General features: G+C 38.0%; 4 long non-coding RNA genes, 1 other non-coding gene and 1 pseudogene across 5 annotated transcripts; 2 read left to right on the top strand and 4 right to left on the bottom strand.

The window, feature by feature from the left end:
- Positions 1-32094: 32094 nt before the first annotated feature.
- On the top strand, positions 32095-32201 carry LOC122044634. Its single transcript, XR_006129665.1, has one exon. It is a non-coding gene; the product is annotated as a small nucleolar RNA R71 (small nucleolar RNA).
- Positions 32202-32617: 416 nt separating this feature from the next.
- On the bottom strand, positions 32618-37442 carry LOC122041037. The gene is made up of 2 exons (XR_006128785.1): positions 37385-37442; positions 32618-32680 (listed from the first exon to the last, which is right to left on the bottom strand). It is a non-coding gene; the product is annotated as an uncharacterized LOC122041037 (long non-coding RNA).
- A 980-nt stretch (positions 37443-38422) lies between these two features.
- Positions 38423-38929, bottom strand: LOC122041035. The gene is made up of 3 exons (XR_006128783.1): positions 38840-38929; positions 38679-38757; positions 38423-38493 (listed from the first exon to the last, which is right to left on the bottom strand). It is a non-coding gene; the product is annotated as an uncharacterized LOC122041035 (long non-coding RNA).
- A 5532-nt stretch (positions 38930-44461) lies between these two features.
- LOC122041034 lies at positions 44462-50341 on the bottom strand. Its single transcript, XR_006128782.1, has 3 exons — positions 49896-50341; positions 49389-49458; positions 44462-44667 (listed from the first exon to the last, which is right to left on the bottom strand). It is a non-coding gene; the product is annotated as an uncharacterized LOC122041034 (long non-coding RNA).
- LOC122041036 lies at positions 45641-46363 on the bottom strand. The gene is made up of 3 exons (XR_006128784.1): positions 46061-46363; positions 45900-45978; positions 45641-45714 (listed from the first exon to the last, which is right to left on the bottom strand). It is a non-coding gene; the product is annotated as an uncharacterized LOC122041036 (long non-coding RNA).
- Positions 50342-53990: 3649 nt separating the features above from the next.
- On the top strand, positions 53991-66863 carry LOC122043633 (annotated as a pseudogene).
- The last annotated feature ends 5226 nt before the right edge of the window (positions 66864-72089 follow it).

The following is a 72089-nucleotide window of genomic DNA, read 5'->3' as shown; positions in this document are numbered from 1 at the left end:
GGTTTAAAATCATTTCAAAATTGATTTGAAAAACCTTGATGAAGCTTTTCTAGTGATAGCATTCATCATTGAGCAAGTTAATACAAAGATGGATTAACCTTGAACTATTTCAAAGTCTTTCGAACTTTGTATCAAGATTTAAAAATGGAAGTTATTTTCATAGAAAACTATTTTTCCATGATAATATATGTTATAAGGAATGTATCCTAAAAATTTTACAATTTTTTGAATTTTCTGTGATTTTTTAGGGGTTTCTAAATTTCGGGAGAGAAATCAGAAATTCCTATCAGAGCTTTGTGGACCGATCAGAGGGGGTGCTGATCGGTCCAGGGAGGTCTGGATCGGTCACTGGACCGATCCAGGGAAGTGTGGATCGGTCTGGTGACCGATCCAGTAAAGGGCTGAGCGTGCCAAAATGTTGATTTTCGACTGATTGTCTGAAATTTCAGCTGGAAGTTGGTATTTTAGATTTCTAAAGGATTGAAACTCTCCAAGACATTGTTGGTACAATGGTCAAGGGGGAGTTGACCTTTAGGGGGAGTTTTACCTATTGGTCAAGTGGGAGTTGACTTTTAGGGGGAGTTTTTACTCGATTTCTGAGGATGAGTGATATAGGATTATCACTAAGTTGATTATTGTCTTTAGTATGAAGGGGGAAATTGAGGGTTTCAATGAAAGGTATGGGACTTTCATTAGGAAGAAACTCTTAACCTTGATTCACTCTTTTTGATGTGTGTCAAAAAGGGGAAGAAATGTCTAGAGAATGTTCAAGGAAGAACATTGGAGTTTGGGGAGAATGTTCAAGGAAGAACATTGATTGGAGAACTATTGGAAAACCTAAGTTAGGTTATCGGGTTAACATAACTTGATTATGATTTTTGTCAAACATCAAAAAGGGGGAGATTGTTGGTGCAACCTTAGGTCAAGGTTGACCTGGTTGACCCGACTCGAGTTGACCTGACTCGAGTTGTATTTTGATGTTTGACGAGAATAGAAAAGTTGTATCTTGATGTTTGACAAGAATACAAACTTGGGAGATTGTGGGAGCAACCTTCGGTCAAGGTTGACCTGGTTGACCCGACTTGAGTTGACTTGATTCGGTAAAGTCCAAGTATGGAGACTTGGCACGGGAAAAGTCCAAGTATGGAGACTTGGCACGAAAAAGTCCAAGCAAGGAGCTTGGCACGGGGAAAAGTCCAAGTATGGAGACTTGGCACGAGAAAAGTCCAAGTATGGAGACTTGGCACGGAAAAGTCCAAGCAAGGAGCTTGGCACGGGGAAGAATCCAAGTATGGAGACTTGGCACGGAAAAGTCCAAGCAGGGAGCTTGGCACGGGAAAAGTCCAAGTATGGAGACTTGGCACGGAAAAGTCCAAGCAGGGAGCTTGGCACGGGAGAAGTCCAAGTATGGAAGCTTGGCATGGGAAGTCGGAGAGGGCTCGGCAGCTCATTCTCCGGACTAGGTCAGAGAGGGCTCGGCAGCTCGTTCTCTGGACCAGACGAATGCAGAGAGGGCTCGGCAGCTCGTTCTCCGGACTAGGTCAGAGAGGGCTCGGGAGCTCGTTCTCTGGACCAGACAGAGTTGGAGAGGGCTCGGTAGCCGGTTCTCCGGACTAGGTCAGAGAGAGCTCGGTAGCTCGTTCTCTGGACCGGATGAAGTCGGAGAGGGCTCGGTAGCTCGTTCTCCGAACTAGGTCAGAGAGGGCTCGGTAGCTCGTTCTCTGGACCGGATGAAGTCGAAGAGGGCTCGGTAGCTCGTTCTCCGGACTAGGTCAGAGAGGGCTCGGTAGCTCGTTCTCTGGAGCAGATGAAGTCGGAGAGGGCTCGGTAGCTCGTTCTCCAGACTAGGTCAGAGAGGGCTCGGTAGCTCGTTCTCTGGACCGGACGTGGAAGTTGGAGAGGGCTCGGTAGCTCGTTCTCCAGACTAGGTCAGAGAGGGCTCGGTAGCTCGTTCTCTGGACCAGACATGGAAGTCGGAGAGGGCTCGCTAGCTCGTTTCTCCAGACTAGGTCAGAGAGGGCTCGGTAGCTCATTCTCTAGACCGGGAAGACGTTAGGGTCTAGGGCTGGGAAGCTCTAAAACTAACACAGAGACATTGGATCGGTCTGTTGACCGATCCAGTGATACTTTGGTTGACTGGATCGGTCGACAGACCGATCTAGTGATACTCGAGTAATCTGATCAGTCTCGTGACCGATCAGTAACCACACAGAAGCATTCTGTGGGTTATCTGATCGGTCTGGTGATCGATCAGGAAGAAGCGAGACAACAGGGGATCAATAGGGGGATCGGTCTGTGGACCGATCCACCTATGGCCTGATCGGTCCACAGACCAATCAGGGATCGGCAACCTCACTGTGAAGAGGTGGGATCGGTCTGGGGACCGATCAGACTAGGGCCTAATCGGTCCACAGACCGATCAAGGAAGTCCTGGACCGATCAAGCCATGGCCTGATCGGTCCAGGCCTAGCCGTTGAGCCACAACGGCTAGATTTCTGTTGTCTTCTTCGCAGGTTCATATAAATCTGTGGAGGGCCTCTACAGTAGATCTCTCTAAATCTTTTCTTCTTCTTCTTGCTCTTGCGATCTGAGCTTTGTTGAGCTCTCCACTGCTGAAGCTTCGTGTGAGCTTCCCTCGGCTGGACTCCAACTGATCAGTTGCTGCTGTTGTTGGCGTGAAGTTGCTACTTCATCAAAAGTCGACGAGAAGGCAAGCAAACTAGTGTTTTTACATTCATATTGTTCTTGACTTCCTGCTATATCTTTGTACTCCGATCTTGCTGTTGCAAGAGAGATCGTGGCGAGGTTTCTCCACCCAGAAGGAGTTTTTATTAGCCGGTTTTCCGGGGTCTCATCCACCGACGGATTGATAGGATTCGTCCACCTTACGGACACGCCAAGGAGTAGGAGTATCATCTCCGAACCTCGTTATATCATCGTGTTTGAGGTTTGATCTTCTCCACTTTCGTTTCTACATTGTATTTCCGCTGCGCTAACCTAAATTGTAGGAAGAAACGATAATTTGAGGTCGGCTATTCACACCCCCCCTCTCTAGCCGCATCCGAAGGTCCTAACAGGAATAATAGGCGTCGGGTCGACCTAGGGTTTTCGGTCGGAAATCCAAAGTCAGACCCGGACAGTCTGGAGACTGTCAAACTTTCATATTTATACTATTATTGTGTACTAACTTTGTGTTGTAGGTATTTTGGGACTAACATGTTTGCAGGTACCAAAAACACAAAGTACACCTCGGATGAACAGTGTCCGAGGTTCCTCCATGGAGCTTGGAGGCGCCTCGGGTGCAAGGATGATCTGGCTATGCACGGGAGCTGGAGGCGCCTCCATGGGTGTTAGAGGCGCCTTGGACAGCTGCTTGAAGGCGCCTTTGAGGGATCTGAAGGCGCCTTAAGCAGGATAAGTTGTGACCAGTTCTTCGCTCATCTACACGGCTGACTCGCTGAGTCTGAGGCGCCTCGGAGTGATTTCAAGGCGCCTCCAGCATGCTTTAAAAGCAGGTCTCGAGTAGCTTATTGAATCAACGAATTCCAAGCGATCCCTTTGCAACTAGCTGCTAACAAGACGACCCGGAAGTGCTGCGACTTGACACCGATAACCCGGAGCTCTGAAATCTTCAGATTACTATACTGTTGTCGGTATAACTGTCTTTTTTTAATTATACTTAATTGTAATAGTTGTACTCTATTCGAGTTTATAGTTGTTGCCCACGGAAAGCAATCAAGGATCGCGGGCCTTCGAGTAGGAGTCGTCACAGGCTCCGAACGAAGTAAATTACTTCGTGTCTGTGTGCTTGTTCTAATTTTCTGCTGCTTATTACTCTGTTAGTTTTTCGTACGATTTACGAATTTGAAAAGTGAAAGCCACGAGCGCTATTCACCCCCCCCCCCCTCTAGTGCTTCTCGATCCAATAATTGGTATCAGAGTCTGGATTGCCAGAAGGTTTAACCGCCGACTGTGCATAAGAGCTATGATCAGATTGAGCCATGTGGGTACAATATTGACCTCGAACAAAGAAAGGGGGCTCCTATGTTCGGATCAAGAGGACCAGACACCAGGCAGGAAGTCCTAGTTGCGGCTAGGCAAGGAAGTCCTAGTAGGTCAGGTGGACCGAGGGGCAGGAAGACCTGGTGGGTCGAGGATCGGACGTGGGAAGCCTATGGTCCTCTGTTTGAGGGGGGGATTGTTGGGGTTGCAAGGTTGCAAACATAGTCCATATTGAAAGTACATGGGAAAGATCATGGGTTTATAAGAGAAAATATATCTCCATTGGAATGAGGCCTTTTGGGGAGAGCCCAAGAGCAAAGCCATGAGGGTCTAGGCCCAAAGTGGACAATATCAAGCCATTGTGGAGATATCTAAACTCTTTTCGATCCTACAATTGGTATCAGAGCTCCTTTGCTGATGTGAACGGACCAACGTTATTGAGTTCCTCCTTGGTTAGTCCACACTGGAGGGTGCAGGTCGCTTTGGCATCAGCTTCCACCTTCTTGATTATGGTTGGTTCCCATTTTTCGCAGGGTGTCGGCTTGCCATCTTCGTCGGATGGGAGTTGTAGTCCTGTCTTCGCGATCATCCATGTCTCAAACTGGGTTTTGAGGAATGTTTCCATTCGTCCCTTCCAGTACCCGAAGTCTTCTCCGGTGAAGAGCGGGGGACGAACGATGCTATAACCCTCTTGATGGGCCATTTGAAATCCTGTACGGGAAAAAAAATGAAAATCTGTTCCAAGACTAAGTCTTGGATTAGTAGTGCGGGAATAATTTTAAAAAAAACGGACTCGAGTGGTGTTGCACCAACTTCGAGCAAAAATCGAATCGAGAAAAGAATTAGAATATAGCTACAAAGCTAAATTCTAATTGACTCACCCTAGAAATCATGCTCCCCTAGATTTAAGCCAGAGCATCTCACAAACACCTAGGTATACCTTGCTTGTGTTTGAAATACATAGAACAGCGTGAGATGCATAGGGTATAGCCTGGACTCCAGTATGCTTATATCTGTGCATCATTATGAGTCTGGGCGTTAAATACTTTATTAACAGTAATCAGTTTAATTCATCCAACCTTAGTCAAATCTAACTGGACCAAAAGACTTAACTTGACTAACCAAGTGAAAGTTGTTGCCCTCTAGGCAATCAGCAAGTAGCTAAAGGTTAGACAGTTGGTGAAGGAAATGGGGATTTTAAGATTGAGCATGCTTGTACTTTAGGGCTCTGATACCTAATCAAAACAATTTGGATAAAGTTAACAACTATTTAACTTAACTCATGCTTGGACTTAAGGACCAACTAATTTGATTAAATAACCTAAATTGAATATTTAGTTACTCCCTCTTCGTCCTAAAATTTAACAAGTTCTTACTCCTATTTTTCAAAATTAAGCTTTTAAGCTAAGTACCTTTTTAAACTAAAACTATATTTTCAAAATTCAATGTTTACAAAAGGCTTAGCTATGTGATTCATATAGCAACTTTCAAACTTTCTCAAACTTAGCCACCTTTATAAATTTTTGCTAAAATACTTTTCTAAGTTACCTATTAGATTCATTCTATACATAGCTAAAAGAGTAAAAAGCATATTTCTTTACTTGCAAAATTTATCTCATTGCTTTCAAAAGATTTGTGCTAAGTAAAAAGAGACTTCAAATTTTTTTTAAAAAAAATAATTTGGCTTCAAAAATTCTTTAAAATCTAGCTAAGTTTTTCAAAATTTTCTCTAAAACAACTAAATCTGTTTAAAACTTGCTTTCAACTATTTTTTTTTATAAATGGCAAAGGGGGAGAGTAGGGAAATTCAAAAGTAAAAGAAAGTCTACTTCAAAAAGCAAGCCCTGTATTAATGGGGAGCTTCACAAAGTTTAAGTGTTAGCTTAAGTTATGCTTTTATTTGAATTTATATACTTAAGCTTGCTCACTTAAAACCTTTTAAATATATTTATGCATTTGTTTTACTTAACTTTGAATTTGGGTTGCCATAATCAAAAAGGGGGAGATTGTTGGTGCGGGAAGCATCCGACAATCGAACCTAAGTTTTGATAATGGCAAAGGATTCAAAGTTAAGATGTGTGGTGATCTAATAGTCTAAATGAGATTGCAGGAAAGTCCTAAGTGTACTTTGGCAAAAGCCCTAACTGTGGTTAGGCAAGGTGAAAACCCTAGGGGGTGGTAACCCTAGGTCATAGGGGGTGGTAACCCTATGCAGAAAGTCTTGGTGGGTCGAGTGCTTCAGGCAAAAGTCTTGGGGAGGGGTAACCCTAGGTGGAAAGTCCTGGTGTTGCAAACCAGGTGAAAGACTGGACTAGCCGGGAAGCGGAAGTCCAGCAGAAAGTCCAGAAGCATCGAGCACCAAACAAAAGTCCAGTCTATCTGGAGGATCGCACTGGCAACAGGTAAATCTCCTGAGTGGAGTAGGTGAGGACGCGTTCCCCATAGAGGGAACAGTAGACGTCGGGTCGACCTAGGGTTTCCAGTCGGAAATCCGAAGTCAGACCCGGACAGTCCGGAGACTGTCAAACTTTCATATTCATACTATTATCATGTACTAACTTTGTGTTGTAGGTATTTTGGGACTAACATGTTTGCAGGTACCAAAAACACAAAGTACACCTCGGATGAACAGTGTCCGAGGTGCCTCCATGGAGTTTGGAGGCGCCTCGGGTGCAAGGATGAGCTGGCTGTGCACAGGAGCTGGAGGCGCCTCCATGGGTGTTAGAGGCGCCTTGGACAGCTGCTTGAAGGTGCCTTTGAGGGATCTGAAGGCGCCTTAAGCAAGATAAGTTGTGACTAGTTCTTCGCTCATCTACACGGCTGACTCGCTGAGTCTGAGGCGCCTCGGAATGATTTCAAGGTGCCTCCAGCATGCTTTAAAAGTAGGTCTCGAGTAGCTTATTGAATCAACGAATTCCAAGCGATCCCTTTGCAACTAGCTGCTAACAAGATGACCCGAAAGTGCTGCGACTTGACACCGACAACCCGGAGCTCCGAAATCTTCAGATTACTATACTGTTATCGGTATAACTATCTTTTTTTAATTGTACTTAATTGTAATATTTGTACTCTATTCGAGTTTATAGTTGTTGCCCACGGAAAGAGATCAAGGATCGCAGGCCTTCGAGTAGGAGTCGTCACAGCCTCCGAACGAAGTAAATTCCTTCGTGTCTGTGTTCTTGTTCTAATTTTCTGCTGCTTATTACTCTGTTAATTTTTCGTACTATTTACGAATTCGAAAAGTGAAAGCTACGAGCGTTATTCACCCCCCCCCCCTCTAGCGCTTCTCGATCCAACACCAACTACATAGATTGGAAAAGAAACCTGGACATTGTCCTTACTACTGAAAGTTATAAGTTTGTACTGACTGAGGCTTGCCCTGATTTACCTGACAGTGACTCTACCCCAGAGGAGATTGAGTATCATAAAAAATGGGTAAAAGCTGATGAGATGGCGCGGTGTTACATTTTGACATCAATGTCAAATGTATTGCAACATCAGCATCAAGATTTACCAACAGCTTATGATATAATGAATAATCTCAAAGAATTCTTTGGGCACCAGAGTTGGACCACTAGGCAAGAGGCAATGAGAAAGCTAATGATAGCCACCATGTCTGAGGGAACACCCGTAAGGGATCATATCCTCAAAATGATGGCTTATCTAAATGAAATACAAGTCCTTGGAGGAGAAATCGATGGGGAAACCCAGGTCGATATAATTCTCCAAACGGTGCCTAGAAGTTTTGAGCAGTTCCGCCTGAACTATAACATGAACAAAAGAGAGTATACATTGGCAGAACTTTTGACAGAACTACAGGCAGCAGAAGGAATATTTCGTCACAGTTCTCAGATTCACTATGCTAAAAATGGTTCTACTTCTAAGTCGAAAGGCAAGAAGAAGAAGAAGAAACAGGTATTTTCAGTGAAGAAGGTGAATAAACCTCAAGGTACAGGACAAAAAGCTGGAATGAAGAAGCCGAAGGGCAAGTGCTTCATCTACAAGCAATCTGGACATTGAAAAGAGGACTGTCCTCGTAGGAACTAGAACAATAAAGGTATATCTCATACTCTAGTAGTTGAAATATGTTTAACGGTGTTATCTACCAGCACCTGGTGTGTAGATACGGGAGCCACTGATCATGTCTGTAATTCTTTGCAGGGGTTCCAGGAAACCCAGCGACTATTTGATGGAGAGATAACTATCTACATGGGCAATACTACTAAGGTGGCGACTGTTGCAGTGGGAGACGTCTACTTATCATTTGATAGGAATAGGAAATTGGTTTTAAGAAATTGTCTTTATGTACCCAGTTTTAGAAAGAATTTAATTTCAGTTTCTAAATTGTATTTGGATGGATATTCAGTTTCCTTTAGTAATAATGTGGTTATAAAGAGAAATAAAGTGATTATCTGTTCTGGTGCATTGGATGGAAATTTATATACTTTAAATCTAATTTCTCCCACAAAGCAAAATATGGAAATTAATAACACATCTTCTAACTCTAATAAGAGAAATGAACCTTCAGAAATGAACCAAACGCATCTTTGGCATCTAAGGCTTGGTTATATTAACTTAAGTAGGATTCAAAGGCTTGTAGTCGATGGACTCTTAGGTCCATTAGAGTTGGAAAACTTCCCAACATATGAATCCTGCTTGGAAGGTAAAATGACCAAGAGACCTTTTAAGGCCAAGGGGTATAGAGCCAAAGAAGCATTAGAATTGGTTCATTCTGATTTGTGTGGTCCTATATCTATCCAGGCTAGAGGTGGTTTTGAATATTTTGTCTCTTTTATAAATAATTATTCAAGATATGGATACATTTACCTAATGCGCCACAAGTCTGAGTGCTTTGATATGTTCAAAGAGTACAAGGCTGATGTGGAGAAACGTTTAGGTAAAAGTATCAAGACACTACGGTCTGATCGTGGTGGCGAATACCTCTTAGGAGAGTTTAGGAATTACTTATCAGAGGTCGGGATTCAATCTCAATTGTCCACACCTGGTACACCCCAACAGAATGGTATGGCAGAACGAAGGAATAGGACTCTTATGGAGATGGTTAGATCGATGATAAGTTATTCAGAATTACCAAATTCGTTTTGGGGATACGCTTTAGAAACGGCAGCGCACATTCTGAACTTAGTACCTTCTAAATCAGTATCTTCTACTCCCACAGAATTGTAGAATGGGCGGAAGCCCAGTCTAAGACATATTCGGATTTGGGGTAGTCCAGTACATGTGATGAAACCAGATGCTGATAAGTTAGAATCTCGTACAGAAGTTCGTGTGTTTGTGGGTTATCCCAGAGGAACGAAAGGTGGTTTATTTTATAGTCCTAAAGACCAGAAGGTCATTGTTAGCACCAATGCCCAGTTTTTAGAAGAAGATTATATAATGGATCACAAGCCCAGTAGCAAAATTGTTCTAGAAGAACTTAGAGAGGACACGTCTACTTCAGTACCAACAGTACAAGATGAAGTACCACAAGAGACTGCAACACGTGTCACATATGATACACAACCACAGATGGTGCCTCGTCGTAGTGGGAGGGTTGTAAGGCAGCCTGAGAGATTCATGTTTTTGGGAGAGTCTTTGGACTTGATCCCGGGTAAACATGAACCTGATCCCCGGACATATGATGAAGCACTCCAAGATATAGATGTAGTATCTTGGCAAAAGGCAATGAATTCTGAAATAGAATCTATGTATTCTAATAAGGTCTGGGAGCTTGTAGAATCACCTGATGGTGTAAAAGACATTGGATGCAAGTGGATCTACAAAAGTAAAAGAGGGACAGATGGGAATGTAGAAACCTTCAAAGCAAGGCTTGTTGCAAAAGGGTACACTCAGAAAGAGGGAATCGATTATGAGGAGACATTTTCGCCTGTAGCTATGCTTAAGTCTATCCGGATACTCTTATCCATTGCCGCTCATATGGATTATGAGATTTGGCAAATGAATGTCAGGACAGCTTTCCTTAACGAAAGTCTTGAAGAAAACATCCATATGAAGCAACCAGAAGGGTTCATTAAAAAGGGCAAAGAGCATCTAGTGTGTAAACTCAATCGGTCTATTTATGAACTGAAGCAAGCTTCAAGATCTTGGAACATCCGGTTTAATGAAGTAATCCAGTCATATGAATTTATTCAGTGTCCAGATGAGTCTTGTGTATACAAGAAGTGTAACGGAAACGTGGTGGTATTTCTTGTACTATACGTAGATGATATTTTGTTAATTGGCAACAATGTCATGGTATTATCGGACGTAAGGGTATGGTTGTCCAAACAATTTGATATGAAGGACTTAGGAGAATGTGCACACATTCTTGGGATCAAAGTTATAAGGGATCGCAAGAAAAGAATGTTGTGTTTATCCCAAGCTTTATATATATATACAATCCGTGCTCGTTTTAGCATGCAAAACTCCAAGAAAGGTTTCTTACCTTTTAGGCATGGAGTAGCCTTATCTAAAGAGATGTCTCCGAAGGCATCAAAGGAAATTTAGGACATGAAGGCAGTTCCTTATGCTTCGGCTGTAGGAAGCCTTATGTATGCAATGCTGTGTATGAGACCTGATATCTGTTTTACCGTGGGCAAGGTTAGCAGATATCAAAGTAACCCTGGACAAGGACATTGGACTGTTGTGAAGCATATTTTAAAGTACTTGAGAAGGACTAGAGATTATATGCTAGACTACCAAGCAGACGATTTGCTCCCTGTAGGTTACACGGATTCGGACTTCCAATCAGATAGGGACAATAGTAAGTCTACATCAGGTTATGTGTTTACTCTAGGAGGTGGAGTCATTGCATGAAGGAGTGTTAAGTAGAAATGCGTCTCGGACTCAACCATGGAAGCTGAGTATGTGGCAGCCTCTGAGACAGCCAAAGAAGTTGTATGGCTCAGGAACTTTCTAATGGACTTAGATGTGATTCCTGGTTTGCCCAAGATCATCATAATTTATTGTGATAATAGCGGTGCAGTTGCAAACTCGAAGGAACCACGAGCCCATAAAGCAAGTAAACATATAGAGTGCAAGTACCACCTGATACGAGACATCGTCAAGCGAGGAAAAGTTATCGTCTCCAAGATTGCATCAGCAGATAACCTGGCAGATCCTTTCACAAAGGCCCTTCCGGTGAAAGATTTTGATCGGCATGTGGAGGGGATGGGAATCAGATGTATGGCAACAGATATGGCAGCTTAGTCTTTTAGTATAAGTGGGGGATTGTTGAAGTGTATACTAAAAGCCTAGCTTTTGTAAACATTTATTTTTGAAGTAAAAGAATCACATTGGTCAATATCTGCATTTATTTGTTAAATTTAATTGTTCAATTAATTTATATAGTAGATAACATGGAGTGTGGTGTCACACTCAGAAGATCATGTTGTCGGCTCTCTATAAATTATAAACAAGTTGCTCATGACTAAGATGGAAAGTACAAACCATCAGAATAGTCGTAGTGTAATTAAGTATTAGTTTATCTTGACTAATAAATTACACTGATACACTTTAAGTGTATTGAGTAGGACCATTTAGGTAAGTTCTTTTTTGTACTGACTTAGTAAAAGAACTAGACTTTAGTTATTATGGAAGTGTGTGCTCTTAATCTTAATATAATAACAAGCACATATATTTAATATGTATTTCTTTGACTTATCAAAGGGTGAGGTTTAGCTCGATAAATCAATATGCCCGATAAGTTGGAAAATGATATTACTTATAGTGTGTATTGTTGATTATAGAAGGAATCTGTGTTCTAGTTATCTAGGTTGAGAATGTCCCCAAGAGGAGCTCATAAGGATTGTCATGTTAAACCCTGCAGGTGGACTTAGTCCGACATGACAATAAAGTTGAGTGGTACTACACTTGGAGCTAGATATTAATTAAGTGAGTTGTCAGTAACTTACTTAATTAGTGGGCATTCATAATCTTAAACACAGGGAGACTAACACACTCATAATAAGAAGGAGCTCATAATGTAATTTGGGATTGGTGCGGTAGTGCGGTAATAACTCTCTAGTGGAATGAGTTATTATTGATGAACTAGAGTTGTGTGTTCAGGGCGAGCATGGGATACTCAAGCTCATCGGAAAGTCAAAACCAATTTCTCCTCTAGGTCCCTGTCGTAGCCTCATTATAGTCTCAAGTCCATCCAAATGTAAGGCTCTTCTTGGTGTCCAAGAAGTGGGCCGATCCAATGCTTGGTGACCAAACAAGGGTCGGCCACATCCTCATCTATAGGGGCCGACCCTTTGCTTGGTGGCCAAGCATGAAGGGGCCAGCCACAATATTCAAACAAGGAGGGTTGTTTTTGAATTTTTAAAATCTTCTCTTTGTAGAAAACTATAAGTTCTAAAAGAGAGATTTTAATTTTAAAAACTTTCCTTATTTGAATTTGGCCACATGTTTTAATAGAGAGTTTTAAAAGTTTTAAAACTTTCATTTTTTAACCATCCTCATGGTTTAAGAAAACAAAGGAAGATAAGTTTTAAAATTAAAATTTTCTATCATCATGTTAAAAAAGAAAATTTTATAAGAGAAGTTTTAAATTTTAAAACATGGTTTTAATTTTTAGAACTTTCCTTTTTTAACTCATACTTTAGGAAAGAGAGCTTGTAAATTTTATAAGAAAATTTCTTCTTGTAAAATTTTTTAAAAAATATATATTTCCTTTTCTCTTGATGAGGTGCCCGGCCACCTTGCTTGGTGCCCAAGCATGGGGCCGACCATAATTAAAAATATAAAATCATCACAAAAATTAATTTTGGTGATTGATTCAATCAAGAGGAAAGAAAAATAAAGATTAAAAGGGAAAAGGAAAAACTCTTGGATGATTTTATTTTTTATAAAAAGTTTTTCCTTATTTGCCTTGGGCAAGTAATATAAAAGAAGGGGTGAGGGGGCTTCATGAGATACAACTCTTATTCTCTTGCTTGAAGATCATCAAGTGGTCGGCTCTCCCTCTCTTCTCTCTTTTCCCTTTTGCTCTCTTCTCCTTGGTGGTGGTGGTGGCCGGATTTTAGAAGAAGAGGAGGAAGCTTTTGAGTGGTGTTCATCTTGGAGGATCGTCGCCCACATGACGTCCAAGGCAAGGCGAGAAATACGGCAGAAGATCTTGAGGGCATTAGGTTACAAAGAGAAGGTATAACTAATAGTTTTCTTCCGCATCATACTAGTTATTTTTCTTTGTATGAATTCTAAATACAAGAGGCAATTAGATCTAGTTTTTCGAATTTATTTTTCGAGTTTGTGTTTTCTTCTTTTTCGAATTTGTGATTCGATTGTTCTTTTTGGTTAACCTAGAGTTATTTAAGGAAATTAAATATTAGCTTTCCTTAAAAGGCTTTGACTAGGCGGTGGTGGTTGCTCCCATATCCAAGAAGGTCATGTGCCTCGCCATGCAGTCCTGGAAGTCAATTTTGAAAATTAATATTTAATGAAATTAATAACATAGGTGGATTTGAATCAATAGTGTTAAGTTCCTCTTGCGATTCAAATCTAAACCATTAAGAACAAATAAGTTAAATTTGGAATCAATGATGTTAAGTTCCGTCTGCGATTCCTAATTTAACTTCTAAAGAACACAATAGGTTATTTAAGGAAAGGTTCGACACTTGTACAAAAATTTTTGTACAGTGGAACCGGTATGTTTTCCTAGGACTAACCAACAAAGACAGCTTTCCTTATCAAATGTCTTGAAGAAAACATCCATATGAAGCAACCAGAGGGGTTCATTTATAAAAGGCAAAGAGTATCTAGTATGCAAGCTAAATCGGTCTATTTATGGACTGAAACAAGCTTCAAGATCTTGGAACATCCGGTTTAATGAAGTAATCCAATCATATAGATTTATTTAGTGTCCGGATGAGTCTTGTGTATACAAGAAGTGTGATGGAAACGTGGTGGTATTTCTTGTACTGTACGTAGATGACATTTTGTTAGTTGGAAACAATATCAAAGTGTTGTCGGAAGTAAGGGTATGGTTGTCCAAACAATTCGATATGAAAGACTTAGGAGAATGCGCACATATTCTTGGGATCAAAGTAATAAGGGATCGCAAGAAAAGGATGTTGTGCTTGTCCCAAGCTTCATATATCGATACATTCCTTGCTCGTTTTAGCATGCAAGACTCCAAGAAAGGTTTTCTACCTTTTAGATATGGAGTAGCTTTATCTAAAGAGATGTCTCCAAAGACATCAAAGGAGATAGAGGACATGAAGGCAGATCCTTATGCTTCGGCTGTCGGAAGCCTAATGTATGTTATGTTGTGCACGAGACTGGATATCTATTTTGTCGTGGGCATGGTTAGCAGATATCAAAGTAACCCTGGACAAGGACATTGGACTGCTGTAAAGCATATATTAAAGTACCTGAGAATGACTAGAGATTATATGCTCGTTTACCAAACAGATGATTTGATCCTTGTGGGTTACATGGATTCTGACTTCCAATCAAATAGGGACAATAGTAAGTCTACATCAGGTTATGTGTTTACTTTAGGAGGTGGAGCCATTGCATGGAGGAGTATTAAGCAGAAATACGTTTCTAACTCAACCATGGAAGCTGAGTATGTAGCAGCCTCTGAAGCAGCCAAAGAAGTTATGTGGCTTAGGAACTTCCTAATGGACTTAGATGTGATTCCTGGTTTACCCAAAATCATCACAATTTATTGTGATAATAGTGGTGCAGTAGTAAACTCGAAGGAACCACGAGCCCATAAGGCGAGTAAACACATAGAGTGCAAGTACCACCTGATACGAGACATCGTAAAGTGAGGAGAAGTTATTATCGCCAAGATTGCATCAGCAGATAACTTGGCAGATCCTTTCACTAAGGCCCTTTCGGTGAAAGCTTTTGATCAGCATGTTGAAGGAATGGGAGTAAAATGTATGGCAGCGTTTATGACAGCATAGTCTTTTAGTATAAGTGGGAGATTGTTAGAATGTATACTAAAAGCCTAGCTTTTCGTAAACATTTATTTTTAAATAAAGAATCACATTGGTAAAATGTCTACATTTATATGCTAAGTGTAGTTGTTTAATTAATTTATATTATAGATAACATGGTGTGTGGTGTAACATACAGAAGATCATGTTATCAATTCCTTATAAATTATAAACAGTAGCTCACGATTAAGATGGAAAAAAACAAATCATTGGAATAGTCATAGTGTAATTTGGTATTAGTTTATCTTAACTATAAAATTACACTAATACACTCTGAGGGTGCGTTTGGTTCAAGTTATCATGTATAACCATGGTTATGTGATAACTAGGTAATCACATAACCAAGGTTATGGGGAATAAAACATAACCAAATGTTGTTTGATTTAATCTAGGTATTGCAACAAAAATATGTTTGTTTGAAGGTTTTAATGAATAACCTAATTTAGTATTTTACTAGATTACCCTTAGTTACAAAACCAACTATACATAATAATAATAATAATAATAATATTATTATTATTATTATTATTTAAACGCTATTATATTTTACTATATTTTCACGTTTTTTTATTTTTATATATATATATTTTTTTTTATGTTTTTAAATTTTTTATTTTTTTATTTTTTTTTACTTTTTTTAAATATTTTAGAGGTTTTTACATTTTCCTATTTTTTAAATTTTTTAATGTTTTTTAACATTTTTTATTATTTTTTACTTTTAAAATTTTTTTACATTTTTTCTATTTATTTTATGTTTTTTTGTATTTTTTTAAAAAAATTTTAATGTTTTTTCTTTTTTTTATTTTTTTATGTTTTTTGTATTTTTTTAATTAATTTATTTTTTAAAATTTTACCATTTTATAAATTATTTTTTAATGATTTTTTATTTTTTTTAAAAAAAATATGTTTTTTTAAATTATTTTATTTTATTTTCCATTTTTTTTCTTTACATTTTACTTTTTTCACATTTTTCTTTTATCCAAGGGTATTTTGGGTAAAAAAAATTCGATAACCCCGGAATCAAGAAAAACCTCAGTTTTCCAATGTTTTCCGATTCCTGGTTGTATGCCCCTTTTGCTGACGTGTCGGGCATGAAACATTACTCGGGAATCATCGATTACCTAAATCAAACAGGGTTTTTGTTGATAACCTTGGATGGATAACCAAGGTTATCAAGGATAACCCCCAACCAAACACACCCTGAATGTATTGAGCATGACCATTTAAGGTAAGTTCTTTTTATACTGACTGCATAAAAGAACAAGACTTTTGTTATTATGGAAGTGTGTGCTCTTAATCATGATATAATAATAAGCACATATACTCAATATTCATTTCATTAATTTATCAAAGGATGTGATTTAGTTCGATAAATCAATAGGCCCGATAAGATGGGAAATGGTATTATTTATATGGTGTGTTGTTGATTATAGAATAAAACTATGTCCTAGTAATCTAGGTTGATAATGTCCCCAAGAGGAGCTCATAAGGATTGTCATGTAAACCCTGTAGGTGGACTTAGTCCGACATGACGATAAAGTAGAGTGGTACTACTCTTGGAGCTAGATATTAATTAAGTGAATTGTCAGTAACTCATTTAATTAGTGGGCATTCGATATCTTAAACACAGGGAGATTAACACACTCATGATAAAGAGGAGCCTATATAGTAATATAGGATTGGTGCAGTAATTCAATAATAACTCTTTAGTGGTATGAGTTATTATTGATGAACTCGAGTTGGGTGTTCGGGGCGAACACGGGAAGCTCAAGTTCATCGGGAGACCAAAACCAATTCCTCCTCTCGGTCCTGTTGTAGCCTCTTATTTATAAAGTGTTATACCCACTCATACCCACCTTCTTACCCACCTTAAGGTGGTCGGCCAAGCCTAGCTTGGAGCCCAAGCTAGGGCCGGCCAAACCAAGGTGAGATGGTTTAAAGAGGTGGCCGACCCTAGCTTGAACCCAAGCTTGGTGTGGTCGGCCACAATAAATTAAAAGGATTTTATTTTTAAAATTTTTCTTATGTGGAAGCCATGGTTTTAAAAGAGATTTTAAAATTTAAATCTTTCCTTTTATAGTTTTCTACAAAAGATTAAGATAAATGTTTGATATCTTTCCTTATTTGTAGTTAAAAGGAATATTTTAATTTTTGATAAAACTTTCCTTTTTTAACCATCCTCATGATTTTAAAAGAGAGTTTTAAAATTTAAATCTTTCCTTTTATAGTTTATACAAAATATTAAGAAAAGATTTGATATATTTCCTTATTTGTAGATTGAAAGGAAGATTTTAATTTTAGAGAAAACTTTCCTTTTTGTAAATCATTAATTTTAGAGAAAACTTTCCTTTTTAAAATCATCCACATATTTTAATAGAGAGATTTCCTTTTGTGACCAACCATAAAGGGAATTTTTAAAAGAGAAATTTTATTTAAAAATTTCCGGAAACAAATTAGGAAGTTTTAATTTTATGTTTAAAACTTTCTTTCCTTGGAGGATTAGATATGGTCGGCCACATTAATAGAGAAAAGGATTTATAATTAGTTAAATTTTCCTTTTCAATGGCAAGGAAAATAAGGAAGTTTTTATTAAAACTTTCCTTATTTGCCAAGACCAAGGAATATAAAAGAGAGGGTAGAGGTGCCTCACCCCATAAGAATATACATCTAGTATTCCTCTCTTTTCTTCCTTGGTGTGGTCGGCCCTCTTCCTTCCCCTCTCTTCTTCTTGTGGCTGAACCTCCTCTTCTCTTAGAGTTCTTGTGGTGGCCGAATCTTGCTTGGAGAAGAAGGAGAGAAAGGAGGCTTTGTTTCTAGCATCCCTTAGAGCTTGGTGGTGGTGGTCGAACCTCATCTTCTCTTGGAGTTCTTGTGGTGGCCGAAACTTGCTTGGAGAAAAAGGAAGCTTGGGTGGATTCTCATCTCGGTAGATCGTCGCTCACATGACGTCCGAGATAAGAAGAGGAATACGATAGAAATTGTTGGTGCGGGAAGCATCCGACGATCGAACCTGAGTTTTGAAAATGGCAAAAGATTCAAAGTTAACGGTTGTTGTAATCTAACATGGTTGAATGAGTATTTCAGGAAAGTCCTAGCTGCGGTTAGGCAAAGGGAAAAACCCTAGGGGGTGGTAACCCTAGGTCATAGGGGGTGGTAACCCTATGCGGAAAGTCTTGCCAGGTCGATGGCTTCAGGCAAAAGTCCTAGGGGGTGGTAACCCTAGGTGGAAAGTCCTGGTGTCGCGAACCAGGTGAAAGTCTGGACTAGCCGGGAAGCGGATGTCCAGCAGAAAGTCCGGAAGCATCGAGTGCTGAGCAAAAGTCCAGTCGATCTGGAGGATCGACTGGCAACAGGTAAATCTCCCCGTAGAGGGAACAGTAGGCGTCGGGTCGACCTAGGATTTCCGGTTGGAAATCCGAAGTCAGACTCGGACAGTCCGAAGACTGTCAATTATTCTTTACGATGTTTTGTCTTATTCTAACACTGTCTTGCAGGGGATTTTGCTCGGACTGACCTTTGTTTGCAGGTGAGGAACCTGCTGGAAAAAGGCTGTCCGGGCGCCCGGGATGGATCCGGGCGCCCGGGACCAAAGTTTATCCCCTGCGCGAAGTTGACACGTGGAGCATCCTGGTTGGTTGGCCACGTCACACTCCAGGCACCCGGAAGGGATCCAGGCGCCCGGAACCTCATATAAAAGAAGGGTCGAGGTGCAGCACCAAGTACAACGACAATCTAAGTAATCTCCCTGCGACAAGCTGCTAACGACTCGATCCAGAAAGTGCTGCAACGACACCCGACAACCCGGAGCTTCGATTTAGTCTTTTGTTGTCGATATAATCTGTTTACTGCTTTAAATGGTAGTTAATCTGTAATAGTTTTATCGTGCTTATAGTTGTTGCCCACGGAAAGCGATCAAGGATCGCGGGCCTTCGAGTAGGAGTCGCTTTAGGCTCCGAACGAAGTAAATCTTCCTGTCTCTCTGTGTTTGTTATTTCTTTATTCCGCTGCGCTTTTACTCGTTTGTTTTACGAATCGAAAGAAATAGCCACGAACGCTATTCACCCCCCCTCTAGCGTGGTCTCGATCCAACAATTGGTATCAGAGCGGGGTCATTTTGAATTGGTGCAACCACCTTTCAAAACAAATTTTTCTTTCGATTTTATATTTTTCGGAGTCAATTAGAATTTAGCCTTAAAGCTTTATTCTAATTCTTTTATCGAATCGGCTTTTGCCCGAAGTTGGTGCAACACCACTCGAGCTCGTTATTACTACTATTCTTTATTCCCGCACTACTAATCCAAGACGTAGTCTTGGAACATATATTTTTGTTGTTTTTGTTGCATATTACAAATGGCTCAACAAGAGGGGTTCAGTACTGTTCGTCCCCCACTATTCTCCGGAGATGATTTCGGTTATTGGAAGGGAAGAATGGAGACGTATCTGAAGATTCAGTTTGAAACACGGATGATCATTAAGACGGGACTTCAGCTACCTTCCGATGATGACGGCAATCCAACCCCCTGCGAGAAGTGGGACGCCTCTCTAATCAAAAAGGTGGAAGCCGACGCCAAAGCTACCTGCACCCTCCAGTGCGGCCTTACCAAAGAAGAACTCAACAGAGTCGGCCCGTTCTCTTCCGCAAAGGAGCTCTGGGAAAAGCTAGTCGAACTCCACGAAGGCACTAACGACACCAAGGTAAGTAAAAGAGATCTTTTACTTAATAAATTATATAATCTAAAGATGCAGGAAGGCGAGGCAGTTCTCTACATGCGAGAATCCAAGACATCCTCAATTCTCTTCACGGAATCGGACAGAAGATAGAGAATCGGGACGTCATAAGGTATGTTTTAAACTCATTTCCAAGGAACACATTGTGGGCATCAATGGTAGATGCCTACAAAGTTTCCAAGGACTTGTCTTCAATAAAATTAGACGAATTATTTTGTGAATTTGAACTTCATGAGCAGACTAATGCACAGCCAACCGAGAAAGGTATTGCGTTGGTTGCAGGTACAAGTCGAACACGGGAACCGAGATCACGACGAAGAATGGAACCGGAGTCGGAGGTTGAACCAGACTCAGACGATGAAGACATTGAAATTACAACCGAGCTGGTAAACCTCGTGAAGAAGCTCTACAAAATGAAGGGCTTCAACAAAAGAGATCTAAAAAAGGGAGTAAAAACGAAGGAAGGTTCACAGAACTCAAAGATGAAGTTTGAAGTTACATGCTACGGCTGCAACCAAAAAGGGCACATCAAATCCAACTGCCCTAACCTGAAGGAAGTCAAAAAGCAAAGAAGGAAAAAGGTCCTTAAGGCAACATGGGACGAATCTTCATCGGAGGACGACGACGACGAGCTCGAACAGACGAGTCTACTCGCATTAATGGCCCGGGACCAAATCGTCGAATCCGGAAGCGAGAGCGAGTCCGAGGCGGAGTCCGAGCAAAGCCACGGATCCGTATCCGTTTCTGAAGGACCAGACCCCGCTGTAAGTATCTCCCGGTTAAACATTTTAGTTAGCTATTTATTGCGCAAATTAGCTAAGTCAAACCTGAAAGTTAAGTCACTTCTAAAGGAAGTATCTGTCCTTAAAAAAGTGGCTAACACTAAAACCTTACCTGACCAGAGTCAGACTGAATTTCCAACTCAAGTTCTTAAACTTGAGGAAGAAAATTCAAGTCTAAAAAATCAGGTTAAAGATTTAAAAACTACTTTAAAACGGTTTTCTTTGGGCTCCAAGAACTTGGACTTAATTCTTGGGACACAAAGGGCCATTTACAATAGAACTGGGCTAGGATATAAAAGTAAATATAAATCTTACTTATCCTTAATAAACAAACTGTAACACCCCTAGAAAGCCTAGATAAGAAAATAAGGGTAATGAGAGTACGAATGAAAAGAAGATGTAAATATTCTATATTAAGATGGATTTAGATGATTAAAACTTTATGGAAGAAAAATAAAGTTGAGAATATAATCATCTATACATGATTTAAAATGTATGGAATTAATGTGGACAAAAGAAAGAAATAAGAGATAATATGTACATGTATGAAATATTTATGCATAATGCATAATATATATGAATTATTATGTGTAAAAGAAAATAAAATGTTAGAAGAGAGATTGAACCTTGGATCTCTTGTAGGGAACATGTATAGGATACCAAAGGGGATAGGAGAATTATTAGTAAAGAGAGGAAGGATTAAGTAGTTAAGAATAAGAAAGGATTCTTCTACTTAAAAAGAAAAAAGAAGTAAAAATATGCATAACCAAGTTTTGAACCTTGGTTCTCTTGTGGATGCATGCATGTGTTAACCAATTGGGATAAGAGAGGATATTGTAAGAGGAGAGATAGAAAATTTTATTAAAGGAGAGAAAAGAGAGAGATTAAGAGAGAACTCACAAGGCATATCTCTAGAATATTCCTATCATAAAGAAGAGGAATAAATGGGGAGGATGAATCAAGTCAAATTTCCTCCCCTCATTTTAGTATAAATAGGCATGGAGGGGTGACTTCAAATTCATCCTCCACTCCTCTCCCTCTTCTCCTCCCTTTGTGCCGAGACCTCCCTCTCCCTCTCTTTTCTTCTTGTTGCCGAGCAACACAAGAGGAAGGAAGCTCCTCTTCCTTCTCACTCCCTCCCTCTTCTTTCTTTCTTGTTGTTGCCGAGCAACACAAAGAGGAAGAAGCCTCTTCTTCCTCCTCCTCTCCACCAAAAGACCTAGCCACTCCTCTCCTCCATTGGTGCCGAGCAAACAAGCAAGGAAGAAAGGTCCCCAAGCAAGTTCTCAAACCTAGGAAATTTAAGCGAAGAAGGTAAGCTTCCCCTCACCTGTGGTACAAGGCTTTTTTTTTATATGTTTTTATGTGAAATTTATGTAATGCCATGATATGTGATAGCATATGAAATGCTATACATAATGAGAAGAATGAAATATATGTAATTGCCATGATATGTGATAGCATATGAAATGCTATACATAATGAGAAGAATGAAATTATGTGAATGCCATGATATGTAATAGCATATGAAATGCTATACATAATGAGAAGAATGAAAAATGAAATGCATGAAAGATTGTTAAGGATATGATATGATAGTTATGCATGATAAATTACTTTGTATGGTTTGTACCAAGGGTGGGCTCCGTAAACGCCCCGGGGTCGATGGAATAAGACTCGGGCCTCGTCAGTAATGGGCTTCTGATGCCCTAGGTCGATGGAGTAAGACTCGGGCCTAGTATGTATGTATGGTAGGGTTCAAGACTTGCTACCTTGGACCTACGTATGATGTATGTGGTACAAACCGGGATCCCCAATGATGATGATATTAATTTCAAGTACTTACAAGTATAAGTTTTCAAATTCATGATGCATTGCCTGCATATGTGCTTGAATTAGCTAATGATTTGATATGATGCCATGATGATATGAATATGATACCTTTGTATGTTATATGCTTATGATATTACGCATGATATTAATATACGATGATTTTCGGTTTTAGTGAGTAGGAAAGGAACTTACTGAGCCATGAGTGCTCACAGCTTACTTTCCTTGTACCGCAGATCAAAGAACTGGATGAACTAGAGGAGCAACAGGAGGAGCGGATAAGGATGTGTGTGGTGGTGGCTCGGCAAAGAACGATTCGAACAGATTAATATGATTAGTTATAGAATCAATATATGCATATTTCATCTGTGATATCATGCTTAATAAATTAAATTCTTTAAAGTTTTTATTCTTCCGCTGTTATAGTAAAACATGTACGTAAGTAGTATAAGAACGTAGCGCCGCCTTTGGTTTGGTAAGAAGGGCGGGCGTTACACAAACAAAGTAGTAACACAGCCCAAGCATGGGTCCCCAAGTCTAAATTGATCAATCAAGTTGGACTTGGTCAATACTGGGTCCCGAAGGATCAAATACATTACCTCGATAGACCATATCGAGGCCGTGATCCAGGGGGAGCAAAGAGAAAAACGATAATTCGAAATTAAACTATAAATTCAAAAATTCAATTCAAAATTCGAAATTAAATTATAAATTCAAAAATTAAAAATTCGAAATTAAATTATAAATTCAAAAATTCAATTCAAAATTCGAAATTAAATTATAAATTCAAAAATGAAATTCAAAATTCGAAATTAAATTATAAATTCAAAAATAAAATTCAAAATTTGAAATTAAACTATAAATTCAAAAATGAAATTCAAAATTCGAAATTAAACTATAAATTCAAAAATTCAATTAAAAATTCGAAATTAAACTATAAATTCAAAAATTCAATTAAAAATTCGAAATTAAATTATAAATTCAAAACTTCAATTCAAAATTCGAAATTAAATTATAAATTCAAAAATGAAATTCAAAATTCGAAATTAAATTATAAATTCAAAAATTCAAAATTCGAAATTAAACTATAAATTCAAAAATTCAATTCAAAATTCGAAATTAAATTATAAATTCAAAAATTCAAAATTCGAAATTAAATTATAAATTCAAAAATAAAAAATTCGAAATTAAATTATAAATTCAAAAATTAAAATTCGAAATTAAATTATAAATTCAAAAATTCAATTCAAAATTTGAAATTAAATTATAAATTCAAAAATTCAATTCAAAATTCGAAATTAAATTATAAATTCAAAACTTCAATTCAAAATTCGAAATTAAATTATAAATTCAAAAATGAAATTCAAAATTCGAAATTAAATTATAAATTCAAAAATGAAATCAAAAATTCGAAATTAAATTATAAATTCAAAAATTAAATTCAAAAAATTAAATTATAAATTCAAAAATTAAATTCAAAAATTAAATTATTAATTCAAAAATGAAATTCAAAATTCGAAATTCAAAATTTAAATTCAAAAATTAAATGAAATTCAAAATTTGAAATTAAGTAATTAAATCAAATTAAAAGGAAGGCTCCAGATTATCTGGCACCTCCGAACTTAATATACCCGATAAGGGTAACCAAGAGTAGACCACCCGGCAGGGTAATTAAGGTTAGGTAAAATGGGCTAGGTTTAACTTGACCCACAGTACTGGTGAAATTTTTTGGATGATAGTACGTTAGTGAAGCTTGGGCATCGCATGTCTAGGAAGATATGGCTTCGACCTGGTGCATTTGGCCAAGTGGAACTGACCGAAGCTACCCTTAAATGGATCCTAACTAGTTAGACCAAGGATTAGTATTAAGTTCGGTGGGTAGGACTATTTGGAAAACCTCGAAGGCATGGTTACTTTAATGAGCTGCTTGTGACTCACCATAGCCCAGAAGTTTATCCAAAGAATGCTTACTTGTTGAACTCAAAGCTAAACCTGAATCTAACACAAAGTTAAGCCAGACCTCTGAATTCAACAATAAATCATCTCACATCAATTATAGGATTCCCTGATTGACAATTTAGATCAGGTGAGATGACTAAGCAAACTAAATTTTAAATCTTACTTAAAGTTAAGTTAAACATCCTTCAAAATCAAATTAATTCAAATATCTCCAACCTAAACAGTGTTAATCAAGTTAAATTAATAATAATAATAAATAAATAAATAAAAAAACTTTAAACACTTTTCTAAACAATTGCAACAATATGACCAATTATTGTTAACTTAGCCTGGATAAGATAAAATTCTAAGGAGTCCACTTCAGTCAAACTATCTTTTTATCCATTAACAAGAAACCAATTCATTCACTTTATGTGTAGGAGTTGGATCAATGGATGTTGGATAGTGGATGCTCCAGACATATGACTGGAGATAAATTGAAGTTTTCAAAGCTCAAACTAAAAAATTTAGGATCAGTTGCATTCGGCAACAATGGTCAACTTAAAGTAATCGGAAGAGGTAATATCGAACTCAGCTCCGATTTTATTATTAGAAAAGTTCTGTTAGTTGAAAATTTCAATTTCAACTTACTAAGTATAAGCCAATTGTGTGATAGCGGATACTTAGTCACTTTTGACAAAGCTAGATGTTTAGTCAAAAATATTGAAAATCCTGAAATCACACTTAAGGGACTTAGGAAAAATAATATGTACTCAATCAATCTACCCACATCCTCAATAAAGTGTTTAATAACACAGGAAGAGGAAACTGACTTGTGGCACAGAAGACTGGGTCACACTCACACTAGACTCATTTCAAAAATGAGTCATAATGGTCTAGTTAGTGGTTTGCCCAAAATAAAATTCATTGAAAACTCAATCTGTAATGTTTGTCAACAAGGAAAACAAACTAAGTCAACACACAAATCAACAAATCTAGAAAGAACCAACTCGTTACTTGAGCTCCTTCACCTTGACCTATTTGATTCACATGGAGCCAAGTCACTAAGCAAGAACCAGTATTGCTTAGTAATAATTGATGACTACTCTAGGTTTACATGGGTAAGATTCCTAAAAAAAAAAGATGAAACCTATGAAATATTTAGTAATTTTTGCAAACTAATAGAAAATGAAAAAGATACTAAAATTAAAAGAATAAGAAGTGATCACGGGGGAGAATTTGAAAATCATAGATTTACTCAATTTTGTAAAGTAAATGGATACCTACATGAATTTTCATGTCCTAGAACCCCTCAGCAAAATGGTCTAGTGGAACGTAAAAATAGAACACTACAAGAAGCCGCTAGAACTATGTTAAATGAATATAATTTAAATCACCAATTTTGGGTTGAAGCAATAAATACGCAAATCATATTCAAAATAGAATTTTAATCAACAAATTTCACAAGAAAACCCCTTATGAACTATATTATCATAAAATTCCTAACTTAAACTATTTAAAAATATTTGGGTGTAAAGTTCACATTTTAAATACTAAAGATTATTTAGGAAAATTCACACCCAAATCTAACCCAGGAATATTTTTAGGATACTCCTCAAATAGTAGAGCCTATAGAGTCTACAATCAAAACACCCTAAAAGTTGAAGAAACAACTAATATAATATTTGATGAAGAAAATAATCTACCAAATATAAATGTGAATGTTGAACCAAGAAATATAGAAGATGATGAAATTCAACCAAACCTTAATAAACCAGAGGAACCAGCCCCTGACCCAATTATAAGACCAACTAGGGCCAGTACTTCTCATCCACCTGACCAAATTTTGGGTGATCCAAACCTAGGAGTCAGAACTAGATCTTCCTATAGAATCCATAGTCAGATTGCCCTAATTTCTAAAATCAAACCTAAAACAATAGAAGAAGCACTACCCAACCCGGACTGGATCATAGCTATGCAGGAGGAATTAGCCCAATTTGAAAGAAACCAAGTCTGGGACCTTGTACCTAAACCCATAGATAAATCAATAATAGACACCAAATGGGTGTTTAGAAATAAGTTGGATGATCAGGGTGATATCATAAGAAACAAAGCCAGACTAGTAGCCAAAGGGTTTAGTCAAGTTGAAGGATTAGACTATGATGAAACCTATGCACCGGTAGCTAGACTCGAATCCATTCGAATGCTATTAGCCTATGCATCAAATAAAGGGTTTAAATTATACCAAATGGATGTTAAGTCAGCCTTTTTAAATGGTTTCATCAAAGAAGAGGTCTATGTAAGCCAACCCCCAAGATTTGAAGACTTAAACAATCCTACTCACGTATTTAAGTTAAAAAAAGCCTTGTATGGACTTAAACAAGCCCCTAGGGCATGGTATGAACGGTTGTCCAATCACTTAATTTCCAAAGGCTTCAACCAAGGTCAAATAGATCCAACTCTATTCGTAAAAACTGTAGAAAAAGACATCTTCATAGCCCAAATCTATGTTGATGATATAATTTTTGGATCTACTAACTCTAAATTTCTAAAAGAATTTGTTAAATTAATGGAAAGTGAATTTGAAATGAGTATGGTTGGTGAACTTAATTTTTTCTTAGGCTTACAAATAAAACAAACTAAAGATGGAATTTACATTTATCAAACTAAATATGCTAAGGAGTTAATTAAAAAATTCTGCATGGAAAATTCAAAGATAATAAACACTCCAATGGCAACCAACATCAATATTGACTCTGACCCAGTAGGAAAACCAGTAGACCCAAAATATTATAGAAGTGTAATAGGTAGTTTATTGTACCTAACTTCAAGCCGACCTGATATATTGTTTGCTGTAGGTATGTGCGCAAGATACCAATCCTGTGCAAAAGAGTCACACTTAACCTATGTTAAAATAATACTTAGGTACATTAAAGGTACTCTAAATATAGGACTCTGGTACCCTAGAACTTGCACTCTTGACCTTCATGGCTATTCTGACTCAGATTACGCTGGATGCAAGTTAGATAGAAAAAGCACAAGTGGCAGTTGTCAATTTCTAGGGCAATGCCTTGTAAGTTGGTCAAGTAGAAAGCAACATTGTGTTGCTTTATCTACCACTGAAGCTGAATATATAGCCTTAGGTGAATGTGCATCTCAATTGTTATGGATGATGCATACTCTTAAAGACTATCAGCTAGATTATCATAAAACAAAAATTTCAATTGATAATATAAGCTCAATAAATCTAACAAAAAACTCAATTTATCACTCAAGGACTAAACATATAGAGGTGAAGCATCATTTTGTAAGGGATCATGTAGCTAAGGGTGATATTATACTCAACTATGTTGAGTCAAAATCAAACCTAGCTGACATTTTCACAAAACCCTTACCTGAACTTGAGTTCAGCTCACTTAGAAGACAAATAGGTATGTGTTGGGTAGAATAGATACTATAACTTTATATTCTTTACTTGTTTTTTTTAACTTCTAGGCAAAATTGATTTTCCAAAATCCCCACTTTGCTAGACTTTCAAAAGTTGGATTTAGCCTAGGATTTACCCTTAGAAAACATGTTCCCCCAGGACTCAGCCAGAGCATCTCACAAACACCTAGGTTTACCTTGATTGTGTTTGTAAAACATAGAACGGTGTGAGATGCATAGGGTACATCCTGGACTCAAGAATGCTTATTTCTGTGCATCAATATGAGTCTGGGCATTAAATACATAATTAACAGTAATCAAATCAAGTCTTCCAGCCTTAGTCAAATCTAACTGGATCAATTGACTTGACTTGACTAACCAGGTGAACACTGTTGCCCTCTAGGCAATCAGCAAGTAGCTAAATGGTTAGACAGTTGGTGGAGGCAATATTAAAAGTTTAAGCATGTTTGTACTTAAGGGCTCTGATACCTGATCAAAATCAAATCTTGACTCATGCTTGAACTTTAGAACACTGAAACCTTACTAAAACTAAATTAAGGTTATCTCTTCTCCTTTGCCTTAAGTATTCCTGAAATTTATCTCAAAAACATTCCTTTTCTCCAAACTTAACTTTCAAATATCTTCTTCTTTGGAAATTTTTTTTAAACCCTTTTGAAAATTCATTAAGTTGTTAAAGCTTTAAAAATTATTTTTCCTTGCAAATTTATTTGAAAATCTCTGAAGTTGAAACTTGTATTTTGAAATTTTTCTATGAATATTTTGGAAACCAATGTTTTTCTATAGACTCCATAGACTCAAAAAGAGCTCATGTTTTTCGATGTCTATTCAAACAAAATAAATTCTAAGGTGTTGTCCTTCACTTTCCTTGCCTAAGTTAAAATGTTTTTAATTCTGTCTTGAAAAATTAAGTTTTTCAAAACTAGCTCATTTTTGATATATGGCAAAGGGGGAGAGTAGAGAAATTCAAAGTAGAGAAACTCAAAAGAAAAAGGAAACCCTGTATTAAGGGGGAGCTTCACAAAAAGTTTACAAAAAGTTTAAGTGTTAGCTTAAGTTAGGCGTTCATTTGAATTTATATACTTAAGCTTGCTTAATATACTTATGCATTTGTTTTTTTACTTAACTTTGAATTTGGGTTGCCATAATCAAAAAGGAGGAGATTGTTGGTGCGGGAAGCATCCGACGATCGAACCTGAGTTTTGATAATGGTAAAAGATTCAAAGTTAACGGTTGTTGTAATCTAACATGGTTGAATGAGTATTTCAGGAAAGTCCTAGCTGCGGTTAGGCAAAGGAAAAACCCTAGGGGTGGTAACCCTAGGTCATGGGGTGGTAACCCTATGCGGAAAGTCTTGGCGGTTCGAGGGCAAAAGTCCTAGGGGTGGTAACCCTAGGTGGAAAGTCCCGTGTCGAACCGTGTGAAAGTCTGGACTAACCGGAAGCGGATGTCTAGCGTAAAGTCCGAAGCATCGAGTCTTGAGCAAAGTCCGGTCGATCCGGAGGATCGATCGGCAATGTAAATCTCCGAGTGGAGTAGGTGAGGACGCGTTCCCGTAGAGGGAAGTAGGCGTCGGGTCGACCAAGGATTTCCGGTTGGAAATCCGAAGTACAGTCCGAAGACTGTCAATTCTTCTTTACGATGTTTTGTCTTATTCTAACACTGTCTTGCAGGGGATTTTGCTCGGACTAACCTTTGTTTGCAGGTGAGGAACCTGCTGGAAAAAGGCTGTCCGGGCGCCCGGAGGTCCGGGCGCCCGGGACAAAAGTTTATCCCCTGCGCGAAGTTGACACGTGGAGCATCCTGGTTGGTTGGCCACGTCACACTCCAGGCGCCCGGAAGGGATCCAAGCGCCCGGAACCTCATATAAAAGAAGGGTCGAGGTGCAGCACCAAGTACAACGACAATCTAAGTAATCTCCCTGCGACAAGCTGCTAACGACTCGATCCAGAAAGTGCTGCAACGACACCCCGACAACCAGGAGCTTCGATTTAGTCTTTTGTTGTCGGTATAATCTATTTACTGCTTTAAATTGTAGTTAATCTGTAATAGTTTTATCGTGCTTATAGTTGTTGCCCACGGAAAGCGATCAAGGATCGCGGGCCTTCGAGTAGGAGTCGCTTTAGGCTCCGAACGAAGTAAATCTTCCTGTCTCTTTGTGTTTGTTATTTCTTTATTCCGCTGCGCTTTTACTCGTTTGTTTTACGAATCGAAAGAAATAGCCACGAACGCTATTCACCCCCCTCTAGCGTGGTCTCGATCCAACAAGAAGATCGTGAGGTCTATAAGCTATAAATGGTATAACTAGTTATTAGTTTCCGCATCATAACTAGTTCATCCTTTTATTTAGATCTTGAAATACCAAATACAAAAGGCTAATGAATCTAGGTAATCGAATTTATGTTTTCGATTTTGTGTTTCTTTTGTTTTTCGAATTTGTGATTCGATTGTTCTTTTTGGTTAAACCTAGGGTTACTATAAGGAAATTAAATATTAAATTTCGTTGAAAGGCTTTGTCTAGGAAGTGGTGGATGCTCCCATACCCAAGAAGGTCTAGTGTCTTGCCATGTTTAACCTGGAAGTCAATCTCTGAAATTAATATTTAATTGAATTTGTAACATGGGTGGATTTGGATCAATAATGTTAAGCATCATTTGTGATCCAAGTTCAAACCAGTAAGAACAGATAAGTTGAATTTGGAATCAATAATGTTAAGTTCCGTTTGCGATTCCAAATTTAATTTCTAAAGAACACAATAGGTTGTTAGGAATGGTTCAAGACTTGTACAAAATTTTTGTAGAGGGGAACCGGTACGATATTCCCAGTAGCAACCAACATTTCTAAAGATAGTTTATAATTTTTGACATCAATTAGTACTCCTGTAGTGACAAGGAAGGGTCTTCCAAGAATTATAGGAATCTTAGGGTCGTCTTCCATGTCTAGTACAACAAAATCAGTAGGGATGATACATCCCTCTACTTCCACCAGTACATTCTCAATGATACTAAATGGGTATTGACATGAATGATCAGTAAGTTAAAGTGTCATGGTGCTCAATTTTAATTCACTAAGTTCCAGCTTATTACAAATTGATAATGAATTGAGACTAACACTAGCCCCTAAATCATAAAAAGCTTTACTATAAAATATCGTTCCTATCTTTTAAGGAATTGAAAAGCTTCTCGAATCCTTGAGCTATAGAGGTAATGAGTCCATCAGAAGGGCACTACACTCCTCAATTAACACCACAGTCTCAAATCCATCCTTTTTTCATTTGTTTGGCATCCACTCATTCATGAATTTGGTGAACTTTAGCATTTGTTACAACGCATCCATCAAAGGGATCTCGATACAAAGTGACTTAACTTTCTCCCAAAACTTGTCAAATTCTTCATCTTTCTTTGTGTTGATTAGTATTTGAAGGAAAGTGATTGGATGTGTTGTTAGATTAGTGGGAGAACGCCCTTCAACCACAATGGTACTCTCCTCCTCCTCTTGGGTTCCACCAGTATGAGAGGAGGATGGAGAAGGGTCTTCATTAATTTCGGGTCCCTTTCTTGAAATAGTCACTTGGGGTTCCCCCAAGGTCCGCCCACTTATGAGCTCAACTCTATTGCAATGCTCAACTGGGTTTACATCCGATTTTCTTGGAAATGACCCTGGTGCTCTAGAGGATGATGTAGCTATTTGGGCAACTTATCTATCCAACATCTTCATATGTTTCTCAAAGTTCTCCATCCTTTGGCTTAGTTGCTTGATGTAGTTCTTCATTTCAAGTTGATTTGCTAAGATCTTGTCAAGAAGCTTTTCAATCCTTGATGGTAGGTAACTCTATTATTGTTGTGGCTAGAAGCTTTGTTGTTGCCCCGCTTGATAACTCATTTGTTGGCCTAGTTGATAGCTTTACTCTTTATTATTCTTATAGGAGAAGTTAGGATTATTTCTCCACCCAGGATTGTAGGTGTTGGAGTAAGGATTGTTTTACCTCAAATTGAAGTTTCCTATTGTGTCACACTGTTCAATTTGAGCTAGTTGTGCTGTAATAGCTCCAAGAAGGCAAACTTCTTGAGTATGTTTCATCCCTCCACAGGAGTCACAAACTCCCATAATTTTGTTCACCATGTTGGAACACATTAATTCAATCTTTTTAGAGAAAGCATCAACCTTCACATATATCAAACTCAAAGTATCAAGGTCATATTTATCGAGCATTTTGAATTGTGATCGAATTTCTAGGATAAATAGTTCCACTTCTTTCTAATGCCCATTGATGGTGATTAAACGCCACACTCTCTATTAGCTCTTCCGCTTCATCTAGACTTTTGATTATAAGTGCTCCACCAGATGCGAAGTCAAGAGACACTTTAGTCTGATAATTGATTCCATTGTAGAAAGTGTGGATTACTAACCATTTTTCCAATCGATGATGTGGACACGATCTAAGCATACTTTTGAATCTATCCCACACTTCATAAAGAGATTCCATATTAGTCTATTTAAAGTTAATAATCTGATTTTTCATGTGCGATGTTTTGCTCGGTGGGTAAAATTTGTCTAGAAATACTTGCTCACATTACACCCAAAATGCAACACTATTTTGTTGGTAAAGAAGTGAGCCAGAGTTTTGCTTTATCTCTCAAAGAAAAACTACATAGGAGTAGTCTTACTACATCATCTAGTACTCTATTCATGTATATTGTTCCATAAATTTCATAGAAAACCTTCAAGTGTTGGTTCGGGTCCTCATATATACCTCCACTAAATTGATGTTGTTGGACCATTGTGATCAATGCAGACTTAATCTTAAAATTGTTGGCTCCGATGGTCGATCTGGTGATACTAGATTATTGACCTCAAGCATATGATGTTGCGTAATCTTTGAGATGTTTATTTTCCATGTTTTGTTTTGCTTGCCCTTCTTGTTGCTTTTGTAGAATTTTCCTTCTTCTGAAAATCCTTTCAATCTCAGGGTCTATAGGTAACAGTTCTCCTATAGAATTAGACCTTCACATACAAGAGCAAGATAATTCAAGATAAGTTTGTTTGTAGTTTCTGAATATAAAAGAATGTAGGCACAGAAATTAAAATTGCAAGAATTAAATGTGTAAAAATTAAAGGAATAAAAGTGCAACCTATATACAAAAAGAAAATGAAATGCAAAAAGAAATATTTATAATGTCTAGTCTAACTTAAGCGTTTGTCACTAATGTCAAATAATCCTTGATAATAGTGTCAAAAACTTGTTGCAAAATTACAAGTGCATGATTACATCATCAGTAATAAAATATTGATTCCACAAGAATTGATGAGCACTAGTGAGTTCACAAGACTAGCTAGCCAGATGATTGAAATATTGGTCGAAGTCTTACGAACTAAAGTTGAGAAAGAAAAAGAGAGAGAAAGAGAGTTTTGAGGAAAATAGGTAAAGATGAGTGTTCTAGGTGTTCGATTTTATTGTAATATTAATCAATGTGTTATAGATTGCTCATTTTATATCCTCTATCCTTATGTTACATAGGAAGTCTAACTAAATCCTGACACTCCCACGTGATGGTCGTGTCAAAGTGTTGCTCCCTTGATTACCCGATGTCCCTAGGTAGTAAAGATGACCTATGATGTCCGATTTAAGGATTACCCTTTGCCACCTAGGGTTCCTTGATCATATAATCCTAGATGATACAATACACCTATTAACATAGAATAAGAAACAACCCATTAAGCCTAATTAAGATCTTCTATGTATAGAATTACCTTCCCTTTCAAGGTGATACCCTTGAAAGTCCAATTAAAGGGATACCCTTATCATGCCCCCCTCCCCCGGTCATACGATCTAGGGTACTCCCTCTATGGGGCAAGCGATCTATACATTCAATTAATTAAACATGGAAATTAAGCACAAACACATTACATATATATTTAATCAAATTGATACAAGGCATAAACATGTCATTATAAGGGAAATTGATAAATCTATAGAGTTCACATCAATCTTATATTATAATTACTCCCTTAATCTAGAACAAGTGGATCTACTCCATGACAAGGGCAATTGAATCTAAATGCATTAAGATTATAAGCTTCCTAAGCAATTCAAGAGAGAAGGAAAGCTTATCCAAGCATGATGTCAGATCTTCAGATCCAATCCTTGTGTCCGAAGAAGATAGAAACATCGGAAAATGGCCTCAAATCATCAAGTGTGCCATAGATGAAGCTTAGATCTTGACCTTGAGCCCCCCCCCCCCCCCCCCCCGGGCAAAGGGAGAAGAACTCCCCTATTTATAGGTGAGGCATGGCCATATGAGACATGGGTTGTGTCATGGTCATGCCAACTTAACACGACCGGGTCTCAGGAGTTCAGATTTGCAGAAGTATGATCATGTCCCTAAACATAACCTTGTCTTAAAATTTTGGGCTATAGAAGGCACGACCATGCCTTTGGCTTGACCGTGCCTTTGACCACAGTCATGTCCTCATTCTTCAGGACAAGGGAGGCACGACCATGTAGATCCACATGGCCACCTTACTACTGGCTTCTGCTAGATCTGGTTCTTTACTCATTGAGAGACACAGTTGTGCCATGGGGCATGACTATGTTATGTCTTCTTCACATCATGGGAGGCACAACCATATAAATCCACATGATCGTGCCCCTTTTGGAATCTAGATGGTATAAGACTCACAGATGTAGGGGATACAGTCGTGCTGGGGGCATGACCATGTCTTAGCTTCTGACTCTAGGGAGGCATGGCCATGTCAAGAGGTATGGCCAGCTTGTACTTCTTCTTGGTGTAGCTCTGCGGTGCGTTTTGTCTCTGTTTCTTCTCCAAATCATAACTTATCAATCAAAAAATGGTAAAGAGCAAATCTTTAACAAAGAGAGCAATAACACTAAAATAATGATAAAATAGGGTATAACAACATAAAATATAATCAAGAAATATAAGTAGATGTGTATTAAAATATGAATAAAAATGTATACAAACTACACACATCACACTTCTTAATACAAAGATAACTTAAGAATCTATAGCTAAATTAACTTTAATACAATATCTTGGTCTAACTGGTTTAGAGTGAGGTGAGATAACTTCTGCTAGTTCCACTTGACTAGATACACCAGGTAGGGAAACCCAACTAGACATGTCACTATCCAAGCTTTTCTAGTTTTTATCAGCTCAACCCCCTCTGATACCAAATTATAGGATCAAACTAGACGCTAGAGGGGGTGAATAGTATTATAAATTTGAAAAATGAGCATATAGTAATTAAAGTAGCTGAATCAATTAGAGTAAGCATAGCGAAAATAAATTAAATTTAGACTAATTCAATCAAATAAGATAAAGACAATAAAAACATGCAATAAATTTAGCTAATAGTTTAAGCATACAAGTTGATCAATCAAACTAGAAATATAGATACATTCTAGTTACAAAATATGATCATTATTTCTAATTTATCTTAGGTGGAAAAACTTTACAGAAAAAGAATTTAAAAAGTTTAAGAACAATAAAACAAATAAGACAATACTAAAATAAATAAAAATATTACTCTTAGTGTTACAATTAGAAATGAAACACATGTTGTAGGGTGTCATAGAACAAAAGCCAAAGGAATACTTAGAGCATGAGAACAAGAATGAATTTGTGTGAATGAGTGATTTTCAAGATCTACCTCAAAACTCCTTATATAGGACTCCTCCGATCACCTAGAGCCTTCCTAGTACCTATAGATGTGTTGATGTGGTTACACCTTCTATTTGTAAGATAACGTTAATGAATCTCTCTAATGGCTCATACGCCTTCCAGTCGGCTAGATAAATGGCAAACTTCATCTTGATCGTCTTGTTTAGATTACTAATAACATCATCTACCGGTCTCCTAGAAGCTGCTCCAATCGCCTGTACCTTATACAATCTCATGGACCCTTCGAAATCCCTTTGTCGAGATTTATCACCAGCCAGTCATCCCTGGACTCCATCCAGTTTCCTAAAATCATTGAACATGCTTCCTTGTAATTGTTACATGTAATGCGTAGGATATTAAATGTAAAGTTACTCACACTTACGTTGGGTCGAGATGTTCATCCTCCAGCTAACTCATCTAAATTGAGGTGTCAAGTAGTAATTCCCAGCTGCTTCTACTTGGACTTATTTGTCAAGCTTTTAACTCCCAACTAACTCCACTTGGACATGATTCACTTAACATCGAGCTAGGAATTTGTTTGTCAAGTCTTAATCACTTGAACTTGATTCACCTAGCCTCTAGCTAGGAATTCATCTACCAAACCTTAATCACTTGGACTTGATTCGCGTTCCTTCTAGCCAAGAATTTATCTGCCAAATCTTAATTATTTGGACTTGATGTACCTAGCCTCTAACTAGAAATTTATTGCTTCGTCCAACTAAGACTTAGCTCATGCCTGATTTTCAATTAGGACTTTAGATGCCTAGATCCACTAGGACTTAGTCACTGTCTGGTTCACAACCAGGACTTTAACACATGTCAAGTATCCTGCACCTACAAACTCGACACAATTGGTAGATCACAACTAACCTAACTTTAACCTTAATCATATATCAAAATTTTGGATTAAATATTGTGCACCCAACACCAACACTAAACATTATAGACAATGTATCTATGATGATGATTTGGGAACATTCAAACCAAGTGATACCTATGGGATGAGTGTCAACATCCAATTTCAAGGTTTGATGATGAGACTATCATAATGTTTGATAAAAACTATGATTTATTCAAGGAAATATAGGTTTACTTGGGTTGTGGTGTGATTGAACCATCATCTCACATTATGTCTAATTTTCAAAACTTAGGTTTCAAGCACTAGTGCCCTCTACCCTACTTTACATGAGCTCCTCTCTACGTGTAGTCGTATCTTCAAATATTTATTGGTACAATCTACCTCTAGAGTTTTAAGGTTTGTTTGTGAATATGTTTAATGGAGTTTGGTCAAGGTTGACCTAACCAAGAAGAAGTCCTAACTGGAGATTAGGCAACGAAAAGTGCTAACTAGAGGTTTAGTAGTAGTGAGTAGTCTACCGAGTGACTAGCAAGTCTAAGTGGTCAAGATGATTGAAGGCGTGCAGTGGTGAAAAGTCTACTGAGTGACTAGTCTTAACTAGAGGTTAGGCAGATGAGAAGTCTTGGAGGAGTAAACTCCAAGAAAATGTAATTGAATGGTTTTTGATCAGTCACACACAATCGACCGGACCAACTAATTTTGAATGTTACTAACATTTCTTTTGTCACGCCCCCAGAGGAGTCCCTGTCCGAGAAAATTTCGGCAGCACCTCCCCTGTACGGCGGACAATCAAAAAAAATTCTACAAGCACTAAATACTCAGCCACAGGCGGCTGGAATCATAACTGTAAATAAAAAAAACATACACACGCAGTTTATATATAAAATCAGCCTCTGGCTGTCACAACCACGCAGTTGATAATAGCAACATAAAATAAATATACTCTGACTCGAAATCCACCCTACTCCACTACACCCGTAAAGCTCAAAACCGACGTACTCACCTCTTCTGCCGTCCAGGCAGGTACGTAGTAGAATAGAATCCAAAAATCACATCAAGAGTTCATCAAACAAAAATAAACCATACACATTCCATAAATAAAGATCCAAAACCAGAATAAGACAACGTTCTATATGGAAAAAACCAAAATATCAATAAGACTCAAACCAGCAGAGAACTGGCTCTACGTGCTGATGGGGGGCCAGCGACTGGAACTGCTCCGGACAGCCTCAACCTGAAAATAATCAACAATGGAGGCGGGGTGAGTCCAAAACTCAGCAGGTACAACTGATACGCAGTAATAAAATAACACCTAGACTAATCATGCGTACAGTCTCGATAAAGATAAAGGTAAATGCAAACCAAAGAAGACAGGAGAGAATCAGTACTAACCAGGACCTGTAAAGGACAAACAATCCGAAAGATCACATGTCAATCAAGGTATCCAAGCAATGTGCAGCATATAAGTGCAACAAACACAACAATAAATGATCACGACATGACGCCAATGTCACGGTCACCCCGACGCTACCACCCAACTCACAACATAAGTGGGACCGAGGGTAGGTCAGCGACAACCGCAAGACTCAAAGAACACTACTCCCACGAGGATCGAGTGGACGGACGTTTGAGTACATACGCATCTCTACCCCAAATCATAAATGGGGAGCGAACGCCTCAACTCCTGTGACGCTACGACGGAGGAATTCTAACGTACACGCGGCCACACTACCCCGAGCGATCAACTGAGCACCTAAGAGTCAAACCGACGCGCTACCACGTCAGATCTCGCTACCCACGAAGGCCACAACGGAGCACCGAATGTTGATGAACCGCAACGTGTTCGATAATAACGGAGCAATCTATCGCACAAGACGCGATCACGCAAACGGTGTACGCCACTAAGTACGGTAATACGCTAATCCAACCTCTGGACATATCATAACGCGCACAAAAGCGAATGAATCATATCAAGATATACTGATCAATAAGGTATCAAACCTAGGTCCCGAACATGTGAAACGTGGTTATATCACTACCCATGAGCATGATAGATCGTGTACAAGACCAATACGAGATGCAATCAAACAATCAATCAAACAGGTAACATGATTGGGCAGTGATTAACCGAAATAAATAGGAAACACAATTAATGCAATATATTATTTTCATTACTAAGCATATCAAAGACAATAAGTCAAAAGTACCCGCCTCCAATCGAAAAGGATCGTATCCAAAACAGATCCCCCGTCAAGACACCGTCTCGAATCAATATCCTGTAATAAATCGTACAGTTTGGCTAAGTTTAATTATAACTAAAATAGCTAAACCAAACTATTTTCTTCAGGAACCCCAATTGAATTTAACTAAAAATCAATTAGGATTAGTTCCATTAACCCTAACCATTCTACTATTCGATTTCATTAAAACCTACACATGAATCCAACTCTCTACTTCTTACCTCAATTCTTCTTCAGCCGTTCTGTAATGGCAACAGAACCAATCAGTAATGAGATGACTGGAATTGAGGAAACCCCAATCTGCAAACCCGGTCAGAACCAATCAACAACAGCACTGATGTTTCAAACCACAATAGAAACCCTAGGGAGGAAAAGGGAGAACCTCGGATCAGCAATGAAAACCAGGGCACAATGAACAACAAATCAGATTGGTAGCGCCGAGGAGATGGGTGTCACGGCTGAGGCTAGGGCACCGACGATTGAGGCTCGTCGGATGAGGAGGCGATCGGCACCGCTGCCCAAGTGAGGAGAGGCGATCACACAAGACGCAGAGAGGAAGAAGAGAAAAGAAAAGAATAAGAAAATAAAAGGAAAAGGAAAATAAAATAAAATTTTCCTCATTAAAACAGTAGTTTAAACAGCTTTTCCGACCGCTTTATCCCCTGCTAACTCGTCCATACGAGCTCAAAAATTCAAAAATTTCCAAAATTCGAAATTCCTTATTAATATTCGCTTATTTCCGATTTTACATTCTCCCCACTAATAAAAATTGGTCCCCAAATTTCGTTATCTACCATCAGCAAGCACTAACAACAGATATAGAGTATATATCGAACGATAAATAAATCACATACCTCAAGTGAAAAGATAGGGATATCGACTGATCGTATCCTCGAGCTCCCAAGTAGCCTCCTCGTCCGAACGATGCCGCCATCCGACTTTAACCAAATGGACGGTCTTGTTCGCAACCGACGCCCTTCCGGCCGAGAATCCGCATCAACCTCCTCATAGGTAATGTCAGCCGAACTCGAACCGAATATCACCAAGACACGCGTCGGTCGCACGATCTCCTCAAAGATAGATACGTGGAATACATCGTGGACGCCTGACAGGGACGGTGGTAACCGGTAAGCTACCGCCCCGATCCTCTCCAAGATCTCGAAGGGCCAATGTACCGGAGCTAGCTTACCTCGAGGCCAAATCTCTTCACCCCTTTCGTGGTGAAACTCGCAAATATACGGTCGCCAACAGAGAACCTGTGGGTCTCTGCCTCCGATCAAGATAGCTCTTCCGACGATCTCGCCTCCGACATCCTCCGTCGATAAGACGACCAACTCTGATCCTCGAACTCTCCGAGGTCCCAACAATCGAGCCTCACCAACCTCATCCCAAAGGACGGTGTCCGACAAGGTCTACCATACAACGCCAAACGGTGCCATCCGGATAGCCGAATGGAAGCCGTTGTCAGAGTAACTCTACCAACGATGTACGGTCCTCCCAACCGCCCAAATTCATAACATACACGACCTCGCAGTCCTCTAAAGTCCGAATGGTCCGCTCGACCGCCCATCCGTCTGGACGGAAAGTCAGATCAAACGGAGTCCGCGCCAAGGCCCGCCGCAGATCGCCAAACGAGATGTAAACCGTGGATCTCTATCCGAAATAATACTCAACGAACACCATGTAGTACGATAATCTCGACAATACAATCCGCTAATCGATCCAGGGATCCTCCGAATCGCTAGAAGGCGGATTCGTTAATCGATCAACGACACCCAAATCGGCTACGGCCTCGCTGTCCCTGCAACCCTACCACAAAGTCCATGGTAATGCGATCCCACTTCCACTGTGAATAGAATCACAAGTAAGTCGGCAGATCTCGACGCTCGCCTTCACTACGATGCATAAGACATCTCGCCACAAATTACGCGATGTCTTTCTTCATGTCGTTCACCGCTCCACCAATAGAAACACCTCAAATCTTGGTACATACGGTTACTGGGTGGACAACAAATCATGAACGATGAGCCTCTGAAGTAACTCCTATAAGACCGGATGAGATCGAAGCACGTAAAATCTGCCTCGGTAGTGTATAACACCTCCTCGTCTCGTGTGAACTCGGTCTACGCCCGGAAGCTATCGGCTGTAATTAAACTGCAAATATTGATCAGCAGTCTATGGCTCTCGTATCCTTGTCCCGATCAACGATCGAGCAACCATGGTAACCAAAGTACCCTGCTCTGTCTGTCCTTACCCTCAAGGCCCAAATCGGAGAAACCTTAAATCAAGTCTGTGACCACAACTCGGTGGCAAGCTAAAGTTCCTCCGGACTTTCTGCTAAGCGCATCGGAACCACATTAGCTCTCCCGGTGATAGCTAATGGTACAATCAAAATCCTTCAGGAACTCCATCCATCTCCTCTGTCAGAGATTAAGTTCCTTCTAAGTAAACAGACATTTGAGACTCTTATGGTCAGTGAGAATCTCAAATATAACGTCATATAAATAATGTCGCCAAATCTTCATGGTAAAAATAATGGCGACTTGCTCCGATAGTTCTTCTCATGATCCTTCAACCGACGAGAAGCATAGGAGACTATCATATCGTGCTGCATCAGAACAGCGCTCAAACCCTGAATAGATGCGTCGGTGTAGAGGACATATCCGTCCTCTCCGGAAGGTAAAAATCAAAATTAGAGCCGACACTAGTCTCCGCTTCAGCTCCTAGAAGCTGGTCTTGTCATCTTCAGTCCAAGTGAACTTCACGCCTTTCCAGGTCAGGCGTGTCAGTGACATAACTATCCGAGAGAAACCCTCAACATATCTCCGGAAATATCGAGCTAAACAAAGAAAGTTGTGAGCCTCTTCTATAGACTCCGTCTACTCCCAACGGTAACAATCTCGATCTCCTGTGGAACCACGGTATACTCCTACTGATGACCGTGTGTCTCAAACATCTCACAGAAGACAACCAAAATACGCACTACTGATCTTCACATCTAGACGTTTCAGTCGAAACATCTCTAGAACTATGCAAAGATAGTGTACGTGATACACCTCAGATCAGGAATAAAACACCACATCATCAATAACGATAACGAATTCTGATCCAATATCCTAGGGATACCCAAATCATCTAGTCCATGAAAACATCTAAGGCTCCGCAAGCCCTAATGGTAAAACCAATACACATAATGTCTGTATCACAGACATTCCCAATCCATAAGATCCTCGACAATAAATCTGAAATATGATCACCAACGATATAAATCATCTAAGCATAGATCCTCCAGTGTGAGAGCAACGCTCCATCATAGAAAATACCACATATGTGGGAGCAACGCTCTACCACAAGAAATCCTCAATATATATGAGTAACACTCCACTACAAATAATCTATAACATGTATCTGCAATAGATATGGGAGCAATGCTCCGCTACAAGCAATCCGAAATATATGGGAGCAACGCTCCACCTAAAACAGTCCATAATATGTGGGAGCTACGCTCCACCACAACCATCTGAAATATGTGGGAGCTACGCTCTACCACAAACAAACATAAGTGCCTAAAGCACCCTACTATCTAGCCAGAGACTGCATGAGGTCCCGCTACCACAGACAATCCATAAATGACCAAGACATCTAACTATCCAACTAGAGTCTGTACAAGATCACTTTACTACATATCACTGTGGCAGCCAAAGGTATAACAATCCAGCAATCACATCAAACTCATCGTCAAATCTATCAACATCGTAGTGAGTCACCCACTGATAAGAATATGGGTTGACAGGGTAATCCAACAAATGACATAATGCAGACACTCCACATTCAACATAAGCAGAATTATCATGCTGCTACCAACAATACACCTGGCACACTTGTCACACAACATATGTATGATCGACATAATCCTCCAATTTGTACACACCAAACACACTCATAGCACAGGTATAAATCGGTGTGATACCTCCAACAATACCTATCAAACTCGTGTGCATATATCAACATAGGTATAATCGACAATACACCTCAAACAACCTCACATGGCATATATACACCTATGCCAAGAATATAATCAACGTAATACTTCCAACAAATCATAATCGACACGAGTATACTCTCAGAACCATCATATAATATACAAGATACCTCAATATTACACCGAACACATCTGTACATATCACAACTCAGACTGAATCGATAAGATACATCCAATAAAACACTCAAACATATGTGCACATTCCACAACATAGTTTTTAATTGACAAATACCTCCAATAAACAATCAGACATGTATGTCTATCCACTCGGGTATAATCAACTAGAAACCCATAATAATCACATGTATAAATGTGTACGACCCAAAAGAAAAAGTCAGAATTCAAGAACATCAAGACACTCTCATTTTTATCCTCAAAAATATCAGCCCACATAATATCAGATGAATCAGTCTCTACTCCCATGAGGGCAAATTAGCATTCAAAACATCGATCAATATTTATCCACATAGTTCAATATCAGATGAAACAAATATCATTTTTTTTTTCATCCTGTTAACTAACCACAACTAACCAGATTTATTAAAATCTCATAGGCACTCTAAACCATAAACTCTCTAGCACCCGATTTATAATCTGATCACCAACTATAAACATCAAACCTGTGAATATCATACATGACACTCACTATGTCACCATCAACAACAACCCAAATAATAGATCATCAAAATAGTTATCCACTAATAGATCATCAAACAACCACATAACCTTTACCCTCATAAATCATTAGAAATCAACACATCACAATATCTGATCTCCCAATATCCCTTAACCTCAAATCATTCTCAACAATGATCAAACATGATAACTCTCAAATGACCAATTTTCATCGTATCGGATACCCTAATATCCAAAAGATATGAGTATAAAAAAACTCTACTGGCTAAGTCCACAGGAATATATAGGTACCTTCCATTACCCAGCTAACAATAGCAGAGGCTGATATGTGCCTCCATCTCCTATCCAACTAGTAGTAACAAAAGCTAAAACTACTGATGGTAAAATATATAAAATCACCAGAGACTATAATCCTTGATCTCTATTAGGGTCGAGCAAGATCAGTGGCTAACCCATCACATGTAATATGGGCTACAGCAACCACACAGGTACTAAAGATAAAGTGCTAATACATGTCATAACTATCATAAAATAAACATCATACCTATTTGCCGTCTGGAGATGTTCCATCGCTGTCCAGTCCCCAACTTCAGACCTCAAAATTTCGAACACGAAAATCATCGATAATCCATATAATCCGAAACAGAACTCCAACACATATACATAATGGAAAAATCCGTGTAATCCAAAATAACTACCCAGTTTGACTCGCAAACTTGGGTTAACCCAAAAATCCAGAATACCAAAAGCAGGTATCATAACCCGCTCTGATACCAATGAATTGGTATCAGCCAAATCTCGAAAATCTGCATCACACAAATAAAAACAAGTATCGCCCAAACCTTGGCGCTTTGATACCAATAATAAATTGGTATCAGATTTTCCCAAAAATCCAAAATACGTAAACAAAGAATCGCAAAACATGCGCTCTGATACCAAATAAATTGGTATCAAATAAATCTCAAAAATCCAAAACGTATAGCAAGTATCGTATACCTGCTCTGATACCACTAAATTGTCACGCCCCCAGAGGAGTCCCTGTCCGAGAAAATTTCGGCAACACCTCCCCTGTACGGCGGACAATCAAAAAAATTCTACAAGCACTAAATACTCAGCCACAGGCGGCTGGAATCATAACTGTAAATAAAAAAAAAAAAACATACACACGCAGTTTATATATAAAATCAGCCTCTGGCTGTCACAACCACGCAGTTGATAATAGCAACATAAAATAAATATACTCTGACTCGAAATCCACCCTACTCCACTACACCCGTAAAGCTCAAAACCGACGTACTCACCTCTTCTGCCGTCCAGGCAGGTACGTAGTAGAATAGAATCCAAAAATCACATCAAGAGTTCATCAAACAAAAATAAACCATACACATTCCATAAATAAAGATCCAAAACCAGAATAAGACAACGTTCTATATGGAAAAAACCAAAATATCAATAAGACTCAAACCAGCAGAGAACTGGCTCTACGTGCTGATGGGGGGCCAGCGACTGGAACTGCTCCGGACAGCCTCAACCTGAAAATAATCAACAATGGAGGCGGGGTGAGTCCAAAACTCAGCAGGTACAGTTGATATGCAAAGTAAAGAAATAACACCTAGCACTAATCATGCGTACAGTCTCCTGATAAAGATAAAGGTAAATGCAAACCGAAGAAGACAGGAGAGAATCTGTACTAACCAGGACCCGGTAAAAGGACAAACAGTCCGAAAGGTATAGAAGACCTGTATGCATGTCAATCAAGGTATCCAAGCAACGCGATATAAGTGCAACAAACACAACAATAAACGATCACGACATGACGCCAATGTCACGGTCACCTCGACGCTACCACCAACTCACAACATAAGTGGGACCGAGGGTAGGGTCATGATAACCGCACTCAGCAACACTACTCCGATGAGTGATCGAGTGGACGGATGCTGTCGAGACATATCATCCTACCCCAAATCATAAACGGGGAGCGAACGCCTCAACTCCCAGACGCTATGACGGGAGGAATTCTAACGTACACACACACTACCCTCGAAGTGATCAACTGAGCACCGGAAGAGTCAAACTGACGTGCTACCACGCTGTCTCGCTACCCATGAGCGCCACAACGGAGCACCGAACAGTGATGAAATGTGCTCGACAATAATGGAGCAATCTATCGCACAGCATGCGATCATGCAAATGGTGCATGTCACTAAGCATGGTAATATGCTAATCCAACCTCTGGACATATCATAATGTGCACAAAAGCGAATGAATCATATCAAGATATACTGATCAATAAGGTATCAAACCTAGGTCCTGAACATGTGAAACGTGGTTATATCACTACCCATGAGCATGATAGATCAGGTACAAGACCAATACGAGATGCAATCAAACAATCAATCAAACAGGTAACATGTATTGGGCAGTGATTAACCGAAATAAATAGGGAACACAATTAATGCAACATATTATTTTCATTACTAAGCATATCAAAGACAATAAGTCAAAAGTACCCGCCTCCAATCGAAAAGGATCGTATCCAAAACAGATCCCCCGTCAAGACACCGTCTCGAATCAATATCCTGTAATAAATCGTACAGTTTGGCTAAGTTTAATTATAACTAAAATAGCTAAACCAAACTATTTTCTTCAGGAACCCCAATTAAATTTAACTAAAAATCAATTAGGATTAGTTCCATTAACCCTAACCATTCTACTATTCGATTTCATTAAAACCTACACATGAATCCAACTCTCTACTTCTTACCTCAATTCTTCTTCAGCCGTTCTGTAATGGCAACAGAACCAATCAGTAATGAGATAACTGGAATTGAGGAAACCCCAATCTGCAAACCCGGTCAGAACCAATCAACAACAGCACTGATGTTTTAAACCACAATAGAAACCCTAGGGAGGAAAAGGGAGAACCTCGGATCAGCAATGAAAACCAGGGCACAATGAACAACAAATCAGATTGGTAGCGCCGAGGAGATGGGTGTCGCGGCTGAGGCTAGGGCACAGCTCTGCTCGACGATCGGAGGGAAAGCTCTAGGACTGAGGAAGACCGGCGGCAGCGCTGCTCCGGGCGGAGGGAGAGGCGATCGGCGCTGTGCCAAGACGCGGCAGAGAGGAAGAAGAGAAAAGAAAAAGAATAAGAAAATAAAAAGGAAAAGGAAAAATAAAATAAAATTTTCCTCATTAAAACAGGGTAGCCTAAACAGGCTTTTCCGGACCCCGTTTTCATCCCCGTTAACTCGTCCATACGAGCTCCGAAAAATTCCCGAAAAATTTCCAAAAATTCCTGAAAATTCCCTTATTAATATTCGCCTATTTCCGGTATTTTACATCTTTACTTTACTATTTTATATCTATTATGCTAACTCAATGTTGCAGTAAAGTCTTAGTCGATCAAGTTGATTAGACAATAAGTAGGACCAGAGAAAGTCTAAACAAGTCTAAAGTAGCAGGTAAGTTAAGGTAAACTCCTGGAGAAGAGTGCAATGATATCATGTCCTGGTTGGGCAAACTTTAGGCATTTATCTGAATGAAGAACCCAAAGGTGGTTTTAAAGTCGAGATCAGACAGTCTCATCTGTCTCTTTCTTATACTTGCATATTACATCTAACTCTGTTTTGTAAGATCACCATTATTATTATACTATGCTAATTTTATTTTACAAAAAAATAAAGTTTGGCATTATCCAAATATTTGGTCGACCGAACCAAGTGGTTCAGTCGACCAATCCCCAGTGATGAGATCAGACCATATTCAAATTAGGCCAAAGAAGGAAACGTTGTCTCGGTAGACCAATCCTATTTTCATAACCGAAGTTCAAATAAAATTGGATCAAACAACAAAGAAAAAAAATAAAGTTCAATCGATCGAACATAGGGGCAGTTGATCAAACACATTTGGTAAGAGCATATTGGATATGTCACGTCCCAGAGAAATCCTTGCCAGACAAAAATCCGGCAGCATCTCCCCTGTACGGGTGACAATCTGAAGCATTACTACATACAAAATATACATCAGCCACATACGGCTGGAATATATACACAACCATGCAACTTATATCATCAGCCCACTAGGCTGGAACAAAATAAACAAAACCACGCAGTTTAATAAGCCTACACGGCTGAAAATAAATACACAGCAGAAAAACACAAAACAATACGAACATAAGACCAACAACGGCACAACAAAAATACCTGCAATCATCAGACTTGACTCCAAAATTCACATCGACTTATTGAAGAGCACAATACATAAAATCAACATACCACCCAAACAATAACAAAACCAAACCAAAGACTATCCTCGAGTGTGACGTGGGACTAGCAGTCGGGACTCTCCAAGCATCCATGACTCATCTACCTGTTACTTGGCGAAAGAAAAATCATTTTGTGGGGTGGTGAGTATTGGAACTCAGCGGGTATAGGAAAGATAGTGCATGAACATAAAATACAACTAGAAAGTGAGCCAAGAGTATACAGTCTCATAAAAGAAATAGCAGATACTGTTGGACCCCATGGTTGTTTTGATGTGATCAACCAATTTCAAGTTAGGTCCTGTTTATCTGATCTCTGTATCTAAGTGTGCGGAACTTAGGAGCGCAGGAAGTCGAGCGGAAAATGCAGCTAGCGAGAAGGACGACACGGGAAGGGAGCCGACGGGCTCGGTGCGTCCGATGGATGAGAGAGCTGCGGAAGAGTACACTGGTGGACGTGAAGAATGTGCGCGACGTTTGAGGGACGTAAAGCCGGGACGGAAGACTGCTCGAGGAGAAGGTCGGGAACTGAGTTCGGGTGAGCCATATTCCGGATGGTCGAAATCACCCAAGCAAGCCGAACCAGAGCAAGTCAACTGGGAAGTTGACTTGACAAGTGTTCGGTCGACCGAACCCTTTGATCGGTCGACCGAACCCCCTTCAACAGAAGCCAGCCGTTGGAGACACGTCAGCAGCCACGTCAGCAACAAATGGCTGATCGGTCGATCAAACCTTCTGATCGGTCGACCAAACCGAAGATAAACCAGAAGACTTCGTCGAACGTACTGATCGGGCCAACTCAGAGAGACCGTTGGCTGATCGGTCGACCGAACACAAGAATCGGTCGACCGAACCTAAGCTCGATCCAGAGAAACTGCACCTGGATGGAAGGATGGGCAGGTACAACAGGTTCGGTCGACCGAACCTGGGGATCGGTCGACCGATTCCTCTCGAGTCAAAACCTGATCCCGAAAATCAGGTTATCTGATAAGTCTTGGAGCCCCTATATAAAGGGGTCTCGAATAGCTGTTCACAACGACGAAAGTATTAACTCTGTAATTTCTTTTCAAGCAACCTCTGTGCTCTTAAAGTGTAAAAGGCTTCTCCGCCTTCAAAAAAGGAGACTCTTTTAGTGCGTCTTTCCACCGCCTTGGATTAACAACCGTCTCGGTTGTAACCAAGTCAAATAGCTGAGTCATCTCTCTTTTCTTTTCTGTTGATTACGTTAATCTTTAGTGTTGCTTTTATTTTAGAGTTGAAAGTTTGAGGAGGGTATAAATTTTTGATTGCAGACAATTCACCCCCCTCTTGTTGGTCCCCGCTACACCAACAGATACTACAATAGAACTAAAATCAATGTTCATACCTGAAATCATATCCTAGGCTAGATATAGTAGGTCAGAACTGGTACTAATCTGCTACAGTACTGCTGATAACTACAGAGGTAATAAGCAAGGTATATACAAATTTTCAATGACTAAACATCTACAATGAGAATATATCTCAACATAAGTAAGCATATCAGCATATGTGAACAACAGCAGTAAGTAAGCAATAACAGCATATATAAACAGCAGCAGCCAAAGCAAATATAATAACAGCGTATTCACGGATGGTCACTCTCGCCCACCTCTCTGCACCATGACCCCTGTATGGTCGTTGACATGCATGTCATGACATGATGCACCAAATGCAACAATCATCATACAAATATAAGCAAAAGATTTAGGTATGCTACATGAAGCCAGCATGCTCAATATAGTACATAAATAAACAACAGTCAAAGCATACAAACATGGTATCTAGTATCTGCTACTGATGATGGATAACAACAAGAGACTATATAGATATGGAAACGAATTTTTCAAAGATCGCGTGGAAGTATCAAGCGCAGGAAAATAAGAGTGGAGTCAAGGTAAAAATAATTTCTTATCCAAGCTAGTTCATGCACCAAGGTCAAAGTACTAAAAGAAACAAAGCAAGAAGTACCCGCTTTTATTGTAGATCGCGCCGGAATATCAACACACCCTAGAGTTCGCTTCAAATCAGAGTTAAAACCCTACAATACAGGATACATATCATAACTAGATTCTACCATACATCAAGTAGAAAACCAAATCTAAATCTAATTACGTAACACCAATTAATCCCACCCATAAAATAGATCAAATACTACATTTATCTCTAACTAACTGAACCATTAGCTAGACTACCACAACCTAAACATGAAATAGATTACAACCAATGAACTTGCAATCAATCTTATACCTTGATTAATCCGCCTAATCCAATATTACAATTTGATCCCTCTCAAGGTAGCAATTAAATCGATCTACCAATTCCCTAACCAAATTGATTCAACATCACTGATGCAACATGAGATGAAATAAGATTCTAGTTGAATCTATCTAATTTCCTCCTATTTTGTTAACCTATGAACCTACATCTCCATAGGAAATTAATGAACAACGTATAGAAGGTAGGAGGTTTTATTACCAATGCTTCTCCTCTTTAGCGGAAGTTCACAGAGGTGATGAAGATGAAGGTTGTCCAGATCAGATGAAAGGTTGTCGGGGGTCACGTGGCTGGCCACCGCTGGGTGCTAGCACTGGTGACCGAGATACCACTTCAATGAAGGAGGAGCAAGGCGGTGGGATGAGCGATGTCCCAAGGCGGCTCTAGAGCAAGGCTCGAAGGAGAATCGAGGGAAATAGGAGCTGGTTGGTCGGCGCTAGGGCAGAGGCGGGGAAAGTGGTGGGGAAGGAGGCGGTGGCTAGGGCATGCCGGGAGAAGAAGGCGGAAGAGAGGGGTCGTCGACTGTGGCTCGCGTGAGGAGGAGAGCCGGCAGCATCTTGGTGCTTGCGTGAGGAGGGTCGACGGCTGGGTTGCAGGAGATCGCGAGAGGGAGAGGGAAGAGAGGAGTCAGCGTGTGCGGGCGTGGGGGAAAGCTAGGGCATGGGGAAATTTTATAACTTAGGGATTTTTCAATTAAACCCTAGATAAGTTCCTCAATCAACTCCTACCTCCGGGTATTCCAAACAGACTTTATCTAATTTAACCGATCCACCCCTCTTAAACTCGTCATATAGGCTCCGATTAAATCCAGAAAAATCTTCAAAAATTCCTAAAAATTCCAATAAGATTATTACTAAATAATCCTATTATTTAGTGCTTGTTTGGGTATCGTATTTTACAGGATAAGATCAAGTCGAGAAGTAAAAGGAAATTTAGAGGTTTAGTTGACCAAACAAGGAGGCGGTCGACTGATAAAGACATATTTCGTGAAAGATACAATCTGGGCAAATTGTGAACTTAGACACGATGTCGGGTAAATTCTGGAGATTAGTCGATCAAATAAAAAGACTATAAAAGGAGCCCCGAGATCAAAGATTGTACAATAATTATCTCCACATCTCATACTCTTCCTATTGATCAAATCGTACAAGTGCTACTATTACGACATTGAGAGGCTCTCTAACAATCAACACTTAATCTTCTACTTCTTTAATTGTCGGTTTTTATTACTTTGCATTTATTTAAGATGATAGTAATTTGTTATTATCCACCTTCATTCATTATAAGAGTTTACTTCGTCTCTGAATGTTTTTGAAGAGAAGAACTATATTGGATTGGCCATCGAATTGGTCAAAGATCATGGGTCTTGGACTAATAGTCGATTGGGCTACAAACTAAGTAAAAATGATTATATTTTTGTCTTTTATTTTTATTCCGTTGCTAATATACTTTGATTCAGTTTTATGAAGATAAAGGAAAAAAAAATTCAAACGAACGATACCCCCCCCCCCCCCCCCCTCTATTATGTTTTTCGGTTCTACAATATTATCATCTATCCCCACAAATAGCATAATTGGTAGTTGGATGGTAGATTTGTCGGGTTGGGTACGGGTAGATTCTCGAGGATTTTATCATCCTGAGTTATACCCTCCCACCTAGGAGACCGTTATGTACCGTAATATACTTGTCTATATTTTACCATAAAACTAATGATACTAGACCATTTCGAATGAATAAAATCATCTTTTGTCATATTCAAATATGATCATCCACTAGAAAGCACTTTCAGTGATTCTCCTTTATATGGTATTCAATATGTTATTATTAGCTCTAACTATTTATTGTACTCTATATAATATCATTTGCAATTTTTTCTCCACAAATAATATTTCATCAAAAGTAAGTTATACTACGGTAATGAAAAGTGGAATCCATCATCTCAATGGTCTTATACGATCGGTCCCATGATCATATGTGAAAAGATAAATAAAAATATTATAATTGGTCAATATAAGAGAAGGTTTTTATCTTCAGTTTTTTCGAGATTCAAACTCTTACCTATGATAATAATTTTATCCCGCACTAACTAATTCAACCCTCTTCCGAATCCGAGAAAATTATGCTGTCCCATACACAATATTGCTAGCTCTAGCTATTTAATGAATTTATTGCACTCTGATATTAAAAACAAGTGATCATTTAATCAGTAAGCTTGGTATCTACACCTTTTTATTTAGGGAAAAAAAACATATTAAGAACCACTTGAGGAAGCAAACAGGCGTCCAGCTCTCCCGTGTCTAACCCGACCCCGAAGAATAAAGTGTAGGATACAACAGCCGTCGGCTTCGGCGGGCCCACTACTTTCTTCAAATTCTAGCCGTCCAATCGACCGACAGCTGGAAGAGAAGAAATCGAAGGAGTGTTGATCGCTTCCCGTCCCTCTCTGCCTTTCTTCTTGCTTGCTTCTCCCGAACTTTCCCAAACTCCCTCCCTCCCTCCAATCGCTCATCGATCCAAGTTCATGGCACGCACGTCTTCCTCTGGAAGGTCGATCTGAGCGCAAAACGCAGGTGTTGTTTTGTCCTGGCAGTGCTTTGTTTCCTTCGTCTCACTATGTGAAAATGTGAAATAGACTTCGCCAATGGTTACTTCGACAATTAGTAATGACGAAGTAATATATGATAATCAACTTCGATAATAAATTCGATGCAGTAAATTTGATTTTAGACTTCATAGGTTTAAAAATACGAGTCTCACTTTTAATTTTATCTGATATTTTACTTCAAAATATATATTCGATGAAGTAATATGTTATAAAATAAAATTTATATAGCTAAGTGTTTGAATGTGTAGGCTTATAATAAGCTTTCACATCATCAAGCATATCTTGGGTGAAGCTATTGAATGTTGTTAATTGCTCACATTTTCATGCATGCATCTTTTTATCTTACTGAATTCTTTTTATGCATCTATATTTTCTATTAATATTAGATAGAAGTTGTGTCTTGTTGATTATTTGAATGACAGATTATTTTTTATGACTGAATTGTACATTCATGTATTCCATGAATTCTGTTTGTTACTATCTGCATGAGTTTCAATATAAGAACTTTTTTCACTGTCTTATCTGTTGGTTGTCAAATTGTTGGAAGAATTTCTTGTAAAACATTATGTATTGTGAACGGAGACTATGCTTGGCAAACTATTGTGACCAAGTACGTAGTAAATTATACTGATTTTGAATGCATTCAATTCATTATAGTTTGTAAAAATATCAAGATATACAATGCATCAAGGGGTATTTCAAAAGGATCGGGTTTTAAACAATTGACAGTATGTATTGTGACTATGTATTTAGACAACAATTAATAATTTTTATTATTTGGATTGTGACTTATTGTATAACATTTTCAATTTCATTAGGGTAATCTTAAACAAAATGGTGGTGTTGAATGTGGCTATTGTGTGATGCGGTACATGAAAGAAATAGTCTTGGATGAAGATTCACAATTGGAGAGAAAGGTGAATTTCTTCTTTATGAAATATTTTTTTTATAAAATATTGAGTCAATTTTTATTGATCCTCAAATTTCTGTTAATGTTTCAGTTTGCTGCATCAAAAAATAAACAGTATTACAATCAATCTCAGTATGATGAAGTCAGAAGTGAATGGAGTGAATTCGTCTACTTCTATGTGGGTGTCTAAGTGTAGGCTATGATATAAATTTTAGACATGTATTTAGAGATTTATGTACAAAAGTTTTTGGATTATGGTTAAACATGTCTTTTATGAATACACTTTTGGATTGTATTTGATACATATTTGTGATATATTTGTTTAATTTTGGTGGTAAAAAAATTTGTGTTGTAATAAAATATTATAATATAATTTTTTATCAATTAAAATTGTATAGCAGTAAAATATGGTCAATTACTTTGATACTATAAATAAGTGATGAAGTAATACAACAAAAAAGACTTCGCTAAATTTAAATAGTGGTGTAGTTAAAGAAATTATTTACTTCACTACTGATCAAATTTATGAAGTAGTTCGTATAAATAACTTCACTACATTAATTCTTTTGTTATAGTAAAATATATTCTATTACTCCTATACTATGATGAAGTAATACAATAATAAATACTTCAACTAAAACAAATTTTGCAGAAGTAAAATTAAATATTTACTACACTAGAATTTAAAAATTGTGAAGTTGTATACCTAATTTACTTCGTCAAACAACGAAACCTATGAAGTAATATATTATTAACTACTTTGGTCATTTTACTAGTCTCGATGAAGTAATAGAGTTTTTTTACTTCGAAAACGGTCCGATTTTGAACCGGTTTTGGACCGGTGATAGACTTCGGTAAACGTGTGGTGAAGTAAAAAATTGATCTTTTTACTTCACGTGCGTCTACTTCGGTAATTATCTACCTATTACTTCGGATAATATCCGAAGTCTATTGTCGATTTTCACATAGTGTCTGAGCATCAAATGTCTCTCTGTTCCTTCTTCTGCGGGCGGTGTTCTAGCTGGTACGCCTTCTCCCTTAATTTGATGTGACTTGCGGTTTGTATAAGATATAGAACACTTTGTTTGGGAGACGAGCAAAAAGCTTGCACCTTTGTTGGTTTCGTTAGAATCAGTTTTCGGGTTTTGTAGGGCGGAGCAGAGGAGGAAGGATTCGAGCTCGTGGAGAATTTTCTGTCTGAAAGAACTACGATCTGCAACGAACAACTTCAATTACGATAACAAGCTCGGGGAAGGGGGCTTTGGCAGCGTCTATTGGGGCCAACTCTGGGATGGTTCTCAGGTGTCGTTTTGCGTTCCATCTTATATTATTTATTAGTATTTATGCTCTTATCTTGAATTCATAGATATGGAGGATTATAGGGAGTATCTATCTACGCATCTCTTTTTGGTTCCTTCTTTCCTCCTGCGTATGTCCTATGATCTTCAATTATAATATTAGCAAAGATAATTCCCAATGCTCTATATACAACTTAGAATATGCACGGGTGGGATTGATCCGATGATCTTCCTTATTCATTAACAAGGAAGGCATTTACCAATTGAGCTAGTTGACACATGTTATACAGTATATATTGGAAATAGCCCAACTCAGTGGTATAGTTTCCAGGGCATCTCCTCAATTTAACTTTCATGTTTTATTTGTTTTTCTGATATGTTTGGTGTTAGTTTTGACTATTAATTTCTTTTAGAGCTATAATAAAATGCTTAGCTTCTTTCTATGACAGTCCTTTTCAGTTTGAATGGTGAACTGAACTGTAACTAGCGGTTCTCGACCTTGAACATAATCGGATTAACAGGTAAGGCTAATGGTTGAAATTTTTTAAACTTGCAAATTGACGGTTCCAAATTATCATCGATTCTGAACCAAGGTTAGTTCTACTAACAAGTCTAACATTTTTTTCTAAAAAAAAAAATTTTATAGAAACTAGCAATGCTATTATATCTCATAATTTACAAAATAATGATCGATGATTTATATAATAATTTTAGGGATATATGCAAATACAAAATCTTTTCCCACATATTTTATGAAGTGGATAAAATGACATTAAAGTTGGAAATGATAACCAAGAGTGTATTCGGTGGAATGAGAAAGTGAAGAAAAACGAACAACCTATTGTTATTATACACTTGTAAGAATGGAGAAAACTTAAAAAATATACAGGAGCCAAGAAATAAACAAAAAAAACGGTGAGTAAAGCTAAGAATGAAACTTTTTAATGCTTATATCGACAATTAGATACTAAAGAATGAGAAAATGACATTTATAGAATATTTAACGTTAAATAGAGGAAGACAAGAGATCTTACCCAAATAAGATGCATTAAAGATGAATATAATATGATACTATTGAAGAATGAGGAAATAAAAGAGTGATAGAAAGAATATTTTTATTAACTTTTTAATGAAGGTTTAGAGAACCAACTTAACTTAAGTAATTTAAATAGGTTAGAGGAGTATACAAATTTAAATTTTATTATATAATTCAATCTTCATAAGTAGAAATGACTTTAAATGGAATGCAAAATGATAAAGTAGTTGGATATTCCGATAAATGTATGGAAGTACCTATGAAACTAGGGTATTGAAGGACTTATGAAGTTATTCAACTTGATATTAAAAATGAAAAATATATATATAATTAGTGGAGGGTTAGTATTCTCTAGTCCTCTTATATAAAAACAAAAGAGATGCATAAAATTGTGTGAATTATAGGGGTATTAAGCTAATGAGTCATACTATGAAACTTTGAAAGAGTGATAGAAAAAAGACTAAGAAAAGAGACCATACATACAAATCAATTTGGATTCATGCTTGAAAGGTCAATAATAAAAGTTATACATCTTTTTAGATAATTAATTGAAAAATATCAAGAATAAAAGTAAACTTATACATGGTATTCGTCGACCTAAAAAAAAACTTATGACAGAGTTATTAGGAAAATTATGTGAAGAATTTTAGAAAAAAAAAGGTATTAGCACATCATATATTGAAATAATTAGGGATATGTATAAAAATGTAATGATAAGAGTGAAGACTCCAAATAGACTAACAGAAGTGTTTCTCATAAAGATAGGGTTACATTAACGATCAATTATAATCTCTATTTTTTCACTAATCATAGATGGACTCACAAGACACATTCAAGATACGGTACCATGGTGCATATTGTTTGCGGGTGATATTGTTTTAGTAAATGAGACACGTGAAGAAGTAAATGTCAAACTTGAATCTTTGCCTGAATGTGAAAGGTTTTAAGCTTAGCAGAATAAAAACAAAATATATATCAAATTTATGTTTAGAGATATTAAATATAATGAGATAATTGTTAAAATAGGAGATGATGAGTTGTCTATAATTGAAAATTTTAAGTATTTATGATTATTTTTGTAAAATGATGAAGGAATTGAGAGATATTTTAAATAGAATACAAGAAGGATAGTTAAAATGGAGGAGAGTGTCAAGTGTTTTTTGTAATCGTAAAGTACCTCAAAAACTTAAAGAAAGGTTCTACAAAACAATGATTAGACCTGATATATTATATAGAGTTGAATGTTGAGCTATGATTCAAACGCAAAAGCATGAAGATGAGAATTGTTAAGATGAAGATGTTAAGGTGGAGGTGTGGGTATACGAGGATGGATAAAATAAGAAATGAGAACATTATAGAGAAAGTTAGAGTTCCACCTATTAAGGGAAAACTCTGAGAGATGCATTTAAGATGGTATAGATATGTACTTAAATGACCAATAAATGTGTACAAATGGTGATGTGAAATTATCATAAATAGGAACATTAAATGAGGAAGAGAAAGACCAAAGAAAACTTAGTTAGTAATGATAAAATAAGATCAAATTTAATTAAATATAGATAATGTTATAGTAAAGGATAGAGTCTAATAGTGTAAAAGGATCCATATAGTCAACCCCACTTAGTGAGATAAGGCTTGGTTGTTATTCTATGATATTATTTCTCTTGTGTATCATTTGTTTTAATAATTATGTCAAACTTGTGCACACATTGATTTTTTAACATTGCCAAAAAAAAAAAAAGGCAGGATTGTAATCTTCGATCAGGCCTCAGACATTCAATTCTTTCATAATGGTTTTGTTATTGTGATCCAACTAAAGAATGTAAGATTAAGGAAATTTATATTAGAGAAAATTATCTTGAAGTGCTCCAAAGTTCTTATTAATTCAAATAAGGGAGCTGACAAGCCCGTGTATGGGCACTTCATTGTGGAACCCACCTTTACCACCCAATAGAAGTCTAGTGGATTGGTCAACAAAACAAGAAATATAAACAATACACCTTGTGTGTTGAGCATGTATCTGATCAAGTTGGCAAAGTGTGAAAAATATACTATGGAAATAAATAAACAATTAACCACAATGTTAACATGAAGATGTAGCATAGTTTTGAGGTTCTTGCCTTTATTTTCATGACCCTCATCATGTCTGATGCAACACTACCAAAATAAATCCACTAAACACTCCTTTAAACAAGGGAGTAAATTTCTAGAAATATGAATATGATGCTATTGTCTTCTCACAACAATCAGGCTTTGAGCTACTGAATGCAATCTTCTTTTGACTAGACTTCCTAGTTGGGACATCCTTTGATATATACTTTCCCAAATCAAGACATGCCTTTAGTCTAGACTTTTTATGGTCGAGCTAACCACTGAGTTTTCTTTTTGGATAAAGGTAAATATATATCCGAGTAAAACTTTACAATCATGATTGAGCTAGCTCAATCAAGTTCATACAGCCATACAATCCATCACCCACAATTAATGCACCTTAACCTCTTCATATACACTCAACCACTTATCCAAACAAAGCAAACAGAAGTGTCATGTGGTGTGTTCATGAATTGTAGCACCTTTGGCTTCAATCTAGATTGGGTAGCCTAGTTTGTGATTCGGTAGGTAAGGCTCATCAGCATCCAAGGCCCATTAGCCTAGCTTATGAAGCTGAACTATTAATGACCCCCCAAGGGAGAGCAAGCCACTCCTTAGCAGCCCGATCTTCTCTGGGCTTTTGTCACAGCCTAGCCCGATCAAATCTAGCAAGCATTCAGACATTAAACCAATGCCCCCAAATCTAAGAAAATCTTGAAGCTCCAATTCGGTATGGTCGACCCAAAAATGTAGTTCACAATCCACTGGTTTTGGTTCCAAGAATGCAGCCGTTGTGGAGTTTAAATTTTGAATTTGAAATTAGAATTTGCTTGCTTCCCCAACCTGTCTTGCTGTCCGTGCGTGTGCTCAACATATGACAGTCATCTTTCCCCGCTCTGACAAGCTATCGAAGCTTTGATCACCGTCCGACAAGCAAGGTAGCAGCCTGGGCATCACCAGGCCACACTGGCAGTCCCCAGCTGCTGCACCTTACTTCCCCTCTAATCGACAAACTCTCAGGACACCTTAACTAGAGTTCTCCTCTCCTCACTACCAGTCACGGGGGTCCTTGACAATCTCGGAGCAATTAGAGGGGCTCTCGTCATCATCAGCATGGCAGGTCAACCAACAACAGCAGTGGTTGACAGTAGTAACCTAGGGAAGAAGAACAAGCTGAGTTGGTGTCCACTCCTCTATTCCTTCCGTCCAACAGAAGACTGTGACATCTTCATCACCGAAGCTTGCTACTAGGTTGTTGTGTCCAGACTAGAGGCCATGGGGGCGGCAAGGAGCCCCCATGCTACTTCTTCGCGCTATTGTCCATGACAGTCCGTTGGCGTGTGGCTGTCCATCTCCCCCGACGACTGGAGATTGCAATTGTTTATAGTTCCTAGGTCCAGGTAGGTCGAGTAGGGGGGTGAATAGTCTTGAAAAGAAAGTTAACAATCCTTTCGCTATATAACTTAGCAATGACACAAAGATTAATTAACAAATATAATTAACATAAAAATAATAATGTAAAAGAAAGTAAGAAGACTAAGGATTTACTTGGTTACAACCTAAATGATTGTTAATCGAAAGCAGTTTAAAACTCCACTAAATGAATCTCCTTCAAGCAAGCGGAGTAACATCTTACAGACGTTAATAGTGCAGACTTGAAAATAGAAAACAGATTCAAGTACAATGATTGTTGTATTGAACTTCGAGCACCAGAGCTCTATTTATAGCTCATTGGTCGAAGTTAGTCATTGACTGACGTGGCACCTCCCGGGCACCTAGACCTGGTCAACTCGATCTACTCTACAACGACTTCTTTCCAAAGGTTATTGGCTTCCAAGCGCCTGGACTCGATCTGAGCACATGGAGTCAGCTGATGTGGACTCAGTGTTGATCCTCTTTGCCACAATGGCTCAATGATATGGCGGTATAGTCTGAGTGCCTAGACTTGGTTTGGGCACCTGTACACGATTAACTTAGAGTTGATCTTGGGTGATTCTTCGTTAGTCCAGAGTTGAGCTCATTCAAACTTAATTATGGTCTTTTCCTCGAGCAGTCTTCCTCCTTGGCTTTTCGTTCCTCGGAAGCGTCGCGTGCGTTCTTCTCGTCCGCTAGTGTACTCTTCCACAACTCCTCATCCCTTGGATGTACTGAGCCCATCAACTTGCCTCCCCTGCCAACCTTCTTGCTCCTTACATCTTCCGCTAGACTTCTTGTGTTCATAAGTCCCTACACACTTAGACACAAGGTATCAAAACGACACAAGACCTAACTTAACTCGGTTGATCACATCAAAACCAACCTAAGGTACTTACAATCTCCCCTTTTTAATATGTATCAACCCGAATTAAAGTTAGGTTTAAACAAATAATAAAATAATGTATGTTTAAAAATAGACATGAAATATTGTAATTTAGTACAATCAAAGAATGCAAACACAATTTTTATACTTCTATCTCCCCTTAATTTAATCCCTAATTCCGTAATTTCTCCCCCTCTAATCACATCAAAAACTATTAGGAAAAATATACAAAAAGTTAGAAAAATATTGGAAAAGTTTTCTAGGAGTTTTAAACAGAGTATTCTAAAATATGTCTTTTTACTAAAAATTATTTTTCAAAGACAGTAATTTTTACCAATTAATTCTCTATTTTTCTAAAAATAATTTGGTAATTATTTTTAAGTTTTGAAAAATCATTAAAATTTTTGTCAACATTAAGCATAAGCATTCGAACTAAGAGAAAAATTTTCACAAACATATTATTTTTCTTTTATCTAGAATAAATATTTTTTTAACAGAATAGTGATTTTCAAATTTAAATGTTTTTCTTGCTGATTTGTCTAAACATCCAAAATAAAATGATCTTTTACAAAAAAAATCAAGTTTTTCAAAATTAATCTCCAAAAAATTTTAAAATTTAAAATTATATTTTTCGATCAAAAATTCATAAAATATTATATAAATGCCGAAAAATCTCGAAAAGTTTTAATCTAATAGAAAATATGATTCATTATGACAAAAAAAATTAAGTTTCCCAACCATTAATTTTGGAAACATTTTAATCATTAAAATTCATTCGAAAGAAAAAAAAATAGAAAATAATATATTGGTCAAAAAAATTATGAAAAATTTTCTATTAGCAGATAATAGCTTCATTTTTCATAAAAAAAAAATATGAACAGAAGATTTAGGAAATAATTACTTTTACCAAAAATGATAATAAATCAAAACAATTCAAATCCCTTACAAAATATATAAAAATCTAACATGTCAAGATGAATTTCAGAATCCAAAATAGGTTCCTACCTATTGGATTTATCAAGTATTTTTTAGGAATGTAATTTCTAGCAAATTTTATAATTTGGCCCTTATGATTTTTCAAATACCAACTAAGTCCTTGATAATTTTTAAAATTTGACCCATAACCAAAGTGAATTTCCACATGCAGAATTCTTTTCTAATAGTTCTATTTTGTCTTTTAATTTTGCATTTTCTGTTTGAATTTTATCAAAGTGTTCTAGTGGGCAAGCATTGACTAAGTTAACTTTTAATTCAATGTTATTCTTTTTTAAATTAACATATTTGGTTCATAATTGACATAAAGATCTAGATAACATCTGTAATGCATCATAAAGTTGATCAAGAGATAAGAGTCATACCTCACTGTGTCAAACTCATAGTTCGACGCTCCCCCTTCATCAATTATCTCGATACTCATCTCGGACGAGCTTTCGTCATTTTCTTCTTCTTAGTGACTTACGATTAATGCAAGTCTGGCGTATGCTTCGACTTCGGATTCTGACGACGTTTTATCCCACGTAGCTTTTAGGTTCTTGCTTTGATCATTTAGGTCCTTTGCTTTTTTTCTTTTGCCTTGCTTTTTCAATATTAGATAGTAGTCTTTAATATGCCCTTCTTCTTGGCAATTGTAGCATCGAATATTCCTTTTGCGAAGTACGTTTGTTGCCTATTTCTTATCAAAGTTATTAGATTTATAGAACTTTGAAAACTTCCTTACCATAAAAGCTTCTTTGTCTTCGTCTAGCGAGAATTCTGCTCGATCTTGTTGGCTCGTAGTGCTAAAACCTGAGTTGGCTCTTTTCTATATCCTATACATCGAAACTCATATAATTCAAAAGTAGAGAATAAATTTTCTAAACTACTTACCTCGAGGTCCTTGGAAATATAGTAGAAGTTTACTATAGACGTCCATTCCGGTATTCTCGGGAACACATTTAACGCATACTTTAGCGAATCCTGATTTGTTACCGATTCTTCAAAGTTCATGAGTTCAGTGATTAACTCCTTAATCCTTGCATATAAATGAGCTACTGTCTCTTCCGTTTCCATTCGGAGGTTGCTAAGTTGGTTCCGGAGCAGGTCCCATCTTGCAAGTTTAACCTCCGAGGTTCCTTAGTATAGTTCCAAGAACTTCTCACAAAGCTCTTTTGCGGAATCATAGGCGCAGATCCAGTTAACTTCTTGAGGTGGAAGTACGCTCAATAGATGAAACTCTGCTTTACCGTTGGTTACGAAGTCACTCTACTTTTTCTTGTTCCAGAGGTGTTCTTCCTTTTCATCTCCATTATGATCTTTGGGTGCTACAAAACCGTATTTAATAGTTAGAAGAATTTCAAAATTAGTTTTAAAAAATACTTCCATTTTCTTTTTCCAAATCGCAAAATCCCCCTTGAACTTCGATGGGTGAATGCTCGATCCGACCATCATCTTCTTGCTTTACCTAGCGGTTAGTCCTTCTAAAACGGTTTGGCTCTGATACCATTTGTAGGTCCAGGTAGGCCGACTAGGGGGGGGGGGGGGGGAATAGCCTTGAAAAGAAAGTTAACAATTCTTTCCCTATAGAACTTAGCAAGGACACAAAGATTAGTTAACAGATATAATTAACATAAAAACAGTAATATAAAAGCAAGTAAGAAGGCTAAGGATGTACTTAGTTACAACGTAGATGGTTGTTAATCCAAGGTAGTTTAAAGCTCCACTAAAAGAATCTCCTTTGAGTAGGCAGAGTAGTCTCTGACAGACGTTGACAGCGCAAACTTGAAAATAGAAAAGAAATTCGAGTACAGTGATTGTTGTATTGAACTTTGAGCACCAAGATTCTATTTATAGCTCACTGATCGAAGATAGCCGTTGGCTGGCGTGGCATCTCCCGAGCACCTGGACTCGGTCGACTTCATTCACTTTGTAACTGCTTCTTTCCAAAGTTTATCGGCTTTTCGGGCACCTAGACTCGGTCCGGGCGCCTAGAGTCGGCTGATGTGGACTCCGTGCTAATCCTCTTCGTCACAATGGCTCACTGATGTGGCGATACATTCCAAGTGATAGGAGATGGTCCGGGTGCCTAGAGTCCGGGTGCCTGGACCAAGAGCTTGGACACGGTCAACTCAGAGTTGACCTTAGGTGATTCTCTGGCCATCCGGAGTTGAGCTCACCCGAACATAACTCCAGTTTTCTCCTCAAACAGTCTTCCTTCTCAGCTTCTCGTCCCTTTAAAGTGCCACGTGCATCCTTCTTGTTCGTCGGTGTACTCTTTCGCAGCTCCTCGTCCCTCGGATGAACAGAGTTTGTTGACTCGCTTCTCGTGCCATCCTTCTTGTTCGCTGTGTCTTCCTCTCTACTTCTTGTATTCCAAAGTCCTACACACTTAGACACGAGATATCAAAATGACACGGGACCTAACTTAACTCTGTTGATTATATCAAAACCAATCTGGGGTACTTACATTGTTGCAGTCTCATACTGCAATGTCTCTTAGCTAAGGTTTAGTCGTTGCCAAGGCCTCACACCTTAGTGTCTCCCAACAACCTTTCCTGTGAACTCCATCATCATATTCGCAACAACCATGGAAAGGATTTGGAACTCCTTGCAGTGACAACACAATCCTAGAACTTCAACAATGTAACTGGACAGCTTCACACAGTGTTGCACTCTCTCCCTCGGTGGGGTTGTGCTCCTATAGCCCCTTCGCCATCACTAGTGGTAGTGCCTCCTTCAAGGTCTCCACTTTCCCACCAGAGAGACTACCTTCCCTTGTCGATGTCGAGTTCTCAATGCAGAGATCATCGGAGAAGGAGCTCCAACAACCCTCCTTCATAGCCTATTCACCTTCTCTAGAGAGAAGGGAGAATTTCTCTCTCTAAACGGGGAAGCAAGAGAACTGTAGCCACTGAGTTTCCTAGCTTGAACCTCCCATGGCCCTCCTTAGTCATTCTGAACAAACTATCATTGCTAGAGGCTTTCTAGTGAAGGATACAACATATATTGATTGCCTATAGATCCATGTGGAAGCAATCTCAAGATGATATGCAATAAGTGTAAGATAAGTTATATCTCTATCTTACCTTATGAATAAAAATTTAACCTTTAGTTGAGAAGAGGGTTACCAATATAGCTTCCAAAAATAACTATAAAATCTTGAATTTTTCTTCTCCAAGCTTTCTGTGATTTTTTGGCACTTCAACAATGATACAGAAATAATAAAGATATTTCTTGTGAGCTTTAATTGCAAAAGAACCACCAAATTCACTTTTCAATAAAACTCTAGTTGGGCCTACAAAAATTTGTGGGCTGACCTTACCTAGATTTATGACTGTTGAAATCCAACAGATACTTTAGGCCGACCTAGAAAAAACCTTAGATCGTCTCACCTAACCTAGGTCGACCAACCAACACTTGTAGGTCAACATAACTTATGTTTTGTAAGTTAGGTTGTTAGACTATCATCATCTTAGATCAATGTAGACTTTTTCTTAGGTCAACATAGTTGTAGGTGGCCTAACAATAAGTACTAAAATGAAGCTCACTGGATAACTCTCCCTATCTAGAATCTTAATCCAATCTTTACATTCATCTTACATCAACAAACTTAAAATCCATTACAATTATAGCACAATGGGTCTTCAGGTCCAATTGTTGTACCTTAAGCTTGATGTCAATCCTTGAGCCTAAGGCTCGCTCTACCCAACTTCACTCTTGATCCACTAAGCACATCATCTAAGCTTGATCACTCCAATCTCTTGAATCAACATGGATGATCTGCATGCTAACCAACATGAGTGATCGGCATGCTTGAGGAGATTATCAAATACAAACTCTTAAAACATTTAAACAAAACTCTATGGATAAACGTAAAGGAACCAATGTCCTAACCAATGACACATGCATTTGTCCCTATTATTTAAAAAACCCATATTTAACTATAAATATTTAAAAATAAACGATATTCAAATAGAAAAAAAAAACCATGATTTTTTATTTTAGATAAAATATAAAATAACAAACTGTTGTTGGCTGTTAATTAAATTGGGAAAATGAGGTAAATGTTATATTTTTAACTGGAGACTAATTCAGTTCGATTACATCAAAATTCATTTGCAAAGTCACAAGTAAGCAACGAGGATGTAGGGTTGAACTGTATAAGAGGGGTGATTGATAAGACTACTAGTGGTAGGACTTGGAGCACTTGGAAGAAGAGAATCTGGTGAAAGATGGCTCCACATGGTTGTTACTGGGGTGTGGAGCCTTAGATGTTGAGGTGCCACAAGTTTCCCTACATGTGGTAGAGTTTCCATTGGGATCGACAAGGCCAGGAAGTGCCTTGTGGGCAATGGTTTTGTTGAAGCAGGAAGATGGCCCATTAGATGCAGGGGAGGGTGCTGTGGAACTGATACAATTAAAGTGGTGGAAGATGCATTTGCGTCTTCTTAGTTCTGCAGACTGTTAGCTCTATGCTGGGGCTGGACCTACATGGGTGCAGGACTAGCCATCGATCTCGAAGCTGATACTGAAAGAGCTAATGACTCCACTGATCAAAGGGTGTTGCTGGTACAGGAGGTGGTGGGTATTGTGCTGGATGGTTGTCGGAGACTTCAGTCTGTAGGTGTTGTGGCTGGTGGAGAGTTTACTATGTAGTGTGTAGGTGGTTTCATTCAGGAAGGTTTGTAGTGGCTGTGAAGATTGTGCTCCAGGACCATTGGAAAAAGTTCATGGTGGAGATGGTGTGGAAGGAACCAGGAGCCTCTTTTCCTCCTGGTTGAACTGAAAGGAACATACTTGGGACTATCAAATGACTGATTATTTACTTTTGAAAATAGTTATTACAAAGTTGGTTTATATTTTTACTACAAAGTTTGTTTCTAAACTGACTTTGTCACATTTCTTTCTGAAATGTGTTTGAGACTCCTAGTGCTGCCATCTTTTGAGCTCACAGGACATGACTTTTTGGTTTTACTATTGATTCCCATTTTAATTTAAAAAAAAAATTGCTCATTCCTTGTTCAGATTGCTGTCAAGAGGTTGAAAGTCTGGAGTAACTCTGAGCAAGAAAAATTTGCTGCAGAAGTTGAAAAATTGGGTGCAGTGAGGCATAAAAACCTTTTAAGTTTCCGAGGATATTGTACTGAAGGGCAGGAGCATCTCATTGTGTATGACTATATGCCAAACTTGAGTTTGCATTCACATCTTCATGGCTATCACTCAGATGAATGCTTCCTCGACTGGGGCAGGCGAATGTCAATTGTCATTGGAACATCTGAGGGAATCATGTATGTTTATGAAATTAACTAGATTGCTCTTGAAATCTCTGTACATTTCAATTGATACGTAAAACTTTACTTTTCTCAGCCATCTTCACCAACAGACAACACCTCCGATCATCCACCAGGACATTAAAGCAAGCAATGTTCTGTTAGACTCTGACTTCCAGGCTCGAGTTGCTGACTTTGGATTTGTGAAGCTAATTCCTGGTGGCTTGAATCTTCAGACAAATCTGGTAAAGCCTCAGAGAGTTGCGATGTATATAGTTTTGGAATACTCCTTTTAGAGCTTGTCTCTGGAAAAAGACCAATACATAAAAATCTGCCAATCACAGATTGGGCTTTACCTCTTGTGAGGGAGGAGAAATATGAAGAGATTGCAGATCCCAAGCTCAATGGAGACTATATACAAGAAGAATTGAAGAGCGTTGTGATTATTGCGCTTATTTGTGCAGAGAAAAACCCTGAAAGGAGACCCAAGATGCCTGAGGTTACTGGTTTACTTAAAGGAGTCTCTAAAGAGAAGTTATCAAGTCTGGAAAATGAAGTGTGCAGACTAGAACCAACTGTTAGCTATCAAGGAACATCTACTCCCATTGAAGTATCTGAGGATGTTGCACAACGGGAAACTGTTTTATGATAGAAGATCAAGTTATGAGTGCACCCACAATAAAATCATTGGTCATGCTCTTTTACGAGTGCCAATACTCGCCCTTTTTTCAACTTCATTTGAGGTCAAGATTTGCTGTCAAAAGAGTAGTGGTCGACTGTGATTGTTTAATACATAGAATTCATTTTTTTTATGTATGTCGGAGCCATAAATGATTGAGCTTGGTTAAAGATGTAAAAAAGATCAATGTTCTAGGTCACGAGTGTTTGGAATGCTGTTTGTAAATCCGTCCCACAGCGGTGAGATTAAATTCAAGAGGATGTCAGGTTTTGTATCAATTGCAAGTTTGATGATGTATATTGGACAAGGCCGTGTGATTAAATTCTAGAGATTGTGATTTTTTGTATCAATACTGCATGTTTGATAATGAAATGCCAATGATGTTGTAGCAGTCATTGTTACATATGGCTGCTATGCTTGCTCTTGTATTGTGATCCTTTTTGTAAATTTGATTAGGGTTGCCATTTGCTTCTAGTCTTTAACGTTAAAATATCCTTTACTGTGAAAGTAACTTGATTCCTTTGAATCATCAAATTGCTTCGTGAGCACGTTAGTGATAGAAAATGAGAGATAAATAACCATTTAGGGGCGTTTGGTTCTTTCCTAGCAATAGGAATCGGAATGAGAATCATTGTATTATGAAATGGGAATGGGTATAAGCATGGATATCACTCTTAAAAGTAATGTTTGGTTAGTTGCATATTTTCTATCGGAATCAATCAAAATTTTCTTTTTTACCCTTAAAGGAAAATAAGAGAAAAAATTAGATGTGAGAGAAAGATGAATGTGAGAGAAAAATATGATGAAAGATAATGATGAGAGAGAAAGTATGATAAGAGAGAAAGGGTGATGAGAAAGAATAAAGAGAGAGAAAATGTGATGAGAGAAAATGAGAAAAGAGAGTGTGATAGGAGAGAGCATGATGAGAGAAGATGAGAGAGAAAATATGATGTGAGAGAAAGTATGATAAGAAAAATGTAATGAGAAAAAAATGAGGAGAGAGAGTGTGATAAGAGAGATTGAGGAGAGAGAAGGTATGGTGAGAGAGAAAGTATGATGAGAGAGGAAGTGTGATGAGAAAAAAAAAAGAACAGTGAGTGTGATGGGAGAGATTGAGGAGAGAGAAAGTATGATGAGAGAGAAAGTGTGTTGAGAGAGAAAGTGTGTTGAGGAAAAAAAGGAGGGAGTGTGACAAGAGAGATTGAGGAGAGAGAAAGTATGATGAGAAAAAAAAAAAGGAAAAGAGTGTGATGGAAGAAATTGAGAAAGAGAAAGTATGATGAGAGAGAAAGTGTAATGAGAAAAAAAAGGAAAGAGAATGTGATAGGAGAGATTAAGGAGAGAGAAAGTGTGTGATAAAATGATGAGAGAGAAAATACGATGAGAGAGAATAAAGAGAGAGAAGTGATATGAAAGAAAAAATAAATAAATATATTTTGATATTTGATATTAAGGGAGAAAATTTTAGTTTTATGTCAAGGGTATTTTTGGAATAAGGGAATATTTTGATTGATGAAAATAGGGTAATGACTCATTGAATGAGAGGTACATGGGAATGAGTTATTACCCAATTTCAAGGATTCATTTCCTTATTTGTATTCCTATTCCTATAATCCAAACATTAATAATGACAATCAATGATTCTCATTATCATTCCCCACTCTTATTCCCCTAAACCAAACACCCCCTTAATTTTATGAGTAAAAAAAAAATTAATTTTAAAAGTTAATTTTAGCTAGTTAAATTATTTAGTGAAACATCATGTTATTTGAGATAATACATTTTAAAAAAAAAATAAAATAATTGATTAAGATGTTCTAATTTTTTATAAAAATAAAAAAAATTATTTTAATATACAACAATAATCAAGTTTTATCCCACTAAATGAGGTTGACTATATGAATATTTCTATGTTATTAGACTTTATTTCCCACTATATCATCAGTTATGCATTCATAAATTTTATCTTATTTTATTATTATATATATATATATAAATTATCTTCATCTTTCTCATTTGACGTGTGTATTTATCATAGTTTCACATCACTTAACTGGAGTATTTATTGATCATCTAAGTATATATCTGTACCATTTTAAACATATCTTTCGGAGTTTTAATAGATGTAATTCCGACTTTTTTTTTCTAATTCTCTCATTTTTATTCTGTCTCTTCTCGTATGTCTATACATCTACCTTAATATCTTTATCTCTGCAACTCTCATCTTCTACTCATGTGTTTGAATCATAACCCAACATTCAGCGTCATATAACATAGCAGGTTTAACCGCTATTTTGTAGAACTTCTTAAGTTTTAGAGGTGTTTTACGACCACATAAAATATCCGACAGTCTCTTCCATTTCAACCATCATGCTTGAATTTTATATAAGACATTTCTCTCAATTTTTCCATCGTTTTATAAAAATGATCCTAAATAATTAAAGCTCTCAGATCTAGACAATTCGTCATCTCTTATATCTTAACAATTATCTCATTATGTCTAATATTGCTAAACTTAAATTCTATATATTTCAATCTTTACTTTATTAAATATAAAATCTTTCACTTCTAGTGTTTACTACCAAAATTCTAGTTTAACATTTACTCATTCACATGTTTCATCTACCAAAATAATTATCATTTGTAAAAAACATACACCACAGTACTGTCTTAAATGTATCCAGTGAGTTTGTCCATGATTAGTTTAAAAAGATAAGAACTTAGAGTTGATCCTTGATATAACCTTATTTTTATTGAAAATGCTTCAATTAATCCATCTGAAGTTATCACTCTGGTCGTTACATCCTCATATATATTATTAATTAGTTCAATATATTTATGCTAATACCTCTCTTTTTAAGAATTCTTTATATAATTTGTCTTACAATTCTATCATAAATTTTTTCAAAGTCAATGATAATGAATATCATGTATATATCTTGCTTTTGCTCCCAATATTTTTCAACTAGTTTCCTAAGAAAATATATAGCATCCATTGTCGACATTTGATGTGTGTGTTTCTTATATATATATTTTTTATTTTTTAGCATTGTTTAGCATGCATTATGTAGCATTCCATTAGCATATTTCATATTTTTACATTTTCCTTTTTGTTTGTTTTACTCTTTTTGCTTTTTTAGTTTGGAAAACTATTGTTTGCTTATTTTCATTAAAATACGTGTTTTATGAGAAAAATAAAGCCATTTAGGCCTTGGAATGAGAAGTTACAATAAGGAACATGCTCTGGTCGTGTCCCATGACATGGGCGTGTTCCTTGGACAAAAATAACTAAAGAATGGAGTAGAAACAGAGCTTTTGGCACTTAACACACTTCGATTGTGCCTCCTAGGAAATGTTGTGGCTCAACTAGAGTCTCCAACAGCCATGTCTCCTTCTACTGAGCCAAACAGCCCCGATCATACTTGGGAGGCACGACCATGTCCAGCCCAAACTCATCACAAAACTAAATAGACATGGATGGTTGTGCCTCCATCATCCGACCAGACAAGCCCAAACCGTGCCTCCAAGGCACAAGCATTTATGTCCTTGATGTTAGTATGTATACTAAAAGTCTAGCTTTTTGTATAAATATTTATTTTGAAATAAGAATCACATTAGTCAAATGTCTACATTTATATGCTAAATGTAGTTGTTCATTTAATTTATATTGAAGATAACATGGTGTGTGGTGTCACACAGAAGATCATGTTATCAATTCCTTATAAATTATAAATAGTTACTCACAACCAAGATGGAATGGGACAACCCATTGGAATGATTGTAGTATAATTTGGTATTAATTTATCTTGACTATAAAATTACACTAGTACACTCTGAGTGATTGACCAGGACCATTTGAGGTTGTTCTTTTTGTTGGAGGATCGGTGGCCGGCTTGAAGGGGGGTTGGATAGCTAGGCCACCCCCAAATCGATTTCTTCTCTACAAGAGGGTTAGTGCACAACGGAAATACAAAAACTAAAGCAATTAGAAACAAATAAGAATACAAACGCTAACATGCTCGATGTAACGTGGTTCGAAGACGATGCTCCTACTCCATGACGTGTCCTTGAGGTGGACGAGCCCTTGATCCTTCGGTGGATTAGTCCCCGGCAATCTCCGGCTAAAGCTTCTCCTTCTCGGTGGAGCAAACCTCTCACAAAATGATCTCTTCCTCTTTACAAGATGGAGTTTAGATTGGGAAGAAGAGGATTGAACTTAGAAGCTTTGGGCAAGACTAAGAAGGTTTACAATTAGCACCAGTAACCCTCTTCAAGCCCCAAAGCATTCCTTAAATAAGAGGAGAGAGTTGATCACAAATCAAATCAAACCCTGACACCAATTGACTGGTCCAAGCACCAATCGACTAGTGTGCCGTTGGACCCAGCCAACGACTCTCTGCAGAAAGCCAAATTCTGCCAAGGTTATGTACCAGTCGACTGGTCTCAGGACCAGTCGACTGGTCCCCGTAGCTGACAAACACAGAATGCTTCTGTGCATTCTGTGAAGCTGGATCAGTCGACTGGTCCCATTACCAGTCGACTGGTTCCAGTACATTCACTCCTCTCATCCTTTCTGGAGTCGCCTTTGAAGTCCTCTTCCTCGGCCTTCGTCCCTCAAATACACCCAAGCCCACGGCTCCTCTCCGTGCCATCCTTGACGCTGCCTTGAAGTCCACTTCCCTCGGCTCTACTCCATTGCTCCTCGTCCAGCGGTCCCTCGGATGTCTTCCACACCATCCTTCACCGACTCAACGATCCGAGCCCTTGGATGAGCTTCCCACACCTGGCCGCACCAAGTTCCTCATATGTTACACCAAGTCATGCAAGACTCAAACACATATCAAATACATATGAAAGTCTAACTTAAACTCTTTGACACACACATCAAAACCTAGGTCGATTGCACCAACACTTTTTATACTAACTGTAAAAAAGAATAGGACCTCTGTTATTATGGAAGTGCGTACTCTTAATCATGATATAATAACAAGTACGTATACTTAATATTTATTTTTTTAATTTATCAAAGGGTGAGATTTAGTTCGTTAAATCAAAAGGCCCGATAAGTTGGGAAATGATATTATTTATATGGTGCGTTGTTCATTATAGAATGAAATTGTGTCCTAGTGATCTAGGTTGATGATGTCCCCTTGAGGAGCTCATAAGGATTGTCATGTAAACCCTGCAGGTGGACTTAGTCCGACATGACAATAAGGTTGAGTGGTACTACTC

The sequence above is a fragment of the Zingiber officinale genome, chromosome 2A, assembly GCF_018446385.1.
Source record: "Zingiber officinale cultivar Zhangliang chromosome 2A, Zo_v1.1, whole genome shotgun sequence".
In the NCBI taxonomy this organism is placed as follows: domain Eukaryota; kingdom Viridiplantae; phylum Streptophyta; class Magnoliopsida; order Zingiberales; family Zingiberaceae; genus Zingiber; species Zingiber officinale.
This window is presented reverse-complemented; position numbering and strand designations above follow the sequence as displayed.